Genomic DNA, 53,519 nt, shown 5'->3' with positions numbered 1-53,519 from the left:
TGGAACATATTCCACCACGCTGTTCTAATGCGGGTTGGTGGAATACATATATAGCAGAATTTCTATGAAATTAGACACATGCAGGCTTCCTCACGGTGTTTTCCTTCACTGGCGAGCACGAAATGAATTAAAAACACAAATTAAGCACATGAATCCTGTAATGAAGCCTGGGTTTGAACCCGCAATCATCGATTAAGATGCACGCGTTCTAACTACTGGGCCATCTCGGCTGTTTTCTTCTCTTTCACTTATTACAATTTGCGCACTGTAAAGCGCTTCTCAGAGCTTCTCGCTTAACAATATAATGTCGAGTCCAAAGCTATTACATTGCAGGCGAATGCTGTCGTTGAGAAACCGCCTTTAAACTCGTTCTTTTCACAGTCACCTTGAAGTACAGAGACATTTGGCGACGCATAACTGATTCATTGTAACTCTATTAAGCTTGGCAAACGAATGATATTATTCCTACGAGGGATTCGAAATGTTCAGAGTAAAAGTAATTCACGTGAGTTTAAGACAACGTTATATCCACATTAACGGACTGACCTTGCTCATATCCTTTTAACCACGTTTGGAGTAAGAGTTTGGCTGTATTATACTGGGACTAAATATACAAAACAGGTTAATAAAATCTCTATCTTATTGACTTGGTCATTAAGATGATTTTTGGTCTGGGAAACGAAATTATTTTCGATACTTGAATGACAGATCAAGTTGATCAGTCAGCGTGGATGAATTTATGCGTGATATCCTTCAGCGAAAATCATCAGACGAATTTTGAACACAAATTAGGCAAATGAAAATTTGATAGTGCTTGCCTGGGTTTGAAGTTACTAGATTGGCATATATAATAGTGTGTAATGGATTTTGTGATCACAATTTTCGAGCACAATATCAGTTATAAACTCAAAAGCACGTGGATAATAGTGGTACTCGGTCAGGTTTAAAAGCGCTTGATTTCGGTAACGTTTTGTGACGTGTTCCCCGGTGAATAGAAACCATTTTCTTTTCAAGCATTGATCAATTGTTCTCGATATTTGAATAATGAACGCGTTCTATAGAATGATAACCCTTCGAAGTTATTCAACCGGTTGACATTTCTCTAAAACAAAGCTAATCATGAAAGATGAAAAACACGACCGACAAAAGGCAGAAGGCATTGTCTGTTGTGACCACGTCTGCCGCGAAACAGTTGAATTTCGAATTCAGAGTGATTAATGACCGGCTCGATACAAAATAAAGAAACTCGAAATGATTAATTTCGCTGCCGAAGTCTTTGTGTCTTTAACGAGGTAAAAATCGTATTTTGATGTTTCGTATATGATTCGAAGAAATATTGTCTTAATATACATATATAGAACCGATAACCTTTGGGAAAAACGTGTTCGAGAGTGTAGACCGCGTCTCAGCAAACGAAGTGTAGGACGTCCGCAGGCACGGTGGAGTGACGATTTACGCAAGGTGGCTGGCAGGAGCTGGCGAGTAGCTGAAGAAAGACCACAGTGGCGTGCATTTGGAGAGGCCTTTGTCCAACAGTGGACAAATATGGGCTGCTGCTGATGATGATATATATCAAGTATAATATAGGTGTATACGTAAATACCAGTTTATTGCTACTACTGAACAGTAGATGGCGTTAAGTAAAATCTTCGTTATTTCTGCATCGCGATGGCAAGGTTCGCTAATTGTTTGGTTTAGTTACAAGCGGTAGGTATCTGATTTTGTAATTTGTGCGTGCAGCATCCAAAGGGTTATTACGGTTAGTTTAATGAGCGTTGGTGACCATAAAAGAGAAGGGAGTATAAAAGGCAGCAAATATTTAAAATAAATTTATAATTCGATTTATGTTTCTATAATTTGCTTCGCTAATATCTCAATTTATTACATCAAAATCGATAAAAAAAGTCAACGTTGCTGTCAAAAAAAAGGTTGAAAAATATTTTTACTCTGTACAAAACTATATTAAGGGGACTACAGGAGCTAATTGCCCTTGAGAATCACGCGCACACACTTACACTAACGACAAAAACGGCATGTCCCCGCGCGCACTACGCTTAGCGAGGCGGCGAGGTTACGCCTGAATATTCCAATAGATGGCGCCGAACCGCCGCGCGCCGCGCCGAGCGAAAGCGAAGCGAAGTCAATTCTATCAATTCTATCAATCATAGATTTCATAAAAATAGACAGGACAACAGAATTATTTTAATTTCTTTGTGTCATTTAAAAAATTATGATAAAATTAAACAGAATTAATTAAACTTAAATTATTATTATTTTATGTACAAAAAATAGTTAAATTAAACATTTTTTTTCTTTAATTTTTACTGTATCAATTCAATTAGTTGTAATACTAAATATTAAATCGTACCTATTTTTGAATTTTGTAAGTTTGTTAAGCGATTTATTAAATAAAATTTGAACTGTTCGTAATTTGTACACTGACAAAAAGCGTAGAGTTTGTTCGTTTTACTAATATCGGTACACAAAGAAAAAAAATTAAGTTAAAAAAGTCAGCATCAAAAAGTTACTATAAAAATAATATCGTCAAGTCGGTTTAGTAGAATTATTGGTTAACTCGGTCAATCACAGTGGGTTTAGTCATAAATCTCATAAAAATAGTTTGGATATTAGAATTATTTGTATTGTTTTTGACTGATATTTGAAATAAAACTGATTCAATTAAATTCAAATATTTTTATTTATTTTTGGTTTAACAAAAAAACAAATAAATTTCGTTTCAATTTTTTTATTAAAATATTTTTTTTAATTATTCGTTCGTCGTCGTTCGTTATTAAAATATCTTGAATACTTGCAATCAATATTTCACCCACTTTCACTGAAGCTACGAGCTAAAATTTTTCAATCGATACTATTTCCAATCTTTAAAAAATATTGAATTATGTATATGACACTTCTAAATATTTTAGTTCTTTGGTTCATAACAATTACATATTTCAAGATGGCCCAGTGGGTAGAACGCGCGCATCTTATTGCGGGTTCAAACCCAGGCAAGCACCACTAAATATTCATGTGATGTGCTAATTTGTATTTATTTATTTTTTTATTATTAAATTTCATCCATACATAACTATATTTCCTATTATAAACAAAATTGATAAAATTAAACTCTAACGTAATAGAAATAGCTTCCGTGTTATTTTTTTCGATTTTCTTAATTCTGAAAAAATAAATGCATAGTTGTTAGGAATTAAATTTTAATAATTATAAAATATATATATATTTTTAAATATAGTCCTTTAAAAATAATAAAATTTTAGTTCAGAGTGCGGGGATCGAACCCGCACATTCTTCTTAGACTTGCTTGCATTGACCAAATACTCCATGGTGACTGTAAGAAATCTGTCGAAAAATCTGATTCTATGCGAACTAATTGCATTGTTTTTAATAAATGTTTCCAATAATCATTATTTATAATATATATATATATATATATATTTACTAATTAAATACTCTTACCTTTTCATATTATCTTTCACATGTTCGGCTTTTTAATTTATATGAACGTTTTTTAGTTTTCTTCACAGATTGTACTTTATTTCCCATGTTTAAACTTTATAAAAAATAACTTAGTAAAAAAATAAATGTATAAATAATAAATTAATTTACAATTAAAATTACACAAAAATAAAATCTACGAGATTTTATTCGCAACGATGCGGTGAAAAGAGCGACACGTCTGTATAGCAACAGGCCTCGGCCGGCAGTGTCTGTACGAGGCGCTCACGCACACATGCTTACGCATTTTGGTCGAAAATAAGAAAATCTGATTTAAAAAAAAATCTATTGATTTTACTAAATAATTAAGATAATAAATTTTTAGTATATTGTTTGTAGAATAATCTGACAAAAGACCAAAATTATTGAAGGTATATAAGTGTAGTTAAAAAACAAAAAAAGACTTTTTTAGAGGTAACTTTGCGATTTTTTTCTATCGTACCAAATTAATTACATCATGTTTTCAACACAATTAATAACTAGCATCTATCCTGAAGATTAACATATATTTTTTTCATTTGGTTTATTGCATTGGATTATAGACTTTTTGGCATTTTAAAACTTGCATTTAGCTCATGTAGTCCCCTTAAAAATGAAAATGTACATTTAGTATAATATGTTGATGTATATGCAGGATATATTTTAATTTAATTGTATTCTGTTCACATATTGGTAACTCAAATGGTGAAAAACAGTATTTACTGAGTTTCCTGCCGGTTCTTTTAGTTTCAGTAGAATCTATATTATGAAACCTTGGTAGCTTTATATTTAAATAATAAATATACATCGTAAAATGACTATTTAAAAGTGCTTTTAGGATCATAGTCGTATAAAACATTTATATCTAAATATTATCTTCAAAAATATTTATCTTAAAATGTTGCCCTCAAAATATTTTATTCACTTCGTTGTCTGAACTCTTTTCGCCCTGAGTCCTCTTTTGAATTTGAAAACAAACAAAACTAGCTGACTTCAAGTGTGGATAAGATATGTGAAAACTCGAACTCATATTTGTGAAAAGCCATTGCAACTTTGCTCTTGTGTGCGGCGTATTGTCTTGTAAAAGTAAGGCACTTAGTCATTTTCTGATTAAATTTGTCACGTAGTGAATTATAATTTTGTGTAAGTAATTATTGGTGATATACAGTAATATATAACTAATAATATTCATGAGTATTACATAATGCCTTTTTATAAAGTACCCAGCAAGGCATATTTCGAAACTAATACGGAAAATAATGCTTTATAGATGACACCATTTTTGCATTGCAATGGCCAATCAAAATAACGATGAAACAAATTTAATATTCATATCAACAGTAACATATAATTTAGTATTACTAAAAAAACACCTTGTATTTTTGTTAAATGGATATACAGAATTGTTAACAATCGTTAAATTGTTTTTCTTTAGGTATGTGGGGGCAATGGAGCTACGAAATGTTAACCAAGGCGCCACCAACCTTGGGAAGCATGATGTTATGTCCCTTGTGTCTGTAGCTATACTGGCTCACTCACCCTTAAACCAGAACACAACAATTCTAAGCACTGTTCTTTGGTGGTAGAATATCTGCAGGTGGAATATTTACAGGTTGCATTTTAAATAAGGAATAATTGAACTATTCAAAAATATTTAATATCTATTACATATCATAATTATATTCCCACTGACAGTTGCTTCTTGATTCTACTAGTTATAGCGAGCTTGTCAATATTCCCTCGTTCTTGTGCAGCGAACACTTTATTAATAATATTCGCAGCATCTGTATTCTCAATTATACCTTCATGGTTACATTCAACTAGATGAACCGACACCTGACCTTCTGTGAGTTTATCAAGACCATAGTTTTCTTTGATCACCAAGAACGGTGGATTTTCTTTCGGACGCAATAGAGTTATTGGAGCCCTGATCTTCTTCAACTCTGCTTGATTGAGGATCATCTTGAGACGGTCAAAACTCGAATTGCCAATTGATTTGATGAAATTCTCTGAATATTTCTGCTGAGGAGGAGATGCCTTCAATGCGTATGTGATCCTGTCATCATAGGATTCGATACCTTTCAGTTTCTCAATCAGTGTGTTGCTGTCTTTATTTTTCGGTGCAATTATGTCAACGATTTGCGTAATCAGACTGTTTTGTAACTGTTTGTCGCTTTTGACGGAAGTTGATGAGGCAAGCATCCGGTAGAGGTAATCCGGACTGCCGTCTAAGCAGATTATTGTACCATCGTGACCTGAAAGTTTAAAAATGTCAGTTTCAATTCTACATAGCATTCTTAACGTCTTAAAGTAAAATATTAAAAAAAAAAATAGTATATTTATTGTATAGTTTAGATAGACGAATGTTCTGATGAGTCGTCTCAATGGTTCAGTAGGAAATATTAAATATTCCTCTTATTGCAAATGTGCCACCAACCTTGGGACTTTTCTTAATCACACTACAAACCGGAACACAACAATACTAAGGATTGCGGTTTTACTCGAAGTTATGGTAGTATAATTCCGTCTAGTCCGTTACTACGTCTTGTTACCACGAGGAGAATTTCAAAATAAATAAACAAATACTTGGTTCAATGTTTTGGTATTTATAAAAGCATAAATATATAATTTGTATTAATCAATTAAATACTGTAGTTTTTGAGATACAAACCTTCACTTTCCAAAATGCTCGCCAATTTCAACGTAGGTAAAGTACCGAAGCTGTATCCAAGAAGTACGAATGGACTTCCAGGAGTCAAGAGAGATTTTATAGTCTGAAAGAAAAGATAGTTCCAAAACCACTGATAGCTCAATTGTTTTGAAAAATTGTTTCTATTTTTTTTTTAACAAACAAGAGGTTTGATTTACAAAGCTTGATTAAAAAAATTAAGCTTCACAGCATCATGTATATCAAATATATGTTTTCGCTACAAAGTCTTATAATAATGGTTAAAACTAGCTCAATAAACATTGTTGGGTATAAAGTAAAGTAACAGCCCGTAAATTTCCCACTGCTGGGCTAAGGCCTCCTCTTCCATTAAGGAGAGGGTTTGGAGACATATTCCACCACGCTGTTCTAATGCGGGTTGTTGGAATGCACATGTGGAGGAATTTTGATTAAATTAGACACATGCAGATTTCCTCCCGATGTTTTCCTGCACCGCTCGAGATGAATTATAAACACAAATTAAGCAGATATATATATATGGAGGTGCTTGCGTGGGTTTGAACCCAAAATCATCGGTCAAGATGCACGCGTTCTAACCACTGGGCCATATCAGCTGGTTGGGTGTTGAAGGTAGAAATTTTAAAATTCTTACAGGATTACCTTATGTAACCTATTGACCAAAGAGTTTAAGGTATCCTTCTCTGCATTGCCAAATTGCAGGACACAAGTTTTCATCTTAAGCTTAGAACATAAAGGCGCCATCCCCGCAGCACAGCCTTCTAAACCGGGCAGTATGAACATTATCAATTCCTGGTCATGAACTGATACGTCAGTCTGTAAAAAAAAAACGACTTATATAAATGTCTAGAACTCAATGTTCAAAACCGGGCTGTAAATGTTCTGCTACAGACTGTCAAGTATAAGTTGGCGTTCCTGTGGCAGCACCTGCTACACCCTTTGTCTTGCCACTTTTTTGTTTATTTTACCAATATCTCTCTAGAAAATAATTCTCTACGTCTCATTTTAAATAGATTTTGGGTAAGTTTTCTTAATAAGGGTAAATAAAACAAATAAGATATAAATGAACAAAAAAAAAAAAAAAGTACATGTTCTTGCCACACGCTAACTTACACTTGACGCGATGTATGATATGGTCTCCTCGCCCTTTTAAAAAAAGGTTCAGCGCCTATCATCACCTTCACACTGGTGTAATTCTAGTTGGTGAAAACACATATCGTAAAGTTCGGTTATAGAAAATAAGGTTTTGGAAACTTAGTGGTAACCTGGGTTTTAAATCATACAATCACGTGTTTTATACAAATAAACATTTATTTTTTAATATTTTAAAAAAATAAATTAATTAAATAATTATATTCTCTGTGTCTTACCATTGTCTCTGAATGGCTAACCATAGATGGCATGTATATAAAAGGTTTTAAGGCCAAGTTTTCATCACCAAAGCATCCCATGAGGACTCGGAGATCAGGTCTATCTTCAGAACGCGTTATATGTGCCGACACTGACGTTGATGCCTTTGCTTCTTTTTGAGCTGCTAATGCTTTCAACCTTTTGATAAATTGCAATTTATTATAAAATCAAGAAGGAAATCAGTGAAGTCATAGATTTATTGGAGATCATGTTATATGAAACAACATCACGTATATTACTCTGATCCCAATGTTAGTAGCTAAAGCACTTGTGTTATGAAAAATCAGAAATGACGGTACCACAAACACCCAGACCCAAGACAACATAGAAAACTAATGGTAATCTACATCGATTCGGCCGGGAATCGAACCCGGGACCTCGGAGTGGCGTACTCATGAAAACCGGTGTACACTCGACCACGGAGGTCGTTATATTGTTTACAAGTAAAAGTATCACAACTATTATGTTGTAAAAGTACCTTCCGAATGTTAGCGTTCGAATGTCTGGGGTCGACAGGACTATTTCAAATTCCCGCTGTAAAGTCTGTTTGATCTCCACCGCCATCATGCTGTCCATGCCGAGTTCAGGGAGAGACACTCGATGAGATACTTTCTTTAGGTCCTTAATTCCTGGTGGGATACAGATTATATAATTATAAAAATAAATTGCTTTGGCATGTCCGAAAGTGAGGTGAATCTGCTCACTTCATGGATTTTTTTCAATGATTACACTAAAAAAAATTGATGTTATCTTTCAGGTCAGTTTAATAAAAAGTAATCACACAAATAAAACATAGCAATATCATTTGAGAATGGCACTTTGGTGATACGCCTCTTTGGTAGACCAGCCTTGAAGACCAGTTTAAGCCGGTGTAGGAAGCCCTACTACCAAGTGCACTAAAACATGACCTACTAGTTTTAACCTTTTTTTATGGTATAGGTTGGCGGACGAGCGTATGGGCCATCTGATGGAATGTGGTCACCATCACCCAATGACGCTGTAAGAAATATTAACTATTCCTTATGTCGTCAATGTGCCACCAACCTTGGGAACTAAAATGTTATGTCCCTTGTGCCTGTAGTTAAACTGGCTCACTCGCCCTTCAAACCGGAACAGAACAATACTGAGTACTGTTATTTGGCGGTAGAATAACTGATGAGTGGGTGGTACCTAACCAGACGGGCTTGCACAAAGGCCTATCACCAAGTAAACCTTTTAAATTACATAGATTTGTTTTTTTGATGAATTGGAGCAATAGGAAAACGTATAGTAAATAACAATAGGAATCAATGATACTTTCATACATAAATTTGTTATTATTTTTACCTAAAATTTGTGCAATTGACTCAACAATTCCTCCATATCCGTAGCATCCTATCTTCTTCTTAGCCACAACTATCGAGGATACTACCACGTCATCCTGTTTTAAGAACTTATCGAGAGCTTGCAGGCAGGAGGAAATGCTCTGTTGGAAAGTTCCACAGAATTCCAATTGGATCTCTTCTCCATCTTGCATGTCTGCTACCAGACCTACCTATAAGATATACAAACAACTCTCAAAATACTTTCTAAATGTCATGAGGTTTGTTCAAAAGAAAAGGTGAATTTTGAAATTTTGCGGGTTGTACATTTAATCATCGATTTTTTCTTTTTGTTATGTCGGTACATATATGTTTGACAAATTATGACAAATTATTTTGGATTAGTAGTTTGTTTTTAACAATTGAAAAAGCTAAGGCATTCTTGTGTGTTCTTCGACTTTTTATTTTTGAAAATGATGGATCAAAAAATCTCTATTAAATTTCGCGTTAAAAATGGAAAAAAGTGTTCCAATGCACTTAAAATGTTAACTGTGGCATACGGCGAGTCTACTTTGCTTTATAAAAGTGTTTAGAAGTGGTTAAACGCTTTACAAACGGCAGAGAAGACTAAAAATAAGAAAAACAAAATTTACCTTTCCTTACGAACAAACCTCGTATATTTTAGCACAGGTCTATCAAACTACTCCCAGTTTTCAATAACTAAGTAATGGAAGTTAAGCATTGTAATAAGTCATCACACAGCAACAGCTTTGGTGACATTTTTTCTCATTATCATCATCACATAGCACTCAACCACACTCCGCAAATATTGACACTCACATCTCCGATGGTACCCCACTGCACGGCGAGTGCGGGGAGGCCAATCTTCTTTCTTGACTCGCAGAGTCTCTCCATCACAGAGTTAGAGAAACCGTAGTTGGTCTGACCGATGTTGCCACGACCACAGGATACAGATGAGAATATCACGAAGTTCCTGGTGAGCACCAGGAATTAAGTTTTGGTAATTAAAAAAGTATCGGACAACATCACATACATTATTCTGATCCCAATGTAAGTAGCTAAAGCACTTGTGTTATGGAAAAGCAGAAGTAACGACGGCACCACAAACACTCATAACCAAGACAACATAGAAAACTAATGCATTTTCTACATCGACTCGGCCAGGAATCGAACCCGGGACCTCGAAGTGGCGTACCCATGAAAACCGGTATACACTAGTAAAAACTAAAACTAAACTACTTTAAAAGAAGCACTTCGTAATTACGAAAGTATTTTCAGCTTTCAAAAACTACGTTAGCAAGTTTAGTCTAGAATACTTTTTAAATTTATTCTGAAATATTCAACAAGCATCCTGTGTAAACAGGTAATACTAAAGTATAACAAATAGTTTTATAATTTATTTTTGTCATTAAATAAAGATTACGGTACAAAAACTCACTTCAATTTAGGGCATAATTTTTTTGACAACTTATCCAAATAAATCGTCGCCAGTGCTTTGGGAGCGAACGATGCTTTAAAAGATTCAGGCGTCTGATTTTCGAAGAGGGAATTTTTCAATATCACAGCCAAGTTGAATATCGCCTCGACTGTTCCCATAGAATTCGCAATCTTCAACATTTGTTCACATCCTTCCTCAGTTGTGACATCATGCATTGAAATTTGTACATCAGCTCCATAGCCCGCCCACGCTCTGTTGAAAGATTATAATACCAATTATAATTCAATTAAGGTTTGTATAAATAATATGTACAGCAGAGATGGCCCAGTGGTTCAAACGCTCGCATCTTAACCGATGATTGCTGGTTCAAACCCAGGCAACCGCCACTAAATGTTTATGTACTTAATTTGTGTTTATAATTCATCTCGTGCTCAGCGAAGGAAAACATCGTAAGGAAATCTGCATGTGTCTAATTTCATAGAAATTCTGCCACATGTGTTTTCCATCAACCCGCATTGGAAAAGTGTGGTGGAATATGTTCCAAACCTTATTCTCAAAGCCAGAGGAGGTGTTAGCCCAGCAGTGGGAAATTTACAGGCTTTTGTTGTTTGTAAGTATAAAACAAAGTCACTTTATTTCTCTTTATATCTACAAACGCCTACTGAACCACTCAACGGATTTGGGACAATTCTCAATATCTTTATTTAGAATATGCACCCGGGAAAGCCGTTTCACACAAACGAAAAAAAGCGGAAGGTAACAAACGAAAAAAGAGCAACAATCTTTTTTTAATTTAACACCTCGTTCCATTGACTATACCGGTCAAAGGATTATTCTTACTAGCACTTTATGCAGTCATGATTTATTCAGAAGCTAAGTTTTTTTTTTTGTAAATATTTTGTAGTATAAGGATGTTAGGCTACCTAAGGATAATTTTAATTTTGCCGTTTCACAAATTCAAATCATTTATAAAAAAATACATTGTTAAAGTTAATAAAATACTAATACTCGTTGATTTCCGGGCTGGGTGTCTAAAAAGACATAAAATTGTATTTATCTTAAGTGACTTTGCATTTTTAAATTTTGAAAAAGAGTAACTAACGATTTTCATTATGGTTCTTCTCGTTAGAATCTGCATTGCGAACCGGTAGCTTTACTGAATATTGTTATTTAAATGACGATTCAGAAGTGCTTATAAAAATTTTTGATTTTGGTGTTGATAAAATAATTTCAATAAAACGATGAAATTAATCAAATAAATCGCCCAATATACGAAAGCTCTTTTGCAATAAGCACAGGAAAGCAGACAAGTAAATACGCATCTGGTCATCATTTTGTCAAAGTAGGAAAGCTGGCGATTTTATATGTTGGGCAAAAAATCTAAGCATCTTTTCCAGCTAACCCTCTAAATAAAATCACTTACCTCATTCGCGATGCCTGGTAACCATCACTGATTCCTCTCCTGGATGTGAGCAGGACTTTCCTGGCTCCTCTCACTATGAGCCAGTCTGCAAGCTCCAGACCGAAACCTCCGAGACCTCCCACCAGAATGTATACTAAATCTTCATGACACATATACCTAGAGACGTAATCAACTTCAGTCAACATTTTACGGAAAATTTAGGTCGAATTTTGGTTAATAATAATAACTATAATGGGCTTTAATACAACCCTAGTCTCAGAATCAGGATTCGCATTAACTCAAGTCAGAATAAGCCTTCTTCACATAAATCCACATTCATGGCACGATGGTTTTCCTTGATATATGGATAAGTATATTAAATTGGGCGTGATTAATTAAAATAAAATAGTTCGAATGTTCCAAAGAGATATAATAATAACATTAATTTATCATCAAAAGTATAACCTCTAACCTCGCCTCCACTGGCGGCAGGAGGGCTGGTCAGTTTTTGCCCAGAGGATCGGAATTGCGATGCAACGGGAAAATGCTGCTAGCATTCTTGCCACCATTCCACGTGGTCAAGATTTATACAGTAACTAGGTTTTGTTCATGTTTAAGCATTTAATGTTATTAATTCTTTTGTTGATAAATTTTACAAATATTTATGTATACATCAAAAAAATTATATCATGTATGTAATAATCATAATAATAATCTTTAGTTTCGTACCTAGGAACAGCTTCAATAGATATGTTTTGTGGTTTTGTAACACGATTGCTTCGTTCCTCGTCACGAATTTTAATGATCACCTAAAACATATTAACTATATAAGTACTTCCCCACGTTTTCTTGTTAGTAGACTTTATTAAACGTAAATTAGATATATGTGGTTCCTTGTTAATTATGGTCAATAGTCGATGTAATTAAAGCGTTTGCAGGATACGCAACACCAATGCGTTCTAGAAAGTGATTCTTCTCGGAATTACTACGTAGGATTATATTCCTGAGTGGAATGGTGATTTCTGCGGGAAAAAAATCGTTCCCGAATCGTAGTAAGTGCTACTTTAAAGAACGCTTGCTCACCTTTCCAATATGTTTTCCAGCAGCCATGTACCTGAATGCTGCCTCGATTTGATGCTTCTCGAAGGTGCAGTGCGTGAGCGGTCGGACAACGCCATTTTGGATACCAGATAGAAGCAAATCTCGAAGATTCTGATCGAAATGTTACGTGTCATTTTTCATATGAGGATACCTTGGTATATTCCGAAAGTTTAAAAACAACAGCAATAACTACAATAAACAATTCAGATAACGAAAACAATCATATGAAAGGTAAATATAATAGGAAGTATAAGTCACCCATATTGATAAATTAAGAAGCAAATATTGAGCTGATGGCTAAATTTTGTGAAGTTTAAAATTGGACGCATCTTTAATATGATGAATGTTGGAGTAAATTATTGTAAACAAACTATTTGCAATTAACTTTTCTATTTCGGTAATAGTTAACAACAGTAGTTAATAACAATAGTTCACAGCGAACGAAGCAATTATGTTAGATATATGTACATGATGCTTTGTGGTAATAAAATATACACACAGACGAGAAATCGCAAAAGGATTGGTCTGCGATTTAGCTAAAGCTTGTGATTCTTAGTTCTTTATAAAACAAATCCATCCATCCAAATAAATGTTTCAGCTAAATCTGATTAAAATTTGGGTGCCTCGCATATAATTAAATAGTCATCGCTCGCTTCTTCGCTTGCATTTTAGGGGTTGTCATGTGTTAGGCATAAGATGTAGCCTATATCCTTTCTTGGAGTCCAAGTTTGGTTCACACCAAATTTCATCAAATTCGTGAAATAAAATTCATGAATTGGTCGTGAAAGAGGGACAGATAGACAGATAGAGTGACACAGAGTCACTTTCACATCTATAATATTAGTATGGATTGAAGAAAAAATATTAAAATTACAATAAAATATAACCTTTCTAAATTCGTAGCCTTGGTTGAGGACGTAGTCCAACATTATTCCGTGGAAGGAGATCTCGTTGTGGAAGTTGTGTACGCCGATAGGCTCGTTGTTATTGATATCGAATTTTCCAATTTCAAGGAAGCGACCGCGATAGCCAAGACAACGCATTGAGGCCTAAAGCATGAATAAAGATTACTAGCCAGATATACAGTCGCAGATCTTGAGAACCTGGATAAAAACCCAAGTCGAACCTGAAAAATGTTAGCTTCTTCCCAGTCTGTAAGTTGTTAACAGTTTTCCGTGCCTTAGAAAATACGTACAGCCTGGTCCTGATTTATGTCTCCATTCGTTTAAGATTGCCATCACCCTTTATGAGATTAGGGAACTTTTCCTACATGTCTTTGGCAACAAAAAAAAAATAATACTATATCTCTTAAATATAAATCAACTGAAGCAGTTTAAGTCTTCAAATGGCTCTGAATCTACTATGAATAAATATTATCTAAAATAATACGTTCATATCTTACGAAAAAGTAAAGTACTGCCTGAAGTAAGTAAGCCTGTACATTTCCCACTGCTGAGATAAGGCCTCCTCTTCCATTAAGGAGAGGGTTTGGAACATATTCCACCACGCTGTTCCAATTTGGGTTGGTGGAATGCACATGTGGGAGAATTTCGATGAAATCAGACACATCCAGTTTTCCTCCCGATCATTTTCTTCACCGCCGAGCACGATATGAATTATGAACACAAATTAAACATGTATATATAGTGGTGCTTGCCTGGGTTTGAACCCGCAATCATCGGTTAAGATGCTCGCGTTCTAACCACTGGATATATCTGTGCTATAAATAATATTTTTGGCCTTATTATACCAATAATGGGATGGTCCGAATAGTTGGATGTAGGATAAACCTATCTTATAAATAATAAGTAAACGTTTCAAAATACCTGTAATCTCTCGTCTGAAAGAGAATTAAGAACCAAATCCACTCCCCGCCCATTCGTTTCTTTTCTTATCATGTCTTCAAATGATGTGTCGCGAGAATTCCCAATATGGCTGTCTGTGAAGCAAAAGTTGTTTAGTTAAACAAGGTCTTTAAAAAAAGTACCATTAAATTATTTTCATAGCGAGTTATATGCCTTTTCAATTTTGCTGCAGAACGATTCTGTGAGAATTCACTTCGCATTTCACTCATAAGGCTATGATTGTTGATATGCTATTTTGATACGTTTATCTAATTTTTTTTATGGAACAGGTTGGCTGACGAGCATATGGGCCACCTGATATTAAGTGGTCACAATCACCCATAGACAATGACGCTGTAAGAAATATTAACTATTCCTTACACCGTCAATGCGCTACCAACTCTGGGAACTAAGATGCTATGTCCCTTGCGCCTGTGGTTACACTGGCTCACTCACCCTTCACGGTTCCCGGAACACAACAATACTGCGTACTGTTGTTTAGCGGCAGAATATCTAATGAGTGGGTGGTACCCAGGTGGGCTTGCACAAAGCCCTACCACCAAGTTATAAATTTTTTAATTATTATCCTTAACACCTCATATCACATTTGAATATTTCACGTTTGCGGTATACGGTGAAATTCGAGTTACAGAATACCACTCGATATAATCACGCGAGACGTGTGACTTTTCGTGGCAAATTAATTATTGTCTTAATAAGAATGAAAATAGTAGACTGTCAGAATTTACAAATGGAATTTTATACAACCTTTAAGCTGTGGGTAAAGTTTCTTGATGAAGAGTCGTTTCTCCTCAGTTCCGACGGTGGTGAACACTTCGCAACCGAAGGAAAGAGCGACGTTGATGGCGGCTTGACCAACGCCACCAGAACCGGCGTGGATTAAAATCGATTCTCCTCTTTGAATCTTACCTACCATCACCTGGTTACAAAACAATTTATAAAAAAATTAAACGGACTTCAAAATTAGAAACAGCTTGTGAACTAAATATAAAAAAATATATATGTATGAAACTACTCGACTGTAGAGTCGAGATGGCCCCGTGGTTAGTATACGTGCATCTTAACCGATGATTGCGGGTTTAAACCCGAGCACCGCTGAATTGTCATGTGCTTAATTTGTGTTTATAATTAATCTCGTGCTCGGAGGTGAAGGAAAACATCGTGAGGAAACCTGCATGTCTAATTTCATAGAAGTTCTGCCACATGTGAATATGTTCCAAACCTTCTACTCAAAGAGAGAGGAGGCTTTAGCCCAGCAGTGGGTAATGACAGGCCGTTGTTGTTTTTTTTTGTACTCGAGTGATTTTAATGAAACTTACATTGTTCCCGAAGTTGAAGTGCACCTAACGCAATCTCAATACGCTTATTAGATTCCAAAAAATTCAAGGACAAATTTACATACAAATATACATATACAAAATTTAAATGTCTAATTCCGTTTTCCGATTCCGTTAAAGATCTTGGAGTGACTTTGGATAAACACTTAAGCTGGTCTGACCAGGTGGGGGAGGTGTCGCGAAAGTTTTACTGTACAATGCATAATATGATGCGCTTAAAACATATGTTACCAACTAAAACGAAAATACAACTTGTCAATACACTGTTACTACCAATAATTGACTATGGTGACATATGTTATCTGGATGCAAATGAAGATTTAGTAAATAAACTCGAGCGACTCCTTAACACTGCCATTCGATTTATATTTAATTTGCGGAAGTATGATCACGTTTCTTCCTACCGCTCGCAATTAAAATGGCTCTCGATACGTGATCGTAGGTCATGCAGAATTCTTTGCACGCTATACTCAATTCTGAATGACCCAAATTATCCCCAGTATTTGGTATCCAAATTCGTGCTAAGGGCTGACGCACATGACAGATCGCTTCGCTCCACGGAAAACCTGTTGTTGTCATTTCCACCGCACCATTCAGGCTTTATGTCGAAGTCGTTTACTGTGACTGCTATTCGTTTATGGAACAGCTTACCAGAAAAAATAAGGAAATCTCCTTCGCGAAACACTTTTAAAATTGCTCTGAAAAAATACTACATAAATCAAAGCAATAATGGTTGATTTTTGGAATCTTCATTATATGTATGTACTCATACTATATTATATTGTATTATATTATATCATATCATATCATATCATATCATATCATATAATATAATATAATATAATATAATATAATATAATATAATATCATATCATATCATATTATATCATATCATATCATATCATATCATATCATATCATATCATATCATATCATATCATATCATATATTATATTATATTATATTATATTATATTATATTATATTATATTATATTATATTATATTATATTATATTATATTATATTATATTATATTATATTATATTATATTATATTATATTATATTATCGTTTAATTTTTTAAGACTATCTTATGTTTTTTGTACACCTACATCATTCTTTCTTGTACATCCTAAGGTTGGCTGGTAGAGAATGCAGTAGCATTAAGCCCGCCTTTTGTTAATACTTTTGTATTGTACAATAAAGCATTAAAAAAAAAAAAAAAAAAAAAATAATTTAGCACATGGGCTTGAAAGCCTAAATGGATAATCATGCTCAAATATAATTCAATCCTAACAATGTTACATACATACATGTCGAACTGATAACCTCTTTTTTCAGATGTCGCTTAAAATCATCTATATATATTATTACTTGGTGAGAAGGGGCTTTATAAAAACATTAATTGGGTACCACTGACTGATCAGTCATTCTACCGCGACTTACTTCCTTACGTCCTAAATTTATCATTTAAATGGTAAATAAAACTTATAACGCCAAGTTTCGCAAAGTTAGTATCCTTCTTGCAGCATATTCTTTGTAATAAAAATAATTTACATAATCTTAACTATTCCTAAATTTACAACGACATTCTATCATTAATTTAATTTTATTTTATTTTATTTTATTAAGGACCATCAGCAGTCACAACACTTACACATGTAATCATAAAAACACATTGAAACTTATATAAAATGTGCGACTCTTTAAGACGGCCACAACATGCATTCTTAGGTACAATATATTTTTTTGTTTTACTTAAGACAGATTACAACATAAGCAATATTTTTTATAATACTGAATACTAACAATTGCTAACCACATTTGTATATAAAATTAAAGATTTAAAAATAAATTAATTTAAATTATTAATAATAATTAATAACATTGAAAATAAAGCTAAAAAAATATTATAAATTAGTACACTCAAATCATTTATCACATTAATAACATATGAAAAAATAATTTAAATAAGAAAACAATAAATAGTAATTAATTAAAAAAAAAAAAAAAATTTTTTAATTTTTTTTCGAAATTTAAGTATAAAAAAAAATTAATAATAACATTGAATACATTTTTCATTAATTTCTTAAATTTACATGCTTACAACATATGTTTTATTTTATAGTTACGATTCTAATAATAACTCCAGAATATATTTTTTGTATTTATTAATGGAGTCTTCAAATATGTCAAGTGACATTGAGTATTTATTATATGTTTTACCTAATCTTACAAGAGGTGCATTTTGTCCTAGTTTAGTTTTAGATGGTCTAATGTAAAATACACTTATTGGATAACGTGGACATACTTTTCTAGGCACATTGAAATTTATTCCCCTGAGAATTTGAGGGCAGTCGATTTTATTTCTGACTATTTTGTACAAGAACAAAAGATCCAAGAGAATTCTACGACTTGAAAGGCTGTACATGTTGTAAAATGATAATTGATCTTTGTAATTATAATTTTGTTTTGAACCTTCACTTGAAAAAGTTAAATGACGCAAAAATCTTTTTTGTACTCTCTCAATTTTAAGTTGATTCACGTTATAATGTGGCGACCATACTGTACTACAATACTCTAGGATGCTGCGCACATATACATTGTATAACATTATTTTTGTTGCCGCATTTTTAAATGTTTTGGCATTTCTAATTAAAAAACCCAAATTTCTTGATGCTTTTGCCGTGATGTTAAATGTATGTCTAAATGCGGCAAAAAAGTCAGCTTTGAATCTAAAATGATGCCCAGGTCCCGAATTTGTGTAACTTCTTTCAAAATGCATCACTGAATGTAATAATCTGATGGAAGGTTTTTTTTATTGCGGGTGAACTTTATATGAAAACATTTTTCGGGATTCATTATCATTTTGTTCATTTCACACCACTTATGTAAAGCGTTTAAATCTTCTTGAATATAAATATTGGTGTACAGAGTCTAAATTACTTTTAATTGCTTTAATAAGTTTCAAATCATCTGCAAAAAGGAAGACTTCACTATGCTTGATTGTGTTGGATACATCCCTTATGAAAACATTGAAAAGCCATGGACCTAGATGTGACCCTTGGGGAACCCCAGAACTGACTCTATAAGAGACAGATCGAAAACCACTTACGACAACGTATTGTGTACGATCGTTTAAATACGATTTAAGCCAATCGAGTAAAGAACCAACTATTCCAAAACTGTATAGTTTTTTTAATAGTGTATCATGACATACTCTGTCGAAGGCTTTCGAAAAATCTGTGTAGATAGCATCGACTTGTATTTGATCGTCCATTAACATCATAATACGGTCTACACATGCCACCAGATTAGTGCTTGTCGATCTGCCTTTTACAAAACCATGTTGATTATTATTTTGGTGTTGCTTAAAATAAAAAGTAAGGTGCGGAAGAACCATGGCTTCGAAAGTTTTGGCAATTACTGGTAAAATAGATATTGGCCTATAATTTTCAATTTTATCTACATCACCTGATTTGTAGAATGGGACAACCTTCGCAACTTTCCATTTCAAGGGAAATGTTCCTGTTTGCAGACTTTTGTTAAATATTAAGGATAACGGACCACTTAATTGATTAGCACATCTTTTCAGGAATATAGGTGGGATGTCATCTGAGCGTGTGCTTTTGTTTATTTTAAGACTATTTAAATAAAGCTTTATTGATTTTCTTTCAATATGCAAATGGTTCAGAAGAGATGTGCCCATCAAGTCAGTCCCCCGCTCTTCGATGGTGGTTTGTGAAGGTGGTGTGTGATAGTTATACACTGCTGAAAAATGCGACACAAACGCGTTACAGATTTTGATTTCTCCCTCTACATTTTTACCCTGCATGTACATATTATTAGGATAGCTATTATATTTTTTATTTTTTTAAAAAAATCCAAAAGTATTTTGGATTCCTGCCTATACAATCTTCAATATTTTTAATGTAATTATTATAGCATTCCTTTGATTGCACCCTACAACGTTTATTTAATATTTGCAATGATATTTCATCTAATGGATTCCTGTATAATCTGAATTTTTTTAGTAGCTTATGTTTTTCTCCTATCATTTTGATAAGGCATCTTGTAAACCACGGTGGGCGCTTGTTGCCCTTGGATTTACATTTAGGTACATATTTATTTATTATTTCGTGTAGTCTCCGGTAAAAGATATCGACCATTTCGTTAACTGTACTGCAATTTTTGAATTCATGCAGCCAGTCAATTTCATCCAGTGCACTGTTTATTTTATCATAATCTCCCTTGAAAAAATTCATTCTTATTTTCTCTGTGTTATTATAAATTCCTTTGGATGACGTGTTATTATGAATAAATATCTCTAGCGGTGGATGAAATTGATCGGCTGGTACCAGAGGTATGAAATTCTGCGACACTTTAATGTTATTGTTTTCGCTCAAAACTAAATCTAGTATTCTATCATTGCAGTTGCTAACATTGTTGTGTTGAGTAAAATTATTAAGACATACATAATTTACAAATTCCTTTGCTACATTTGTGTTGTTTTTATTAATGTAGGTGACGTCCGTTTCGTTTGGAGACCATTTTATGCAGCTTAGATTAAAATCACCGACGACAACAACATTTTTAATGATTTCGGAGATCCTGTTGTAATTTTCTATGAAATGAGTAAGAACCTCATTTTTTACAGGAGGAGGAAGGTAAATCGCACATATGTTAATTCCATAGCAGCTACTATTCGCTGTTTGAACTCTTACCCATAATTCCTCACAATTACTTTCATATGTTTTTAGTCTGTACGATTTAAATTTTTTCAAAACTGCCACTAATACACCACCTCCTTCTTTATTTTTATGAAAGATTGAATTTTCTCTATCTTTTCTGTAGACAACATACCGGTTATCAAACAATTCGGAGTCGTTGATTTGGTTGTTTAGCCAAGTCTCTGTGAGTATTACAATATCATGGTTACAGCTCAGAAGGGTGCATAGAAACTCATGTGTTTTTGTACGAATCCCTCGAACGTTTTGGTAATATTTTATGAGTTTTCTCTTGCCAATCATACATTGAACATTTCCTGTCTTATTCTAACTTGTCTAAAGTTCATTGGTTTTTTATCCATATGCATTCCCTCGTTTCCGATTTCCGCACGAATATTTTTCCTTGCCTAACCCAAACAAAACGGTAGCGTTTTTCCTTAGTTTTTAACCTGGTCGCCGCATGTAATGCTTTATTTGCAGGTGACAGGTGTTCCATAATGTAAATAGGTTTCTTGTCTCCTGCCAGCCCGATGTGACTAGTGTTGATTTTATCTTGCTGGTTTATTTTGTTGAACTTAATTACGTGAGCTAACATAGTGTCTCTCAGCCTTGGTGTTGCGAATTTTATTATTATAGAACGCGGTATTTTGTTGTTGTTATTAATTTTTGCAACTCTAGTGCATTGAACTATGTCGTCTTCCATGATGTTACACGACACTGTTTTGGCTATTTGCATTATAGTTGTTATCAAATTTTCATTCCTGTGTTCTGTTAAGTTTTGAATTTCTATATTATTACATCTGTTTTGCTGGTCCATGTTCTCTAGTCTATTTTGTAAGTTTTGTATAACTGATTGTTAATTTTTGGTTTCTTTTTCAAGGTTATCTAACTTGGTTTGGTATTTTGCTATATTATTTTTTGCAGATTCATAGCTTTCATTCAAAAAAGTCATCGATTGTTCTATATTGTTTATTTCTTCTCTAACTGACTTTAATTCTTCCTGTATCAAATCTGTTAGCATACTTCTAATATCTACTAATAAACCAGTCCTCATGCTCTGTATTTCATTTTTAATTATATCTCTAATGTCTTGTTTTGTTATTTGTATATCTTTAGGCGAAGAAGAATTAGATTTGCAATCAGTAGTTTTGACTTTATTGTTTTCAAAAATCTTAGTTACATTCTTAACCGTTGGTGTAATTGTATTATTTACTCGGCGTCGGCTATTAGCTTTACACTCATGGCAAACCCAGGTCTCATTACTATCAATATCATCGATACTGTTGATGCATACTTTGTGGTAGATTTTTGTACACAGGGCACAATTAAGATAGTCTTCCTCTTTTATTAATACTTTGCACTTAGTGCATACTGATTCTGTTCTTTTATTAACATTATTTTTTTTTGGTGGCATAGTTATTGAAATAATGCTTCAATTAATAATTTTTCCTAATTTTCTTTACTGACATATATTTCAAGAAAAAATATATATATAAAAAAAATATAAATATACAAGTACGAATAAGTGGCCCTAGCTGAGAATCGATCCCGAATACGACGAGTGACACCTTAGGGCCTTTGCCGCTACACCAATCACGTACTCGTCAGTGAGTTAAAAATGTTATTCCTTATGTATCATTGTTATGACGTATAAAATTAACTGAAGGTAGGTTAATACTTCTCAAACTCAGTCACTTTTTTAGCTGTTACCGACACAAAAAGTTATTGTTTCCGATTTGTTCATCATTTCTTTGTGCATAAGATATACTTTATGTAATTCTTTACTGCTTATTAATACTCTTGCACTCACTTTACAATCACAATTGATCGCCACTCACTATTCCTGTTAAGGTTTCTCTTCTTCTTCTTTTTAGGTGCACTTTTATGTACTAGAATTATTAGTTGTTATATATTATTAGGGTTATTATATATATCTTTTTATTTAACAATACAATAACACTTAAGCATCAGTCAATTATAAGCACACAAACACACACGTTTATTGACTTTATGTATTTTTACTGTGAGAATATTACGGAGCTTTTTATTTCGTGTCGCACCGTACCGTACCGTTTTTGAAAAGCTCAAAAAGCTCTTTAATGATGACCTCTGTGGCCGAGTAATGTGTAAACCGATTTTCATGGGTACGTTACTCCGAGGTCCTGGGTTCGATTCCCGGCCGAGTCGATGTATAAAATTTCTTTAGCTTACTATGTTGTCTTGATTCTGGGGTTTGTGGCACCGTCGTTACTTCTGATTTTCCATAACACAAGTGCTTAAGCTACTCACATTGAGATCAGAGTAATGTATGTGATGTTGTCCAATATTGGTTCATAATAAAGGAAATATTTGTGCAATTATGGTAACACAAATAAAATGCAATTCGATGGTGACCTATACAAATTTTAAGAATTAATAACGTAATATATACAAACGCTCAAATGTACTTAATGGTGAACATACTCGTTCACAATTATTGACCTATTCATTCAAGAAAAAGCGCCTCTCCAAGTTAAAAACTTAAAACAATCGTAATATATTCTAATTTGTATGTTATTGCTGATTTTACTCTTATATTAATCATCTCTCGTACCCTAACTCGTATTGTATCCGCAGACATTTTGTTTGTTTGTTTCGTAAATTCAAATGATTTGTAAAAAATATGATGATCAAAAAGCGTTATAATACCTATTGACTTCCAAGCAGGATATATTAATTTAAATAATTGTATTTAACTAAAATGACTTTGTATTTTTTAAATGTTAAAAAAGAGTAACTACTGAGTTTGATTTGATTTGTAATACTGATGAATACAAATAATTTTTTAATGAGGAATAAATTACTTACCCCTTTCACGCCCATTCAGGAGTGAAAGGATCCATAAGTAACAATCTAGGTAAAGACTTACATACCAAGGCATAGTATACAGTTGTGTAAGCCACTGGTACAGTGGCAGCTTCCTCGAAAGTCCACTCGTCAGGAATGCCCCATGAAAGCGTTCTATCTCCAACCACTATGTTCGCCAAACCGCTGTTCTTCACAAGGCTCATAACACGTGTACCACTAAATAAGGATACTTTCTTGTTAACGATTATTATTAGAAAGTAAAAATATATTTGCCCAAATGGTTCCGTACAAGGGCAAAGAATTTAAGCCGAGGATTTCGGTTATAAGCGGGGAAAAGGACCACTTTCATAATTTTTTCAATCAAATAACTTTTTAGTAAAAAACATTTATATGTAAAAAAATCCTTTCTGTTATGTTGATTGTTGAAGTGTTCCTCTCGAGTCTATTTTGAGCGTCATCATCATAATCAAAGTCATGCTAACCAAAAAATTGCAATAGGGTTGGTGGGCATTATCACTAAGGTTTTGAAAATCGTGAAAAATTAAGGACTTACTTGCATGTTTTGCCGACGATCTCAAACCCTTGTACGCACTCTTGTTCAAGTCTGCCTCTTGCAACGGCGTCCACTGTCACGCGTCCCATAGCCATAATCACGTCACGGAAATTTAGTGCAGCGCAATATATCTGCATTAGATGAATGCATTCAAATTAAAAGGTTACAAGTAGCCCGCAGTCTACTATTTTAGATCTTGTAATTAGTACAGTCATTAAAGACATAAAAGGTCTTTCACTAAGAAAGGTCAAGGAGAGTTCTAATTAAAGTACAGTTTTTCCTAGACGGCGACGTTAGCGGCAATTGCTCAAGATTGCAAACTCAGAATAATCGGAAGCAGGTCACAAAATGTACTAATCTGCCTAATTAGAATTCTCTTTGACCTTATGTAAGTTTATCAACTTTAGTCTAAATGATTGGACTATAATTGAAATATTTAATAGACCGCTTGTATTTTATCTTTATATTTTACTATCTGCTCGGTACGATTTTGTACGGATAAAATAAACATTAAAATTGTTTCATACAAAGCTCCCGTGTAACTCTTTCTTAGAATTCAACCATCAGGCTTGTGGCTATTGATCTAGGCACTGATCCGATTTTTCCATTTATAAGAATTGAAGCTTGCAGCCACGATAAATAGTGGGCAGCGTGAAATCAAAAGTATTTGATAAACGCTTAAGACCTGACAAAATTTTTAAGCCTGACAGGACTGAGTGTCAAGCGGATGAACCCAGTGTCAATATCTCATGTGGTTGGTTATAATGACTAGTTTTTAAACTATGGGATTTTAGACGAACCCTGAAAGGCGTATGTATTAGCTGAAACTGTGGTATCACTTACATGCATGAGATAGTTTTCTGGGTCCTTGAAAACAGAATTCTCTCTGATTGGTCCCTCCAGCCAGCTGACTGAGGACAGGTCTCCAATATTAACAGTGTTCACTAAAGCGTGGTGGGCCTTCACTGCATTCACGTTATCCAGAAGCATGTGACGATATGTACCCCATTGACTCTAAGTACAAAAACGTTTGTTTACTTAAATTTTCTGCAACTTCTTAAATTTACAACATAGCATTGAATTTAGATCCTCCTCTGGTTTAAACCTCAAATGTTTTGTTAAAGTTATCATGTTCTAATCAAACCACTGGGTCATAACAGCTCGATATTAATTAATTTACTAATAATAGTATTATAAAAGCAAAACTAAGCGAAATGAAGCCACCGTTAATGTGAGCTATTACTTTAATATATTGCTTTGAAAAGTTGGATATCAATTTGAAAATAGTAATTTTTACGTTCCATTACTTTGTTTCCAATATTATCTTTTCTAGAAGATTTTTATTACATTTTATATCACATGCACTTACTTTCTGATAAACATTTACTGCTAAATCCATTTCCAGCTGTTTTTTATACAATGCTAATTCTGGGTCAAATGGAGGTGCTGATGAATCGGCGATCAGTAGACCATGAAATATTCCACCACCAGGCTCCTTTCTCAGACAGTTGATCAAGCCCAAAAGTCCATTTGTTTCCTCGTCTTGACTGTACAAAACAACTTTTTCTCCATTTTTGAGTTCTTCTTTAACTTTATCTATCCAAGCGAACGTTTGATCAGATGAAATAACTTTATTGAATTTTGTTGCTTTTGTACCAACTCGTTTTCGAAAGAGCACTATCCACTCCAAGCCAGTATTTTGCATTGTAATTATATCGTATATATCTGAGAATTCTTTTGGATCTATTGGTTTTTTTTCTCGGCTTATGATAAACCCTTTGTCGTTGACTGCTTTTGAAGCATTTTTAATAACCTGTAGATGAAAGTTTAGCGTTTTATTCTATTCTTAACAAGCGACAGATCCCGACTACGCACGGATACAATAATGATAAACATACAATAGAATTTGTTTATTTACGACATCACATTAGAAACTTCTAAAGTAACCAAAAAATTTACTATATTGTTCATGTATTATATACAAAAACCATCCTCTCGAATCATTCTATCATTGAAAAAAAACGGATCAAAATCTGTTATTTAATTTAAAAGATCTAAGCATACATAGGGAAAAACAGAACTTACTAATATTACACAACAAGCTTTACATAGAACGAAAACGAAATTGCTTCCACATTTGATAACTTCGTTTATATGGTTTTTTTATGGTTATTAGACGGTAATACATCGTCTACACTCAAAAAATGCGTATTATGTAGAGTTTTTATGTTGAATATAGCTTAAACTCAGATAGGAGCTCATATTTATACTGTAATTCTTAAGTCAATATTACTTACATGTGGTCTCTGAAGAATATTAATACCAATGAGTATTAGATTATCGTTTCCTCGAACTACCTTTAATTTTTTCTCAGATATAACAGAGATGTCTGCTTGAACCAAAGGCAGGTAGCACACGATATCTGCTATTTTGTTCCGAATAGGTTCAAAACCACTATTATTGTATTCATCGTCAACAATTTCACTAATTTTAACTTTGTATGTATGCATGTTTTCAATAATTAGCTGAATGTTGCTCCTAAGAACTTCTTCTATCTGTAAATATATTTAAATATGTTATAAGTACTGGGTGGGTACCATGCACTCATCAGATATTCTATCGCCAAACAACAGTACTCAGTATTGTTGTGGTCCGGTTTGAAAGGTGAGTATGCCTGTGCAACTAAAGGCACAAGGGATTAAATCTTAGTTCCCGAGGTTGATGGCAACTGGTAAGAATGATTAATATTTCTTACAACGCTATTGCCTATGGGCAGTGGTGATCACTTACCACGCTGGACCGTAAACTATACTATACTTTGCTAAAGATTTTGCTGATCTTTATCTCCTTATACATCTATTATAATTTACTTATTAGCTTTAAAATACAAGAGCAACATTGAAAGAATTCACTTCGTATCTCACTAAGATAATACGTTATTTTGATAAGCATCTAATCATTATAATCATTATATTCAACAGCGCATATGATAGTTATGTCTCATTTTTCATATTTCACGATCGGATTCTAAAATACGTGGCGACTTTGTTCCTACAGAGTAGACATACATTGTAAAACCATTTCATGAAATCGGCCTATGCTAGAGCCAAGATGGCCCAGTGAAATGCATCGAAATTCTGCCACATGTGTATTCCACCAACCTGCATTGGAACAACGTGTTGGAATATGTTCCAAACCTTCTCCTCAAAGGGAGAGGAGGCCTTAGTTCAACAGTGGGAAATTTACAGGCTGTTGTTGTTGTTTGTTAGACCTATTAATTGGTTGGAAGTATGTAGTAAGATATTATTATTTTATTAATAGTTTCACCTTCATCGTAGACCTTCCCATGTTGGGGATGAATACATTTCTTTCTAAAACTGGTGCACCAATAGGGATTCTTCTTGAAATGGGTGTTGCATGAAAGCCTCGAATTTCAACTCCACCAGATCTAGCAAAAAGTAAGTTAATGAAGAATCGTTCACAATGAGACTAACGTTTGCTTTCTACAATATGTATGTATAGAACACTAAAATCTCACTTCCTCAATCTATATTAATATTATAAACGGAAAATAACTCCGCCTATCTGTCTGTCGAACCGAATTTGATGAAATTTGGTATAAAGCAAACTCGAAAAAAGGCGAAAATAGCCTATCTCCTTTTTTGGAGTTCTCCAAGAAAGGAAATAGGCTACTTTTTTCGCCTAACACATAACAACTAACCCCTAATCCGCGAGTGAAGCACAAGGCAACTTCTAGTTATAAATAATTCGTCACAAGTTTACCTGATAACATCAGCATTCCGATAAACACTAATCTCAAACGATGGCCTCGCAGAATCTGTGTTCATTTTGGATATAGCGTCGTAGTGCATATCGGAATCTATACAAAGTTTCTCAATTCTAGTGGGCACGTAAAGTCTTCGGGTATCTTCACCGATGATTCTCATCTGCATCATGGAATCCATGAAGGTGACCCAGTTATCAGCCCAGATCAATCGCCCACGCGTGTATTCCACGTTACATCTGATGACGCCCCGGAATAAGCCTCTGTAAAATAAAATAAAAATAAATAAAATTGTAAAAGCTAGCGTAAAATTCAACCGATTAAATATCTTCAATTTATTATCATTATTCGTTGTGTTTTTCATTGATATATCTGCTCCTAAATTAGCTGTATATTACTTGAATTAGCTCCACGGATATGCTTTACCTTTCCACTAACTCACATTGGAACAGCGTGGTGGTATATGTTCCGAACCTTCTCCTCATATGGATGGCCTTAATCCAGCATTGAGAAATTTACAGGTTGATATAATGCATTACCTTTGCCATAAATAATTATACTAATAATGTCATTAAGATACCTTTGACTAAAATATTGGATGACTTTTTTTATACGTTAAGTACAAATAGTTAAAGTTAAAGGATAAAATTTATTTAAATAAAAAAATAATATATGTATATATATAGTACAGTAAGGAGTTGAGATGGCCCAGTGGTTAGAACGCGTACATCTACTGTACCGTACCGAAGATTGCGAGTCCAACCGAGGCAAGCACCACTAGATAAATGTGCTTAATTTGTGTTTATAATTCATCTCGTACGCGCCATTTACGGAAAACATCGTGAGGAAACCTGCATGTGTGTAATTTCATCGAAATTCTGCCACATGTACATTCCACCAACCCGCATTGGAACAGCGTGGTGGAATATGTTCCAAACCAAATTTAATGGAAGAGGAGGCCTTATCACAGCAGTGGGAAATGTACGGGCTGTTACTTTATATAAAGTACAAAACAAACAACATTTTTGTCTGCATTGAATAAATCTATATGTATAAAAGTGAAAGACTATTCACTGATCAATCACGAAACCTCACAAACTACAATACCTATATATTTAGGTAGGTTCCTTATGGGGGGAAAACGGTGGGTTGCAAATTTGTGTTTTACATATTTCAGGATGAAGTTGCAGGTTAAGCTAGTTTTCTATAACATTCTATTAATTAATTCGGTTAGTTATGCCATAGTTCGTAATACTTGGAAATGTTTAACAAAATGTTATTTACGTAATTAGCCCAAAATATACAAAAATATATATGAATTTACCTCAAACCGTGAATAATATAATAATTACAGTTAATATAGAAAATCCAAGAGGTGATTTTCGAATCGAATTTTGAAAGGCTGATCATATTTTTCGACAATAACGATTCCAATTATTTATATACCTTAACTTTCCTTATGAATTCCTCTGTCTGTTAGTCAAAACCCCATGAAAATTCGCTCAGTAATTTTGGAGTTTATCACGAATATACAGACGCGACCAGGGGACTCTGTTTTTCAATATGTAGTGATAAACATTGTGAAATAAGGTGAGGTATACTATTGTCTAATTAGAGGTGTCTTGACTCTTAGTTAGCTTCGGGAGCCATTCTATCACGTAACCTTCACGTCAAACTTTGCGCATCATATAAAATCACTTTTGTAATGTAACAACAACAACAGCCTGTAAATTTCCCACTGCTGGGCTAAGGCCCTCCCTTTGAGGAGAAGGTTTGGAACTTATGTGGAATATGTTCCAATGCGGGTTGATGGAATTATTTCTATGAAATTAGACACATGTAGATTTCCTAACGATTTTTTCCTTCACCGCCGAGTACGAGATGAATTATAAACACAAATTAAGCACGTAAATATTCAGTAGTGGTTGCCTGGGTTTGAAACCACAATTATCGGTTAAGATGCACGCGTTCTAACCACTGGGCCATCTCTTCTCATTTCGTAATGTATTCAAACTAAAACAAATACAGCTTCAATAATAAACATCTATAATTTGATGATGCTTGCTTTAGTGAAGATCTAGATATTTTTAATGACTCTGCCATGATTTATCGTAAACGGGCGCTAGAATTGTTGAGAGATGCAAATAATAAATAATAAATAAATAAATAATGTTATCTTAATTTTATTTTGTATTAATTATTATATTTTTAGTGATTTTCGTAAACTTTGCATGAATTTAATGAATTATTTAATTTTAGTTTGTGCCTATATCAATTCAAATTATTTGTGTTTTTTTTTATTTTAATTTTATTAAGTGTTTGTTTATTTTTTATGCTCTTTAATTTTTATCAATTTTGACATTATTTTTTTCTTAATCCTTCTACTCATGTTGTTGTAATTGTGTGTTAATTTATTTTTGAAACAGATATTGTAATTGTTGTGGCTACTTTAAAAAGCTTCACATGTTGGCTGTTTTCGCATAGTTGTTTTACATTTGTCATTAAAACATGTAGAAGCTACTAGTGGTCCTTAAATAAATAAATAAATAAAAATAAAAAAATGCTTTTAATCCCCATATTACCTGTACTGATAGCCTCTCAGACGTAACTCCTTGTAGAAGTCCTTTGTGAGCAGATGCTTCACATTGGGCCCAGTGGCTTCCGGCTCAGCTGGGAGCACGCGGTAATCCTGGCCAACGTTCTTCTTTGCGTAAATACGTCCAGTCACGATGGATGCACCACTCTCCACAATCTATTAAATATTGCCCCTATTTTATTATAATTATTACATATTATTTGTACTATTTCTCTATACAATTACAAAAACAAACGTATTATCTGAATGTATCTCTTTTAGGTTGGGCTTTGGACAAGTCCGTCAGAATAGGTCCAACAATATATTCTATGCCAACCAGCGATTTTTATATTGTTTCAAATTTTAAAAAAAGAATGTGGATATTTTTCAAAATTTCTTCAAAATTAAGACCAAAATATGAATGAAGTTATAAAAACCTCAAAGTGTCCACTGCCTCTTTGAATCATCACAGTGAACTCCAAGTCTCCATTTTTGGGGATGTTGGTAGCTCTTTGGAATCGAACGTCTTCAAACACCACGGACACTTCCGTGAACAGCTGCCCCATCATCATACCCAGGGTCTCCCAGACCATCACAATGTAGCCGGTTGCAGGGTACAAGTTACGACCTACGATGGAATTTAAACAGACTGTTAATATGATTGACGGTACTTTAAAAGAAATTGGAATTCTTATGATCAAAACAATGTAGAAAAAATATATGTCAAGCAATGAAATATACTATATTTTATACTATGATGTTGTAATAGAGACATAATATATATTCTTGGTGGTAGGGCTTTGTGCAAGCCCTACCACCAAGAAGGTAAGGGTAGGTACCACCCATTCATCAGTCTTTCTTAAAGCGTTATTGTCTATGGGTGATGGTGACCACTTACCATCAGGTGGCCCGACAGTCAGACAGAGTTACATTCTCATTTATAATAAGTATAGATTGTTATCTATAAATATAAATAATTAGCGACCGTATTATTTCCGACTTACTTGAAATGTATCGTTATAATGACGAAAATACATAAAATCATTATAAATTGTAGCCTATGTGTTACTCCGATGTATAACTTATATTACTGTTAAATTTCATCCAAATCCGTTTAGTAGTTTTTTCGTGAAGAAGTAACAAACATACATACATCCTCACAAACTTTCTCATTAATAATATTAGTGGTATAGAACTAGCACAATATGTTGATCAGTACAAACTAGAATTAATTATATATTTATATTAGAAAAACATTTAAACCTTACCATCAACGATGTGACCGACCATATAATCACAGTTTTCATTTGTAATGGACACTGTCACAGTCCTCTCAGTAGAGTTAATTTTATCTTGAGCTCTGTATGACATAACGTACCTAAATTCGAAAGAACTTTTGAATAATTTGATTCTTAACAACATTTTAGATCTACAACCTTTAAATAATGATAATAAAATACAATCATATCAAAATAAACTTTATTCAAGTAGGCTTTTACAAGCACTTTTGAATCGTCATTTTACAATTAAGTGAAGCTACCACCGGTTTAGAAAGTAGATTCTACTGAGAAGAACCGGCAAGAAAGTCAATAGATACTCTTTTTCAACATTTAAAAAATACAAAGTCAAGTTAGTTAAATACAATTAATTAAATTAATATATCCTGCTTGGAAGTCAACAGGTCTTAACTCCACGCTTTTTTATCATCTATAATTTAGTTAGAATCCGCTATGTAGTTGGCCCTAGTCATTAAATAATGTGGTCATTCAATGCACGCTTTAGACATCCAATCAAATAGCAGATATAACCAGATGACTGCGACATATAAATAAATAATTTGATGGTGTATTTAAGCTCACCAGTCCTCGCTGTGTTCCCACTCCACAAGGTGTGAGAGCATGGGAGTTCCTTGCGAGACAGGCAACTTTATGGTCGGGTATATGTTGGCGAGGTGAGGGTTCAGACCGGCTCCATACAATCTGAAAATACCTTGCTCGTAATTTAAATTCTTCAAGTATAACAAATCCAGTACTGATTACTTAAATCAAAATAGAGGTCACATAAAGTTTATAGATAAGTTTAAAATTATTGGAGCGGTAACAGTTATTTATTTCTAGCATAATCACTCATCGTAAGATGCTATAATTCTAGGAAGATTTGTCTGAAACCGCGACTTCAAAAAGGAGGAGGTTATCAATTTGTCTGCATTTTTTTTGTGTTTGTAACCTTATAACTTTTCACTGGGTGGACCAATTTTGATAATTTTTTTTTTTGTTTGAAATTTAGTCCCGTTCTGATGATGACATCCATATGAAAACGATATAAGTCTTAAATTTGCATTATAGATGTGCGCGATAACTAGGTGAATAACTCAAAATCGACTTTTAAGTAGTCTAATATTTTTCATTTCATTTTCATGGAGGACTCTAATAATATGTTGAATACGCAATTATTTATATTACTTTTTAGTGCATATTTCTTTGTTTTAAATTGGTGTTTTGCTTGAAGACGGCTTTTCTTTTTATTAAATTTTTTATTTATTAATGCCGAGTAGTCTCTGCGGCTTGGCTTGCGTTTTAGGGTATTTGTTGTCATGTGTTAAGCTATGTCCTGTCTTGGAGTTTAAATTCTCTTCTTGCTTCTTGCTTCATACCAAATATCATAAAAATGCTTTCAGCGCCTTCGTAATGACAGAGCAACAGAAACAGACAGACAGAGTTACATTCACATTAATAATATTAATATAGATAGTATGAAGTTAGATAACGAATCAAATAAAATCTTTTATGCTGAGACTGTTGTCTTTGTTTCAAGTGCATCTCAAGTAAATATTAATAAGGCTGCTGCTAAAAATTTACTATAAACTTTGCCCGTCAATTTAATTAGCTAAAAGAGTTACGTACCTGCCCAGCGCAGTTAAAAGAACCTCTACGTTGTCACGATGATTCCTCTTGGTTAAAGAAATATTGATGATATCCTTCTTGATAGATCGACGTAAAAATGCTTGAAGGAGGCTATTTGGAGTAATTTCTATAGTTATAGCATTATCAGTAATTCGTTGGACCTTCTCTTCGAAAAGCACTTGACTCTACGAATAAAATGTAAGATATTATATTGGTCGTAGAGTATGAAATCTTGTATATGAATATGGTAAGATTTTGTCCAAATGATTATGGGATATTTGCACATATAAAATCGGCTATAGTCTCATTTTTCAAGAGCTGTATAAGAGCAGAAAAATAAAGAGGATTCTTGATTGCAATTTATTTATTTGTTACGATTTAACATATAACTAATATTAGAGAGCGTAAATAGTTACTGAATAAGCTACGCTATGAAATTATAAAAAAAAAAAACAAATGTAATACGTGCGAACAGACGTCGTCAGTTTACAATGACATTAAATTAAAAACAAAACCTGTCATAGTTTTCGAAATTCAAGTCAAAATCTGCAAATAAATAAATATTGGACAACATCACATATATTACTCTGATTCCAATGTAAGTAGCTAAAGCACTTGTGTTATGGAAATCAGAAGTAACGACGATATCACAAACACCCAGACCCAAGACAACATAGAAAATTAATGAAATTTTTCTACGCCGACTCAACCAGGAATCGATCCCGGGACCTCGGAGTGGCGTAAAAAAATATCAAAATCTTGTGTACACACTACTCGACCAAGGAGGTCGTCAAAATCTTATTAATAATTTAAATAGGCTTGTTTATACGAGTATGTTTCATTAGCGCTCGGGTGAGGGCTCACAACGTGTTGAAATAAAATTATCATGGAAAATAAGTAAGAGTTCGTTTAAAATATTTCAAGCATATTATGTATGAAAAGTTTTGGTATAAACAATAACATTTATAAATGTTACAAAGTATATAACATATACAAACTATTTTGTATAAACTCTTTAGTGCTATAGTTGCCAGTTATAAAAATAAATTATTTGAATTAACTTACATCGTTGTATCCATCAATCAAATCAGCCATGGAACTCTTGATAAAGGGTGTCTTAGTCAGACCTTCATGGTATGCAGAGAGGATCACCTGTTCTGTCGTGAATGAGCCACCTGCGTATGCGCAACCAAAGTCACCCAAACCGTGACCTACAATGGAAAAGTAGTTTTGTTGCTTTAATTATTGACACAGCATTTAAAACAATGTTATAATTTTTAATTGAATTTGATTTTTTCAGCCTTAATCCTAATGTTGTAATCTATATTATTACATTACCAGTCTTAATTATGATGCCATTCTAATCTTGTCAACTTTAGACTCAAAATTAATGTAAAATTTGTGGAAAGAGTTTCCGTTACACGGAATAAAAAAGAGACCGAATAGCAGTCCATTTAAGCAAACACGACCGCTAGCATATTTACGTAGTGCTCAAGAAAAATTAGGTCATATCTACAGAGGTAATTTACCTTACTCATTAAATGATCAGACAATGCAAAAATATGTATGATTCTCGCTTTCCATTGGAGAATTCGTATACGATAGTATAGGAGGAGCACGATGGCATATTCAGTGGCGGATTTATCAATAGGCTAGTAGTAGGTTGGAGCCAAGGGCGGCAGATTTAGAGGGGCGGCAAATTTAGCCCAAATTTGTTATCATCTTACAGAAATTAAAAAACAAACTTATAATTATATGTACACCTTACGTCCGTAATCCGTATACTCGTCACTACATAGTGGGTTTGAAAAATATTCTAGTAACTGAAATGTCACCTAGTTTATAATCACACTAATGAGGGGTAAAAAAGGGAATGAGGACGATAGAACACAAATCATAAATGTTGCAAAGTAAAAGTAGGGGTGGCAAAAATTGAATAGCTTACTGGCTTACTAGCGGGAGATTTGTAAATCCACCACTGACCATATCCATATACAATACGATACGCTATGCCTTAGTGATAAAACGTCATCTGCTAATATTACTTATAAAACTTATACTATTATAAGTGTACTATTGCTATGATAGTTACCAATGATGTAATCTGGTTCAATTCCAACAGCTTTCAGAACATCCGTGAGACCGATCTGAACAGCGGCGACAGCTATGAAGGAGTTGAGGATGCTGTTTATCTTATGGTCTGAATCCGTAATGACCTTGATCAAATCGATACCTTTAGGTTCCAGTTTTTTGTGGCATCTGAGGATTTATTAAAAAAACTTGTTAAACCAGATCTACGTCGAACTGAATCAATTGTTGTATCAATCCAAAATCTGTTCAAGCTCGGAGTATTAATATCTTATACAATATTTTAGATATATCAAATATTATATTTATAAAAAGGTAACAATGACACATGCTTTTATTGAATTCAATTGCTTGAAGATCTAAACAGTTATTACTACTGGTATATCATTATCATAACATAGTATAAAACAAAGTCGCTGACCGCTGTTTGTCCCATGAATGCTTAGATCTTTAAAGCTATGTAACGAATTTTGATGTAGTTTCTTTTAATAAATAGAGCAATTCAAGAGGCGGGTTTTTGGATATAATACATGGACAATAGAGTAGAGAAACACTGATAATTCTAGAAGTTTCTAATGTGATGTCGTATATGGACAAATTCTGTAGTATATTTAGTATCAATATAACATCAGTTCATAATTTGTATCCTTACTTTTCAATAGCGTCAGCGAACACGGGTATCCTCATAAGTTGTGTAGCCATTCCTGCCCATTTAGAGTCCTCACCCGAGTATACAAACCACACCGGACGCCGGGCACCGGAGAAGTTTTGAATATTTCGAGCTAGTGAAACGCTTCTCGTTGGAGACGACTCTGTTTATGAAATTTTGTATAATTGTACCAAAAGTTTTTAATCAAAAGTTGAAATTAACTAGACACAACCTAAACTTGTTTATTTCAATATTCTTTATTCAAATATAAAGAATTAAAGAAGAAGAACAAATAAATAATAATCATCCTATGATAATTGAAAAACAGTCTGTCAGTTCGGCGATCTCCGTGGTACACTGATAGTTTGTACACCGGTTATTATGAGTACGCCACTCCGAGGTCCCGGGTTCAATTCTCGGCCGAGTTGATGTAGTAAAGTTCATTAGTTTTCTAAGTTGTCACTTAGACCCACAATGCGTTTGGTACCGTTGTTATTTCAGATTTACATGACACAAGTGCTTTAGCTACTTACATTGGGATCGGAGTACCGTATGTGATGTTGTCCAATATTTATTTATTTATTAGTTCTCTATGAAATTCTTACCCAACAAAGTATACCCTCTTACGCCATGGCCAGTGATATCTTTATCATGTATTGCGTGTAAAAGTCTAACAAGTTCAGCGTCAACAGTCCTCGACTCAAGGTCATCTAGGATCTTAGCCACTGCTGCTTCAGTGCGACCTGATACGCAGACCAATCTAGGTAGATCATCTGATGGTATTCCATTGTTAACCTGTATGTGAAAGATATGAATTTCTTGGTGGTAGGGCTTTGTACAAGCCCATTTGGGTAGGTACCACCCACTCCTCAGATATACTACCGCCAAACAAGAGTATTCAGTATTGTTGTGTTCCATTTTGAAGGGTGAGTGAGCCTGTGGAACTAAAGGTACGAGAGACACAACAAAATTCCCAAGGATGGTGGTGCATTGGTAATGCAAGGAATTTTTGATATTTATATGGCGCTGCAAGCCATTAGGTGGTAGTGACCGCTTTCCATCAGATGGAACATATTCTCGCCCGTCAAGCTATACCATAAAAAAATCAAAACGAATATTATGTTGCTCACAGTCAAAGCGCTGAATTAAATTTGATGAAATTTGTATAAGGTAAGCTCCAAGGAAACTCATGGGGTTTTTTTTACTAAAACCTGACGATGAAACCGTAAAATGCAAGTGAAGCCACGGGCGATAATTGCTTAATAACTTTTAGTGCCTAAGAAAATAAGTTTATAAAGTAGCAACTACTTCAGCCATTTTCACACAAAACAATATGACAGTAATTAATAGAATTGTTAATCAAATTCTAAATTAGAAGGATGGCATTGAATATCCAAATTGAAATTGTCCATTCTTTATAAACATAGCAGATGCAGTGTCATTTGGAAATTTGTTTTGATGAAAAAAGTACCGAAAAGACGTCTCGTTTTTGATTTCTGAACATTCGCAATTTGATTTTTAACGTTAAAATATTGAATTACTTTCACAATATCTACTACAGTGAGTTCATTAACTCTGATACCTTTGCTTTAATTACTCAACCATCCTGATTAAAGCCCTATCCGTGCTGTTGATTGAAGTGTATTGAAAACAAAATACTTCCCCAAGAAAATACGTTAAGATATTCACATAATAGATGTTTTGATACTTTGGATAGAAGTGGATTGATGTCATTATGATAAGATACTTCATAAAAATATGACGAATTCATCAATTGTTATTTAGTGACAATTATTGTATAATTGAAGAGTGAAAAGTGTTAATAAAGAATTTTTAAATCGAATTTGCATTGTATATTAAAAAAAATAGAAATAGCCAAGGTTTGGCAAGGTTAGAGAGCTTCCTTCGAATATCACCAAAGAATACCAGTATTTTTTACATCTAGAGGAAGATTCATAAGAACAACAACCTGTTTTTCTCAACATTCCTCTACGTGTTGGGGTCTTGGATAATTTAAAAAAAAAAAAAACAAAGTAACAACGGACTATAAAAGAGAAGATGGTAGCTGAAAACTGAACTAGATGAAAAACCACACCCAAATCAACGCAAGCTTTTTCAGAAACCACCTTCAGTAATAAAAGAAATGATTATGAAGAAAAATATGAATTACATTTGAATTAATAGTATTAAGAATATGTATAATTTTTGGACTATTTCGATTAAGCTACATATGTCAGATTTTGGTATGCGATCATCATTGCTCATAAAAATTTATTCCTGAGATCACAACAATGCGTCCCCCAACCTTGGTAACTAAGATGTGATGTCCCTTGTGCCTGCAGTTGCACTGGCTCACTCACCCTTCAAAACGACACAGAACTATAAAAAATATTACTGTTAAGCGGTTGAATATCTGGTGACAGGTGGTATCCACTAATAAATAAAATCCATACCAATAAACTTAGCCAGGTTCAAATAAGAGAAAAATTAATACTTTTAAGAGGCTGTTACCTTTGGTCTCGCAAAGTTTTTGAGTAGGATGTGAGCGTTGGCACCTCCAAAACCGAAGCTGTTAATACCAAACAGTCCTCTGACCCAGGGCTGCTTTTCCGTCACCACCTTGAGTTTTCCCTCCACGAGGAATGAGGCCTCCTCTCGTGGAACTTTATAATTTAGATTTGGTGCAATATATCCTGTCGTATAGGCGATACAGAGCTGAAACGATATAACTATTTAATGCAAAATTTAATAGATTATTATTCTTCAGCGAAACTTAGATTTTGCAATGCAGACAACAAATATGAGACCAATCCTCCAGTATGACTTTTAGCATTTTTTTAAATACATTATAAATTATTTCGATGCTTTTATCTTATTGTGCTAAGATTTATTGTTAATAAATATGAATTTGTTAAACATGCGACTGCTAGAGCTGAGATGGCCCACTGGTTAGAACGCGTATATCTTAACCGATGCCTTCGGGTTCAAGCCCAGGCAAGCACCACTATATGTATGTATGTGCTTAATTTGTGTTTATAATTCACCTCGTGCTCGGCGGTGAAGGAAAACATCGTGAGGAAACCTGCATGTGTCTAATTTGATTGGAATTCTGCCGCATATGCATTCCACCAACCCGCATTGGAACCGCGTAGTGGAATATGTTGCAAACCCCCTCCTTAATGGAAAAGGAGGCCTTAGCCCAGCAGTGGGTAATTTACAGGCTGTTACTTTACCTTACTACTTTATGAATGCTATACTTGTTATATAATATATTCTACGATAATTTTAATAATACTATGCACTAGAAGATAAAACACGCATACAATAATGAAGCTTTCCATGATTTCTTATTTCAATAGTTTGGTTAACAAAAATACCGAGAGTTGTTTAAGATTTTTTTATTATGGACAATAGGCTATTTGACTGGTTTTTTAAATCCATTTTATATTATTTAGTAGAAGTTAAGGAACCCAGTAAATGTCGTTTTTTTTATTTCTAGTACATATTTGCCGAAAAATATCACGCTACACTATGGCGCTGCAATGCGGTCGGTGACGTCACTTTCTTGTATTTTAAACTGTGTTACATATAGTAGAAAATCAAGGTTAACAAGAAAGTGACTTCATCATAATCCCGGCCAATCAGGAGCGTTTTGTGTCACGTGACAAACGCTTGAAAAAATGCATTTTTTATGGATTTTTGAATAAATTAAGTATTATTTTTAACTTTTTTTAGTAAATAACCGTTTTTAAACTCATAATATACACTGGTTACAATAATTCACAGTTTATTTCTCGCATTGTCAAATAGCCTATTAGTATTAGCTTTTATATCATCAAAAACTAATATTAATATTAATAGAGAAATATAAATATTAATGTTAATTTTTGTTTAGATGGTTAATGCTTTAATATTTATTTTCTAATTATTAAATAATAATATTTCTTGATTAATTAATAGTTTAGTGGAATTCTTATATGTATTTGTTTTCACTTAAAAATATTTTATAAAATATGTGTATTGTAATGTTATAAGTGCATGCCGAGACTACCTGTAATTAGTAGAACATTTTCCTTGATTCAAGTTGTTATATTGTTCGTATTCAATGTGTTATTGTATCTACTGTTGGTTGTCCTAAATAAATAAATAAATAAATTACCTTAGCTAGAGAACAAAGACCGGCAGTGGGTTCACCGTGTCCCAAATTAGTCTTAATGGATCCAATCATAAGAGGTTCAGATCGACCAGTACAGAGGATTTCCCCAAGCGATGTTAGTTCTACGGGATCTCCGGCTTTTGTACCTGTTGGAGAAAAATTACTTACTAATTGTTTTGACCAAACTTTTAATAATAATAATTTATTTCCATACAAAATAACCTTTATAAACAGTTACATGGTTGAACTACGACAAAAGTCTCAATGTATTATAACACGGTCATCAAAAGAAACACAGATTATGTACTGGCTATCCTAGCTAGACTAATTAAATAACCTGTGTTAAGGATAAACAGTCCTCTCCCCGAAAATTGAGATATTTAAAATACATTAGAAATATCAACTAGATAGATTCAAAATAAATCTTATATAAAGTGGTATAATTTATAATATATTACAAAATTATAAAATATTACAAAGTAGTATAATTGAGTAGAGTATGTACCGGATAATTTTATTATTGATTCATTAATTATTAATAATTACATATTAATTAATTAATAGTAAAATCTGACTTATAATAATAAAAAAGTATTGTATTCTTATCGCGTCTGTGTGATTACCAGTATGAACGTAAAACCAACCAAAAATACCATTCATAATGTTTTACGTCAATTTTCTGAAATATGACAATGCTTGTTGAAAATTTCGAAAATTATTTATTTATAATAAAAAAACTGTATACATATAATTATAGAACGTTGTCCCAATTCGATATTACAGCGCGTAAAACAATAATAGTAAAAAAATAGAAATATCTATGTTGTATAAGATATAATCCAAGTAGCAATCCTTGTGATTTCACTCAGGTTGCAACAAAAACAAATCCACCCTGTCTGCTAAAACATTGAGAGTTCGTAACGTGCGCATCAGAGGCGCCTGATGAGCAACTGGGTACGCCGTTGGGCATCGCTAGCAATGACAGTCGATATCGATGTCTCTGCCACATAAATCTATCTACCAATAAATAAAAATAAAATAAATCATCAATCAATAACATCCAGCTCTGCATTCAGTCATGAAATTCAGCCCTTTCAAATAATATCAGATCAAATAAAAATCAAATCAAAATAAACTTTATTCAAGTAGGCTTTTACAAGCACTTTTGAATCGTCATTTTACAATTAAGTGAAGCTACTGTTCGGAAAGTAGATTCTACCGAGAAGAACTGGCAAGAAATTCAGTAGTTACTCTTTTTTAACATTTGATAAATACAAAGTCATGTTAGTTAAATTCAATTATATATTCTGCTTGGAAGTCAACAGGTATTCACTTCACGCTTTTTATCATCTTTAAAATCTTGTATCGAATAATATGCTTTTTCTACCAATGTATTTTTTACAAACGATTTGAATTTACGAAACGGCGAAGTTAAAAATGTCTGCTGCTGCTAAATAATATCCACATACCTGTTCCATGTGCATCTATAAATTCAACGTCAGTCGTTGAAACCGAACACTCTTCATAAAACTCTCTGAGTAGTAATTTCTGGGCGTCACATGATGGATACGTGATGCCCTGTTCCTTGTAGCCGTCGCAGTTTGTTTTTGTGTAGAGCACTTGAGCATACACCCTGAGACAAAATAATCAGGGAATTATGTTAATTTGACATCACCTCAATCATTGGTCTTATAAATAAATAAATAAATAAATATGAGACAACATCAAATACATTACTTTAATCCTAATGTAAGTAGCACGTGTGTTATGGAAAATCAGAAGTAACGACGGTACCACAAACACCCAGACCCAAGACAACATAGAAAACTAATGGTAATCTACATTGACTCGGCCGGGAATCGAACCCGGGACCTCGAAGTGGCATATCCATGAAAACCGGTGTACACACCACTCGAGTTTCCCAATATTTAGCGGCTTTTGCTGCGGATAAGTGAATAGGCCACTTGATGTGACGTGGTCACCACATCAGATATCTTTGCTGTGTTTCGCCATATTAGCTAGACTAAAAAAAGCGCAATGCATCACCAACTTTGGAAATATTACTGAAAAGTACTTAAATATTACTGTTGGGCCGTGGAATGTCTGATGAGTGGATGGTACCTACTTAGACAGGCTTGCACGAAACTACCATCCACTAAAACTCTTTTCAGAATAGTGGTCATTACTTTACTATTTTCCAATCATCAACAAAAAATAAATTAATTACTGAAATTAGAAAAACGGCGTAACTGCAACGATAGTAATTATAATTTTAAATCTTAATGATATTCAATAGATATTAAAATCAAACGATATACTATATTATTTTATTACCTTCTTGAATCCTTGGCTCTTTGCAAAAAACAAACAACAATTGCTTCAGAACGAACATATCCATTGGCACTGTTGTCGAAAGTCTTGCATCTTCCATCAGCTGATAATGCACCCAATCTGAAAGCAACATTGGTATTCAGTACTACTGGTAATGTGTATCCCTTTTGGTGTGCTAACACTCATACAGTTTTAACACTGACTAATTACAAACTGGACGACTCCTGAGAATTAAAAACAAAAACAGAGAAAGCAAAAAGCAATCGTGAGAGAATCGTTTTATTTTAAAACAGTAATAGAACACAAGTAGGGATGTACGATATTAGGAAAACATCGATGTTGACATCGATGTTAACATCGAATCAAAAATATCGATGTACGATAAATATCGATTCGAAAACATCGATATGTGTTAAACATCGATGTTTTCGGTATAAAATAAAAAAACTATTATATTTATGAAAATTATTTATTTTATACAAAAGTTGCACAAAAATATTAACGATCCCAATATTTCTTGGCGACACTTTGTAAGAAAATTAACTTAGACAGGTGTTTTCCCTTCAGTCGGTTCCGCTGTTGATAAAGGAGTTGGCCAGCTTTAGAAAAAAGCCTTTCTGAAGCTGTGGATGTAGCTGATTTTTTTCTTCGATATTTTTGTTCATAAAACATCGATGTGTCGATGATATTGAAGTCATAACATCGATGTCAAAACATCGATGTTTTCCAGCGAAACATCGATGTTTCTTCAACATCGATGAATATCGATCATCCCTAAACACAAGAGCAGTGTATGCAATAATTATAATAATTGAAGTGGATCTATCATATTTTGCCAATGAGGCAAACGAACCATCATAATGTATAAAATTTGTCGCTTGGAAGTTTCATCTTTAAATGGACCGACCTATGTTTTTTTTAGATATATGTATATCAATGATAAACATGTTCTTCCTTACCTGTAGAAGTGCAGAGATACGTAAGGATGAAGGCACAAGTTCGATCCTCCAACAATAGCTGTATCACAGTGGCCTTCGTGTATAGCCTTGAATGCCTGATCTAAGGCGTACAGCGAACCGGAGCAACCCGAGTCGATGGTATAGGAAGGTCCAGTTACTTCAAGCCAGGAGGAGATACGGTTTGCTAACATCGCTTTGGAACACCTGCAAAGCATATTCTGACTTTACCACTGATTTCACCACTAAATATTCATGTGCTTAATTTGTGTTTATAATTCATATCTTGCTCGGCGGTGAAAGAAAACACCGTGAGGGAACCTGCATGTGTCTAATTTTATAGAAAGTCTGAGAAATGTGTATTTCACAAAGCCCCATTGGAACAGCGTGGTGGAATATGTTCCAAACCGCTACCTTAAAGGGTGAGGAGGCCTTGACCCAGCTGTGGGAAATTTAAACGCTGTTGTTGTGAATGCTGGTAGTTACCATTTTAGGGCAGACATGATTGGTACATTTGTACTTTAAACTCTTATTTGAGTAAAAATTGCTTATGTAATTTTCTTTAAAAGCGGCTTCAAAATTCGTTATTTACTTTTAAAAATCTAACAGGGACAGACAGCGATAAGTGACTTTGTTTTATACTTCTTCTTACTTCTTTTTATTTTTATCTTGTTGTTATCGTTATATACTTTCAATTCCATATGTGTTTACACCAAAACATATATTGCATTTATCTGTATCGATATACAGATAAATGCAATATCTGTTCGTATTCGCTGTATCGATATACAGATAAATGCAATATACTATTTGTTAATCGTTTTTTATAACAGTTAAACATAACACAAACATGTATATTTAATAGTAAGATGAATTTTAATACAATATTAGATACTACTACTAAGTCCGATGTGAGTTTTCCCAGTAGAATATACCATCGGATTCAGTGGTAGCTTTGAATTTAATTGAATCGTGTAATATTGTGATGAAAAGTTCGTCTGAGTCCATTTGAATAACGTGAATTTTGATTGGTTCGGTTGATAAATAATTACATTTTTATTTTATTTAAATATCAAAATCGATTACTATGACCTAATAAAATTTTATATATTAATAGCCGATTTTTGTTCGATTTTGTTATGGTTTCATTTGAAGAGCATGTCGTAGATGTGTAGAATAAAGAGGATTCTGAATTGCAATTTACTAAATTAGATTAGACGTGAACAAAATTAAAGTGTTTTGTTGTCAACTCCAGTTTTAATTAAACTAATACTATTTGACATTGATAAAAATCGTGTAATAAAATATTTTTTTCTAAAAAATAACACCGACTTCAAAGTGATCACTAAAAAGTAATAAAACAATTTAATTTAAACACGTGTTATTGAAATCGGCCGATCGTATATAAAAATTTCTACATTGTTTTGGACTCAAAATCGACCGACTATTTTTAATCTATATCTACTTTCTAACTAAAAAAAATCATTAAAATTGGTTCATAAATGGCAAAGTAATCGCGAACAAAAAAAAAAACGGTCGAATTGAGAACACTCCTTTTTTGAAGTCGCTTTAAAAAGGTTTCATAATTTTGACGCAAAATATGATTTGCATTTAACAATGAGATCAAAACCAAACCTGCCATAGGTTTCGAAATACATAAAAAATATTTTGAACACACGCGAAGTTTTGCAAGAGACCCATTAGTATCTATAAAAATGTTTTGTGACAATATCTAAATAATTGTGTCAGTCTACAAAGTATATAAATAAATAAACTTACCCAGATATACCGAACTGGTTAATCTCAGCCTTGTCATATAACCACGCCTTCTCAGATTCTGAGAAGCAAGTACCAATGAACACACCTGTCTTGGTATTCCTCAGCTCGTTTGGATTTAAACCTGAAAATACATTTTAAATAAAATATATCTTTCTCTTCTTAATCATTATATAAGTTGTTAATAGTCGCGTGAGAATATATTTCCTTGTCAAATAATAGCTTCACGAGTGGTTTCTTAAGAGTATATTATAATTTATATGCAGTGCTATATTTAAAACAATTATGTAACATTGGTGTGTATTTAATGCCTTCGTAGAAAATCCAGACACGTTTAAATACGTATCTACTAATTTTTAGCCAATATTCCTAAAATAAGGTTTCATGTATCCAACTTTAAATAATAAATGATTTCCACAGAAACTTTCCACCCTTATTTCACCCCCTTACGAGTAAAGTTTTCAAAACTTAGTGGGTGTCGATACAATATAAATACTACATATTTTTTTTATTTTAAGTGAAGTAGAGTAGTGGTGAAAAAAGCTTCATCAAAAGTATAACACCTCGCCTCATTGCCTCCACTGGTGACAGGAGGGCTGATTCGTTTTTTGCCCAGAGGATCGTAATTGCGATTCAACGGGGAAATGCTGCTAGCATTCTTGCCACCATTCCACGCGGTCAAAATTTATACAGTAGCTAGTTTTAATTCATATTTGCATATACTTAAGCATTTAATGTTGTTAATTCTTATGTTAATAAATTATTTACTTAGAAGTGAAGTTGATATAGACTTACTAATTTTTCTTAATGTGGATAGATTAAGCGGGTTGTTTATGAGTCAGCGCCGTTTATATGAAATAAACGAAGTTACGGAGAAACGTCTATATAATATGATGACCTCCTTCTTTTTGAAGTCAAAATTGAAAACGATTTTTCATGACGATTACTTTAATGGTGTAAACTATTTAATAAAGAGCCATGAAATTTGGAAATGATGAATCAGTCAATCAGTATATGTAAATACTTATATATATATATATATAAGTAATTATATTTTTATGACGTGTTTATTCAAATAATTCGTAATATTTGTTGGAACAGTTATTTCGAAGTGCCAAGTACAATGTTTTGTTTAATTAAGAATTGTAAAATGAATATATTATATTTAAATAAAACTAGTTATAGCGGATTTTGATCGCGTATATTAATTATTTTGGACATCCCGACGTTTCGAGCACTTTACAGCGTTCGTGGTCACGGTCATTATATGTTTGAGAAGAACTAAATATCGTGACAATTAAATTAAAATATAAATACGATTATCGTAATTTTTTCTATTTCAGTACTAAAATATTTACTGATATTTATAAAAGATAGATATAACACGTCGCTAATATTTTTATACGAATTTTAGAGATGTACAAATCTTTCATAAATAGTTTAGCATTGGTTATTGAGCAGCGTTTCTCTAATAATTTGTTAATGATAGTGGTTTGCATTGTGAATAAAACTATCTATCTATTTATTGAACAATTAATTGACTAATTTGAACACATCTTTTTAAATTAACATTCCATTCAAATCCGTCAAAACAAAAAATAAATCCTGTGCAACATTGACATATAAAAATTCAAGAATTTAATTAAATATCACGCAAATAATACGTTTGTATTAATTACTTGAGCTTCCGATGAAACCTCACCTCATTCAATTAGTTAAAAGGCTGTGTGAAACAAAATGGCGGATAAAGTCACTCCGGAAACCGTCGTCTCCAATGACCACCGCGAATTTAATCTAAGACCTCCGAATTCACGGATCAAATAAATTGATCCTATTAGGAAGGAAGTGAAGGTTGTATTATTATACTCGGGATTGAAGCTATTCGAAGTAATTATTACAATTACGTAGGTAAATGATAAAGTATAAAATAGGTATACGACCTCTTTGCGGTTTTTTTTTAATTTGATTTTGTACAATTTTAGCCTGCGACTTCGTGTGCATTCGTATTTAATAAAAAAGTTTTCTATTATTCAGTTCATAGATTGTATTGGACAGTATTTGGACATTGCGGGGAGACTTTATTATTATTTTATATTTAATTAAAAAAAAGTAAGTTACTCCTTATTACAACATCTATCTGCCAGTGACAGTTTTTTTTTTTAATTTGTCCAGACGTTTGTCCAGCCAACAAAATTTGTCCAGACGTTCCAAACACCCTAGCGAAGCCGAGTAGCTAGTATGATATACATAAATCGAATTATTTATGCACTCTTTAGTATAGATTTCGATAAGGTTATTCGAGACTCAGCAAAGGTTTAATATCATCTTCTAATAACGATTAAAGGTAACTATAAAAGAACCGTAGATAACCTTCATTAAAAGCAAACCAGCTGATCATAATTCATTTATTTATTTGCATCGTGCGATCGTGTGATCGCGCGATCGTGCGATCGTATAAGTATTCGTTTTTGGACAAAAAAAGAAAAAAAAAAGACCCGCAGAGTTTCTTTCGTCGGTTCTTCTCAGGTCATGGTGATTGTGTTCCGAAACGGTGGTAGTGTTTAATTTGACCATCAAAAAGTAAGTGTAATGCTTCTATATTGAATAAAGGAATTTGATTTTGAGTTTAAGTTTCCAAATCCGCTTAAGTTATAAAAATGTTTGAAGATTTAAAATATGCCATATATTTACCAGCGTCAAATATAGCTTCATATGTTTTCTCCAAGAGGATCCTACACATGGGGTCCATGGTGTGCGCCTGCTTAAAGTGCACGCCGAAGAAGGAGGCGTCGAATTTGTTGATATTGTTGATTTTTCCCGTGCGCTGCGGAATTTCGGGGTGAGCCAACTTCCAACGACGGCTGTCCCCCGATACAAGGTCCACCTGAAAATAATCAAATGTAATCTTATAGTTTGGACAAGACATTTAAATAGTATTTCCTCAGATTTCTTTGATTTTATTGTATGCTACCATTTTTGGGGTTTTTAAAATTTAGAAACTGAATAAAATCGGTTGCGTAGTTTTAAATATGTAAGCCTACGCAAGTCGTAAAGTGTCTTTACTTTATACTATGTAAGTATACAAGGATCTGCAGGTATAAAGAATATCTATGTAAATAAAATAAATAATTATGAGACAACATCACATACATTTCTCTGATCCCAGTGTTGTAGCTTAAGCACTTGTGTTATGGAAAATCAGACGTAACGACGGTACCACAAATACCCAGACCCAAGACAACATAGAAAACTAATGATAATCTACATCGACTCGGCCGGGAATCGAATTGAATTGAAATCGAAAGGGACCTCGGAGTGGCGTACCCATAAAAATCGATGTACACACTACTTGACCATGAAGGTCGTCGCCTATGTGATAATAATAAAAAAAAATGCTTGAATTCGTAACGTTAATTCGACATTTTGTGTAAATAATACTCTTTGATAAATGTTATGAAGTTCATTATTAATAGAAATAAATCTATACCTTATTAAACAAATTTTCTTGCAAGTGTACAACTGAGTCCGAATCAGGGAATCTGCCAGAGATGCCGGTGATGAGGACCTCATCTCCAGGCTTTGGATGAGACAGCCGGTGACCCGATGTCAGCCTATCCTCTGAGACGATCGCTGGTTTCATCTGATGAAAGATTTTGTAAACAATAAAGTACGTAGTAGTAACCTGTAAATTTTCCACAGCTGGGCTAAAGCCTCCAAATTCTCCTTTCGAGGAGAAGATTAGGAGCATATTCCACCACGCTGCTCTAATGCGAGTTGTTGGATTTAAATGTTGCAGAATTTCATTAAAATAAGGGATGCAGGTTTCCTGATGATATATTCCTTCACAGCCGAAGTAGATGAATTAAAAACAGTAATTAAGAACATAAAAATCCAGTTGTGCTTGCCTGGGTTTGAACTCGCAATCATCGTTTAAGATTTATGCGTTCTAACCACTAGGCCTTCTCGGCACCGACGACATAAATAAAATATAAAGGTAGTGTAATTATTACTACAATTATAAGATCAGCTTTGATTATGAAAATAATTATCCAAATGTGTCATTCAGTTAACAAAACAAACATTTTAAAAATTTAAAGAGTAAACACACCTTTAGTTACCGCGTCTATAGTGTTTCTAATAAACAAATATCTAATTTGTATTGTAAAAGAAATTACACTCCGGTGTAATATATAAACACTACTTATATAGAACAATGACCATTGGAATCATTTCCTGACCTAGACTTGTTAATGATGGCACTATGACCTAAGCATGAGTGAATCATTATTTCAAAAATATAATAATTATTTTATTACATACATTTTAGATTCATTTTATAAGTATCTTATTTTTTTGTATTAGTTTTAAAACAAACAAAATCCACATTAGCGCAATTTTTCTGCCTCGCACAACCATCCTGTGAAACCAGGGTTCGCCGGCGGTTTTTCCGAACCGGTACGTCTTGGGAATCTTCAAGAAAAAAGTGTAAGCTTGGTGTGGCAGATGTCCATGAGCACTGGTAGTCTCTTTCCATCAGGTAAGCCGTCTGCTCGTTTGCCACCTATCTCATAAAAAAAAATGATAAATTACTATCCGCAAAGCAGGTCCATCTTGCTATAGACAATGTGTTGTTGGTTCTATATAAATACAAACTCTGCAATTTCTTTTTTGATTTGTGTCTCTACCCAAATGATGATGGTATGTGGTCAAACCGCCCATAAACAATGGCACTGTCATAAATATTAACCATTCCTTACATTACCAATGCGCCATCAACCTTGGGAACTAAGGCGTTATGTCCCTTGTGGGTGCAGTTACACTGACTCACTCCACCTTCAAATCTTAACACAACAATACTGAGTATTGCTTTTTGACGGTAGATTATCTGATGCATGTGAGGTACTTAACCAGACGGGTAGTAGTCCTACTTTCATGAGTGGTAATAACTTTCCATCCCACTTTTTATTTGCAATCCATATTTTATTATTTCATATAATATTATTATTTCACGTTAAAAAATAGAAAATAGAAAAATGGCCTAATTTAAAAGATTAATGCGTCGACACAAGATTGAATGAGAAGAGTTGAATTTTTCATCTGAATTTATAATAAATAAAGTTATCTATAGCATAATTAGCTGGATGCGAGTAGCCGGAGAAAGACCACAGTGGCGTGCAATTTGAGAGGCCTATGTCCAGCAGTGGACAAATAAACGGGCTGATGATGATAGCATAATTATAAGTTATGATTTTTGAAGACATTTTGAACACCAACAAATCGTTTATATAATTTTTGTGTATCTATTTCAGACCGAAAAAAAACTCCAGAACGTAGTCGTATTTTCAGAGTCCTTAAAATAATTATTACTGTGTTACACACATAAAATGATAAAAAAGTTCCATATATGTATATTAGCCGCTTCGTGCACATACAAACACTCTAATTCGCTATAACATTAGGATAATTTATTCATCAAACAACCATTATGCCATATAATGTGTAATGAGCTGTTTTTTATCATTAGATATAAAACTATTACGCAGTAGTCGAACAAACAGCGAATGCTATAACAATCTATCTATTATGGTTAACTGGCATAAAAGCAGATTAACTTGTCTTATGATCAAGACTCTGTCCGAATAAGAATTATTGACATCGACGATTTAAATGTCGATGCTGTAGGTAGTACTTTATTAACATAAGAATAAATAACATTAAATACTTACAAATATAAACTAAAACTAGTTACTGTACAAATCTTGACCGCGTGGAATGGTGGCAAGAATGCTAGCAGCATTTCCCCGTTGAATCGCAATTCCGAACCTCTGAGCAATAAACGAACCAGCCCTCCTGCTACCAGTGCAGGCAAGAGGTGTTATACTTTTGATGAACATTTTTGCACCACTACTCTAAGGGCCAAGCGTTTCGATAGCAAATGGTACAAAAAAGTTATTTGACAATGATTTAAATAATTATGAAAAAAAAAAATACGAATAAAGCTATGAAATGATTTCAAAGTGCAGTTATAAGCTTACTTAAAAAAATAATATTACCCATAGACAATGACGCTGTAAGAAATAATAACTATTCCTTACATCGTCAATGGGAACTAAGATGCTATGTCCCTTGTGCCTGTACTTACACTGGCTCACTCACCCTTCAAACCGGAACACAACTATACTGCATACTGTTGTTTAGCGGTAGAATAACTGATGAGTGGGTGGTATCTACCCAGGCGGGCTTGCACAAAGCCCTACCACCATGTATAACGTGTCAGAAATCTTGATTAATTTGTCTTTATTTGTAATACAGTCTTATTCCTATTATTCCACGTAACTACTTACACCCACTTTAATTTTACTTCCAATGTTCCGATAACAGTTTCACCGAGGCTCAAAATGCCATTGTTACAAAATTCCAGACAAATATCATGGAATATTCGACGTCAAATTTTTATTTGGCTTTTGTCCTCTTATGGTTGAAATAGACTATAAATATAACATAGGTATTGTAATAGATCCAACTTGATACAGCTCTGTTTGTATGTATAACGAGCTGCAAACCTATTACGATTCTCATTTAGCGTTTTCAATTACGCTGAACTAATGCTTTGAGTGCGTTCATTGGCGTCCAAACAGAATGTAATTTCGAAGGACTGATACTGCGACGAATTAAATGATATAAACGAGATAAGGGACTTCGTGAAATTCAACATACAGTTACGATATCATAGTGTACTCATAGTTTGTTTGTATAAACGCTTTGCTCAATTATCCGAAAGAGGATCTGTTACGTTGAAGTGTTTTGATTTAAGAGTAAGTGATCCAATGTCATACTGTACGGTTACTGCATGAAACTAGCGAACCAGCCCGGCTTCGCACGGGTCTATTGCTTATATTAAATATGTAGTAGTAGAATGTAATTATAGACAAATGTTCTGGTCTCATTTTCGAGGTCTAGCCGTAAATATGCAGAAAAATATAAAATGAATCTTGATTGCAATTTACTAAATTGATAAGTTTTAATAGACAATTAATTTTAGATATATGATGTGATATGATATAAAGCCTCTCTATAAAAAAAAAAAAACGTGCCAAAGTACTAAGTAGTACGACAGAAATTGTTCTGTGTTGTGTTTTAATAAAAAAGAATCTTTAAATAATCTTTAATCTGTGGTGCCGATATTTTAATATCTCAAGACCTGACCAAAATGTTTATCTCGAAACAAGTGAGATTTATTTTTTCGCTGCTGAAGCTAAGAATTTATTATGAGAAAAAAGAAAAATGGCTATTTTATAGACCAATAAATAAAATTTTAACAAAAAGAAAAACCGACTTCAAACAAAACACTATTTTAAAACAAATAAAAATGCACTAAAAAGTAATAAAAATAATTGCATATTTAACATATTTTTGAGAGTCCTCCTAGGTAAAATGAAATGAAAAATATTAGACTACTTAAAAGTCGATTTACGATTATCAAAATCGGTCCACCCAGTAAAAAGTTATGAGGTAACAAACATAAAAAAAAAAAGAAAAAAAAAACAAAATACAGACGAATTGATAACCTCCTCCTTTTTGAAGTCAGTTGAAAATTAATACTTTGGCATATTTGTGGCATTAGTTTCATAGGAATATCAATGCCAGTAGAATCGTCCATCTTATTTTAGTACTGACACAAGACAAGCTGATTTAGCGATAATCCATGAAAGCTCTCTCAACTCCATGGGAACGAGCATAATCGACGAAATCCTGTTGCCAATTGACATGCAATCTGATAGCCAACCAAGCGCAAAATGGAGGATGTCGGCATACTTATAAACCTTCCATTTGAATCATTCTATCTGTAAATAAAAACGCATCAAAATCCATTGCGTAGTTTTAAAGATCTGAGCATACATAGGGACAAATAGATAGCGGTAAGCGACTTTGTTTTATACTATGTAGTGATGTTTCAGCTCAATCGATTGAAGCTGTAATCCGCAATCAGGCTGCAACTGTCGGACACAGGGTCGAGATTGAAATTTCAGAGTGATTTTAGACACGGCTTTGTTTATCTTCGCCCTATTTGTATTTCAAATTGGGGATTACGTCGGTTTTAAAATTCACCGCACCCTGTG

The 53,519-nt window shown here is 33.5% G+C and overlaps 1 protein-coding gene across 1 annotated transcript; it reads right to left on the bottom strand.

The window, feature by feature from the left end:
* Window positions 1-5,172: 5,172 nt before the first annotated feature.
* LOC124533125 (fatty acid synthase-like) lies at window positions 5,173-49,039 on the bottom strand. Its single transcript, XM_047108289.1, has 38 exons — window positions 48,887-49,039; window positions 48,091-48,283; window positions 45,403-45,523; window positions 43,627-43,830; window positions 42,671-42,787; window positions 41,806-41,969; window positions 40,340-40,482; window positions 38,692-38,895; window positions 36,786-36,975; window positions 36,184-36,343; window positions 35,536-35,702; window positions 34,509-34,654; window positions 33,444-33,628; window positions 32,400-32,519; window positions 31,809-31,918; window positions 30,978-31,168; window positions 30,548-30,717; window positions 27,965-28,228; window positions 27,509-27,629; window positions 26,479-26,736; window positions 25,551-25,994; window positions 25,025-25,195; window positions 24,182-24,312; window positions 23,694-23,844; window positions 15,467-15,638; window positions 14,681-14,793; window positions 13,742-13,903; window positions 12,837-12,965; window positions 12,483-12,562; window positions 11,775-11,930; window positions 10,352-10,603; window positions 9,733-9,886; window positions 8,918-9,125; window positions 8,070-8,220; window positions 7,552-7,729; window positions 6,824-6,997; window positions 6,167-6,269; window positions 5,173-5,750 (listed from the first exon to the last, which is right to left on the bottom strand). Exons 1-38 carry the CDS (start codon window positions 49,037-49,039, stop codon window positions 5,173-5,175), a joined length of 6,888 nt encoding a protein of 2,295 aa, XP_046964245.1.
* Between the last annotated feature and the right edge of the window lie 4,480 nt (window positions 49,040-53,519).

The sequence above is a fragment of the Vanessa cardui genome, chromosome 10 (assembly GCF_905220365.1).
Source record: "Vanessa cardui chromosome 10, ilVanCard2.1, whole genome shotgun sequence".
In the NCBI taxonomy this organism is placed as follows: domain Eukaryota; kingdom Metazoa; phylum Arthropoda; class Insecta; order Lepidoptera; family Nymphalidae; genus Vanessa; species Vanessa cardui.
The sequence above is the reverse complement of the archived record's forward strand: the minus strand, read 5'-3'. Positions and strand labels throughout refer to the sequence as shown.

Coding starts and splice junctions, on each gene's coding strand:
- LOC124533125 (XM_047108289.1), bottom strand. CDS start 49,039: ATGAAACCAGCGATCGTCTCAGAGGATAGGCTGACATCGGGTCACCGG. Junction 28,229..30,547: donor CTGAGAGGCTATCAGTACAG/GTAATATGGGGA, acceptor TTTATTTTACAG/AGGCTTATTCCGGGGCGTCA. Junction 15,639..23,693: donor CAACTGTATACTATGCCTTG/GTATGTAAGTCT, acceptor TTTTGTAACCAG/GTGATGGTAGGTAAGATTCA.